This window comes from Prosopis cineraria, unplaced genomic scaffold (assembly GCF_029017545.1).
Source record: "Prosopis cineraria cultivar Desert tree isolate PC_DT_omini unplaced genomic scaffold, ASM2901754v1 PC6, whole genome shotgun sequence".
In the NCBI taxonomy this organism is placed as follows: Eukaryota; Viridiplantae; Streptophyta; class Magnoliopsida; order Fabales; family Fabaceae; genus Prosopis; species Prosopis cineraria.
This window is the reverse complement of record NW_026555337.1, coordinates 35,423,946-35,488,059: the sequence shown is the minus strand read 5'-3', so window position 1 is coordinate 35,488,059 and position 64,114 is coordinate 35,423,946. Positions and strand designations below refer to the sequence as shown.

Sequence of the window (64,114 nt, the reverse complement as noted above, 5' to 3'; positions counted from 1 at the left end):
GCACAAATGTCACAAGACAACTTTTTCGTAGGATGGCTCATACTTTGCTTATTTGCAATTATCATGCAGTAAATCAATTCCCATTATTTCCAATCTACATCTTCTTCTGGCCAATTTTAGCAGCTAGTGCCTTTTCTTTTGCCACTTAGATATCAACGTATATCAAATTGTGCAGCAATTCATCAATCATCTCTACTTCATATTATGTTGTATAACTGTAAATATGAATCCAAGCCGTTAGTGTGTGTTAGGATGGTTATAAGAAGTTAGTTGAGAATGATAGGGATAGGACTAACTAATGGTAGTTGGATCCATCCAATAAAAACATAATATTTAAATAGCATTAAATAAAAATTGATTTTGATTTTAATGATATAGAGAGAGAAAAGGTAAGAAATCAAATGTGTATTTTATTATAAAAATAAAATCAATTAAAAAAATATCACATGGTATTTTTTTTAGATTACTTAGAGCATTTTAATCAGACAAATCACAAATGATATAATGCATTTGGTCTATCTTAATATTTCTTAAAGAACATAGTTCCTTACAACATGACAAAACAATAATTTGAATTCTTGTTGAAAAAGGTACCTAAATTTAATGTTGACAATGTTTTGAATAAATTGGCTCCAATAGATATTGTTAGCAAAAAAATAAAAAATAGGGCTGCCTGTATAAGAGGCTACCTATGTAATCATCATTATGTGCATACCTTAATTAGAATCGTTAGCGCATTTCCTCAATTGGAGTTCTTATATCTCTCTGTTCTTTGCTCCTTTCTTTTCTTGTTTATCTCTCTTCTCTTTTGTTCTTCTCTTCTTTCTCTCTCTTTCACTTCTTTCTGAGTTATAAACTTCTATCATATTACAATATAAACGTCATTTTTTTTCCAAGCTACACTATCTAACAATGTACATCAGTTTTGTGAATATTGTAATTTCAAGCATTTGAACAGAACAAAACCAAAACACCTATACAAGACAAACTACCATGTACACTTTCACCTGAAAATACACCTGAAAATTAGAAAGAGAAGGTGGAGATTTTAAACAAAAAATTATGTGATTACTACATAATTATGAGAATGCCAAACATAAAAAAAAAAAAAAACAAAAGTGATTGACAAAACAATGTCAATATATCATTTAATTCACACTGGAAGTTTGTAAGTTGCAAAGCAAATCCTTACCATTGATTGAATTACCGAGTTTGGCATATATATTGAACAAAATCTAATAATCACAACAGAAGCTACCTTACCAATGTCTCATTTTAGTAATATTCCTCAAAGTCAATGATTGGTCTATCATGTCTGTACTACAAGCCTTATCCCATGTAATAATAATTTCCAACAATGTCAGGTAATTTCCAAAAATCAACTTCCAGTAACAAGAAGTCTTATCCCACTAAGTGGAGTTTGGCTAAATAGGTTATATGATGCCATTGTACTCTATTAATTATCATGATGGAGAATATTAACCATGCATGTTGTTAAAGAATGTACTTTAGCTGAAAATGTTTGGAGGAAAATCCTACCTATTGGTATGTGTGTTGAATTTTATGTAAGGACATAAGTTCTTGGCTGATGCACTGTCTAAAATCAGCTAAGCTAGATAATTCTTGGAAGATTGGGATCAATATCACATGCTAGAAATTATGGAATATTAGGAATGGTCGGCTCTTTAATGACGGATCATTCACTGAAGATATCATTCTCTCTCATGTTAGAGTAGTCAATAATCATACCCTTAGATCCTTTTTCTACCTTGAAAGTTTGATGTAAAGCTCTGGTGTATAGCTCCTTGTTCCTTTTCGTTTTTCCCTGTCTTCTCTTTGCTCTGATGTATAGCTTGGTTGTACAGCTTACTTTTTAGCAATGAATTTGCCTTTCACCCATAAAAAAATGTATACAGACTTGTATAACATTTAGTTTGACTGCTTGAGAAGTTTATGGCAAGAATTTTACCTAAAATCCGTCCAGCCTCTAGGTAGTCCTAAGCTACACAAGGATGGATCAAAGAACTTCAGTCTAACTTGATGTCTGGTTCACTTTATAACATATCACTTTGTTTTTTTTTTTTTTTTTTTCCTTATGAGAAGTGGCAATTTATTTCAACAAGCTCAATTAAAATAATAAAATTATTTATAGCCATATAAAATTTATCACAACAATAACAAGTATAAATCCATAATGTACATGGAATTACCTCCCAACCAATAATTTATCATCTACATAATATTTCAATCACCATTTTGAGACCCATGTAGTGGTATATAGTTAATTAAAATGCCTTCTCAACTCTCGCAACAGATCACAAAGGTTGATATATAGGAGGTTCATTTATAGCACACAAGTTCAAAAGATTCTTTCACAGCAAATACAAAATCTCAAAAATGGCAATTCTCACAAAGCAATGCGTAGTATCATCAAAATGTGTAGATATTATATAGCTATGGTCGATAATTAATTATTATCAGTACACTTATAAAGTAATAAGATATATCAAGGAAGACTTAATTACTATTGCTATTACTCCTGCTACTACTCTTACTACTCCTACCACTCTTATCACTATCACTGCTATCACTACCATAACTACCACTATTATTACTATTGCTGCTGCCACCATCACTACCACCACCATTACGACGACGACCACCACCACCACCATTACGATCACTACTATTGCTATGACTACTACTATGACAATGACAACGACGAACGACGACGACGACCACCACCACCACTATGACTATCGTATATTAAATAAATTTATAAGACTAGATTAAATTAAGTAGTTCAAATACTCAATCTCTTGTCTAGTCCAATCCAAAGATAGAGTTTAGTCTTTTTGGTCATGAAGGATCAATTTTTATTTGGATTGGACTAGGTTGGATTGGACCAAAAGACTTTTGCATAAGGTGGTCCTCAAGTATAAAATACGTCCTCTATTTTAAATTATAAGACATTCTTAGTGAAGATTAGGTATTCCGAAATATAAGACACTACAAAAATAAGGTTTAATTAATAATGATTTTTCAATATTACCCTCGTCATTATATTCCATCTTTTAATATTCTTTAATAAATAGAGTATTAAATGAAGAACAGTATTGAAAATTTATATTTTTGTTTTGAAAAAAATAAAGTTATAAAGTATAATTAATTAGCTTTTTTGGAATGTGTGTTTTTATTTAAAAGTATCTTATAATTTGGGATGTAGAAAGTAATATGATAAAGAGTGATAAATAATTTTTTTTATTCCGTTTGCATATCATGATCTTTCGTCCACTATTCGCCTATGCAGCAATATTTTTTCTTTTTGGGCCAGAATGCAGCAATATATATTTTTTTTGCCGGCAATATATTAGAATACCCAAATAAGCTCAATTGTCAATCAACTGGCTATGATATAGGATCAATTAGAATTGGTCTCTGTGCGATGCACAGGAAAGATTTCATATAAAATATAGTAATTTTGAAAATATTAGTCTATTGCATATTAATACAATGGTTTTTTAATTTTGTTAAGCAGAATATTCAACTTATACTATTTTCTTATTTATTTAGTATTAGTTGCTTATATATTATTTTATTATTTTATGATGATTATATCATTTATCTAAAGTATGCAAATGCAATTATATAGCAACTTTGTAGATTCGGATGTATAAGAGAATATATGAAAGAAATATGTCTCCCTTTTAATAAATGAAAAAAGCCATAGCTAAAAAAAATTTAAAGGTGAGAAAATAAAATGGAACAATTTAAATTTTAACGGCCTGTTTTGTTTATAAAAAAGATGTTAGGAGTTCAAGAAAATAAAATTTATATATTATTGATGTGAATCCCATTCGTGTGGCACCATCTCCTCAAGTTGATTACTTCTTATCTCACATGCTTCAAACCATTATTGTATAAAAGTTTATAGAATGGAAAAAATGTGAAAAACAGAACAAAGAAAGGGAGAGGGAAGAGTTACCCAAATGACGACAATTATATAATAAAAAGTGTAAAACTCTATATAATGAATGGAGGACATTAATTTTTTACTTAGTTTGAGAAAATTAGAGGGAGGAAGGAGATTTTAGTTTGATTTAAAAATCTAGGAAAATAAAATTATAACATTTTAATAGAGAAAAAATAAGAAAAATCAATCAAAAACTTTCAACAATATTTGTCTTTTTTTTTTTTAACACTAGGTTCATCAAAGTATAAACAATATATGAAAATGATGCCAAAAAATTTAGATTACACTTGTCATTCTTTTTAATTTGTTAACTACATGCATATTAAAAAAACAGTAGTAGATATGTGCGATTCAAAATTTATTATCCCTTGCAAATTAAAAATATAAGAAACAACTTGTTTTATTCTATAATTTATTTTCATTATGAGGCATGTTAAAATTATAATTAATACCCTATTTTATTCTAGAATCTTTCACCCCATTCAATTTAAAACTTAGTCTAAATAATAATGCAAAGAAATATTAAGTAATTTACTAGAGAATTAAAATTTTAACAACATATTATAACTCATAGTTTATTACCCCATATATAATGCATAGTTATAAGTCATTTAAAAAATTTAAAAATAAAAATGTAAAATAAAAAGATAAATTAAAAATCTAAGAATTACATAAAATTTGAAAAAAAGCTAAAATAAAATATTAATTTTTTTTATATTGTTAATTTTTTAATAAATATATTTGAATAATTTCTGATTAAGAATATATTTAAAAATAGATACTTCTAAAAACAAGAAAAATATTAAGTGTAATAGCTTTTTACTGTAGATGTACGAAAATTTTAACAACATACTATAACTTAGAACTTATTACCCCATATATAATGTGTAGTTATAAGTCCTTTAAAAAAATTAAAAATAAAAATGTAAAATAAAAAGATAAATTAAGAAAATCTTAGAATTTTGTGACAGTCAAAAAAGAAAAAACTAAAATAAAAATATTAAAAATTTTTTTTGTGTCGTTGATTTTTTAATGAATATATATTTTAATAATTTATGATTAAAAATATTTTTACAAAATATTTGTTTTTTAAAAAAATAAAAATATTGAGTGTAATATTTTTTTTTTTGGGGTAGATTTACAGTAAAATGAATTTTATTGTACATGTACAGTAAAAAGCTATTATATTTTAGTATTTTACTATAATATAATAGATAGGTAGATAAATGTATCAAGTTTTCAATCGAGTTTCATAAATTAAAAAAAAAATTGCAAGAGATCCACAAAAATTAACTATTCCACCTTTCGAATTGCATGCATCCCTACTCGTGCTTGGAATTTTGATTGCAGAACCAGTTAGTTGCTAGTCTTGTTGATTTTTATCTTACTGAGCTTGAATTTGTCAACACTAAATTTTATTAAATGGCAATCAAGTTCCATAGTCGAGCTTGTCTCCAGCATTCGGATTTGCTAAACACACTGCAAGATGCCAATCGCACCCATCCGCTGTCCCAATCGCCTCGTACAACCCACGGCAGATTTCAAATTCCCGAATGAAGAAAATGAAGCAACATGACCTAAACCCCTTATTAAGTGCACGGACAAGACTACTTCATATTCAACGGCTTCTTAATCAATCAGGATTGTAACATGTTTCTCAAAACTACTACAAACCTAGAGCATTCTGAAATGGAAATTAAGTATCAAGATAGCTAGACTACTATCAAAAAGTAGAGGGGCTGAGAAGGAGGAGGACTTCTGAAGAAGCAAGAGGGACTGAGAGGTATGAGCCAAGTAAAAGCTTCGTGTTCATCAACGGTGCCAGTGGGATTGAGGTTGGTTGACAACGGGTTGGTGATTTAGATTCTACGATAAGCAAGATCAAGCGGCTTCGATTGAATACCGAGATCCAATGGCTAGAATTCGACTCCCTAAAATTAGATCTTCTAAGGAAGACTAATAATTCTACAGCAAAAGGAAGCACAAAGGAGAAGACGACGCTAGCCATGACTAATCCTGCACCCTCAACTGCCGGACCATCGCAGGCCACGAGGAGTGTCCCAAGAGTTACCTCTTCAATTGAACCCCACCACCACCTAGTTAGTCCTGCAAATGGGAAGATTGGGAGCTTCCTTGCTACATTGCAAGTTTCATAACCATCGTGATCCTCGATGTTGGCCTTCACGCCAACACTGATTTGACGACCATCGAAAGCTGGGCGCACGAAAAGCCCCTTGACCGTCTCAAGGTAGAGAACCTTGGCCTCTCTAATTCTTGCCCCAGTGAATCAGACTGAAACTCAATCTGCACTGCACAACACTATATTGGATCCACTCCTTTTGTTGAGTTGACACTATTATAGAATTAAATATATATGACGGGTGTTATTGTACAGTTATAATCTTAACCGTCCAATATATCTATATATATATATAACTGTTATTTACAAAACCATCCAATATATGCTTCAATGTTATAAATATTTAAAAAAATTTAATTCAAAAAAAATATATTGGACAATTATTTAGAATAACTGTCTAATAAGTGAGGCGTATATTGGATGATTAAAATAATAACCGTCCGATATATGTTTTTAAAACACTTACCCACCAAATCAGATTTTCATTTTCGGCACCTCTCTTCTCTTCCTCTCCCTTGTTTCCTATTTCTTCACCACCGAGAACCTTCAACATTGGTCTGTTGTGGTTTACAATACCATGGGCTCTTGTCTTCAGTAATTAATGCAGTGGGTCTACTCTTCTCCTCCATTGGATGTAAGTTCGTCATCTCTGTAAGTGTTCTTGCATCTTCTCTTCTTCTCATTTCTTCTGAATCTCTTGATTATTACCTGAAACCATTTAACTTGGTTTTTGTGCTTGATTGTTGTCTAAATTTTATTGGGCATGTTTGATTTTTGATTAAGTTTTGGTTTATTAGATTACATTATATTGATTTTGTGTTATTATTGTCACACATAAGGTGTTTGATGAAATGTCTCATAGGAAAAAAATAACCTTTGGCCAAAACTCACATGAAGTTTAAGTTATAGAGAACTTAAAAATGCATGTTAGACCAATAATATATAATTAGATGGGAGTTATATTTAATTTTTATTTTTATCCGAATTTATTGTCTATTTTTTGTGTATTTTTTGTTTGAATAACATTTAACTAACTAGTTTGATTGAAATTTTTTATTGTTTGATTCTTTGATTTATAGATGAGTAATATATGAAGTTTCATAGCAATTGAAATTATGTATGGGTACTTTAAGTTTACTCAAAATTGTTACACATGTGTGACTTTTAGCTTTAAATAATATATGATATTGTTGCTATTGTTTTTTTTTTGGGACAATTGTTGTTGTTGTTGTTGATGATGATGATAATGATAATGTTGTGATTGAAATGAGGGCAAAATATCTTGAAAAGTTGTATTTTTATGCCATTATGTTGTCAAATTTTCACTTGAAATTAATAGTTTGGCATGTTAAGGGCCTATTATGTTTAAGCTTTTTTTTTTTAAAAAAGTAAAAGGCACTTTCTCATACAGGAAAAGATTTTTATTTGTTTTGAATAAGGATGGAAAATTTTAATAAAAGCAACTTTTATACATGATGATATATAATTTTTATAATAGTTGGGCCAATATATTAATATTAATATTGAAAATATATTTTTACTTATTATAATAAGTAAAAAATAATTTTTTATGATTGTAACCCACGTAAAATAATTCCTAATTTTTTTTAAAATCTCTCCAAAATAAATAACTTTTTATAAAATCTCCAAAGCATTTAAAAATTATTTACTCCCTCCATTAAAAAATGTAAAGCATTTTTAACCAAATCTCAACCCGATAAAGTAGGTACTTATTTTCAAACTAACCTTATATTTTCATCTTTACCCCTATTTAATAGGGTGTTTTACCTTTAAATAAATATAAAGTAATTTATTCAATAGAAACACTTTTGAAAAAATGCTAATAATTACATCTTAAAAGATTAAAAATGCTTTACGTTTTTTAATGGAGAGAGTATTTTTTAATCTTAAACACATGGGTTTTAATGTTGTTTGGATTATATATATACATATTCAAATATAATATCTAAAGAAATCATGAAAATAAATGTTATAAACTATTTATAACCTATAAATAAAAGAATTTACTTGTTGGCAAGTTTTTGCTTAAGATAAAATACTTACAATTAGTTTAACATAATTGTAAGTATTATCTTAAATTTAATTAGCATAGAGAGGGATGATATATATGTGAAAGCATGTGGCTCATGATTGTTTGAGTTAGTACTTAATTTATTCATTAAACTAACTTTGTTAATATGATTGAGTCACTAATATCATTTACCTCAACAATTCTTGTTAGATTGAGAGAGATCATGGACAAGAAATGAATGTCTATGAATAAAGTTACGAACAAATATGTAGATTGGGTAAATGAGTTCATTAGATTTGTACTAGAGCATGGGATAGATTATAATAGCATTATGTGGCCTCGTGTAAAGTGTGGCCTCTTGAAAAGGGTTAGTGTGAGTGATTTGGAAGGCCATTTAGTGTGCTTTGAAATTGATCACACTTATACATGTTGGCATGAGTATGGTGAATTGAGGGATACGACTAATAGAAGCTATGGGTATAATAGTGTGTATGCGTCACATGATTTTGAAACAAGTATAAAAAAGGACAATCATGTTGAAGAGATGGCAAATGCTATCAAGGAGAAACTCCGAGATTGTCCTGAAATGCTTGAGAAATTGAAAAATGATGCAAGAACACCTTTATACACTAATTACATAGAATTTTCAAAATTGATCGCTATGCTAAGATTGTTCAACTTGAAAGTGAGAGGTGGATTGATTGATATGATCTTCGTAAAATTCTTTCACTTATTTATGAAATGCTACTAAAGGGTAATAAGCTTTCAATCTGAACATACAATGTAAAATAGGTGTTGTGACATGTAAGTATGAGTTATGAGAAGATACATACTTACTTTAATGATCGCACTTTGTTTAGGAATGAATACGCATTTGTAATATCCCAAAAATTTAAGACCCAAATTTAATTTAAAATAAAATATCTATAATTAAATTAAAATTAAGAATAATTTGATAGAAATCTAGAGTTTGAATTTTACTAAGCGAAAGTTTGGTTTTACTTTTTTTTAACTGCAGGAAAAATTACCAAAGTTAACTTAGGCTTTTATGCTATAACAAAAAATATTGGGCCCTTCTTTATAATTTTTTCCAAAGCATTATGATCAATTTTTTAAGAGTACATACATGCATAAATGAAAATGAAACAAAGAACCAAGAAGCGTAACAAAGAGTGCGAGAGAGAGAGAGAGAGAGAGAGAGAGAGAGGAAGAAGAGAGGAGGTAGAGCGGGAGCTAGAGAGGGAATTCGAGAGGTTTTGTGGTCATTGCTATCTCAGTTACATGATAGGTAAACTTCCTACTTTAATCCTTTTCTTTCTCTCTTAATTTTGTGAATTTTTGGAAGAGGTAAATTTTGAATTTTGATCCCAAAGACTTTGTTCTTATAAACTTTAGTTTCCTTGAGTCCTAAAGAGGTTGTTTTAAGTTTCTATATGGTACTCTAACGTTTTGAGTGGGAAATTGGATGATGAAAAAGGAAATTTTAGGGCAAGAATCAAACCCCAAAGGATTAGGTTTTTCTCTTCAATTATTTAAACCTATTGATTGGGTCATAATCATGCTAATTTGAAGCCAATAAGAGTTAAATTAAGCTTTGATTTTCATTGTAAGGGCTAATTGTAAAAGTTGGTAACACTAAGTTAGGTTTTTGTTTGATTAAAAATTGTATGGTTTGGAAATTAGACTAGTGGTGGCTAATAAATAATTTTGGTGGTTGAGTGATACTACGTGAATGGTTGGTTTAATATATGGACTATTAGGATGGATTATAGCTCATTGACCCAAATTGTGTAGTATGAGTTATAGTTTTCTCTTATGCTATTTGCCATGAGAAGTAATTTAGATCACTTATATGTCATAGGAATTATTAGTGAAATTTGTTTAGAAGTTAAGAGATAAGCTAAGTCTTATTTTTGTACAAGGGGAAACCCTATTGATACAAAAAGGTTAAGGTAACAGGAAAATTTATATTTCTTATTACTTTATTTAGTTGTTTTTGAGTAAATAATATTATCTAGCAGGCATTACATGTTTTAAATAATTGAATTCAAATAAAATGTGTTTTAGAGGGGTTTATGAGGTATTACTTTAATAATAATGCATTTATGTTTACTATCTATTTAATAATTATGTTACTTATGGAAATAAAATTATTAGCATGCATTGTGGTCAGAACAATGAGAAGTTGCACTTAGGAAGTACAACTAGGTTTTGTACCTTAAATAGATTAAGAAGCTTAAGGAATGAATTATGAGCATTATAGTACCTTAGAGTATTAAAGTGGTCAATACTTGGGAAAGGTAGAACAAGGTAGGAGGCATGATCTCGGTGGGAGTTCACCAATAGGGAAATATGGTCATGTGATGTTCTATGACTCACTATCAATACTCAATGTTGCCTTTCGCATTGTGAGCTTAGTACAATAAAGTGGTTAGAGAATTCAGTGTTCGACACCTCTTAGTGGGGGAGGAAATTCAGCATATGAAGCGTGAGGTTGCATGCTTGAGCCAAGGTAGCCCTCACATGAAGAGTAAGTCGGGTTGGCTTTAGAAGGGAGTTAGCTTCGATTACTCAAGATTCATGTTGAAGGGACATAAGCAGTTCGGTGGATCAAATTATGCCTTAGTTTATATTTTGTACCTATAGAGGTACAAGTGGGTATAAGGTTTACTTGCGAGTTAAAGAATGCTAGGGGGCATTCTGTTGGTCAGGAAAGGCCATATCGGCCTATCTCATACATTCAAGCATTTTAATTAGTTAATTATATGTCATTTTGAATCTATTATTTATTTACTTGACTATGGCTTTCCTTGTAATAAAGATTATCGATTTCTCTATTACTGAAACTGTGGTTGTCTCACCATTTCTTTATAATATTTATAGGTCCACGTGAAGAATACAGTAGTAGATAGGAAAACGAGTAAAGCTAGGGGTTTGCTTGTGATTTGTAAAGAATTGCAGCCCCTTTCTTTTGAGCAAGTATAGTGTAATGTATTTAGGTTAGGGTACTAATAGGATGTGACTATACATATATGTGAATATGTGTGGATTGTATGCTTGTGTATGAATTTTTATCTGCTTGTAGACTTGTAGCTAGGAAACTTGGTTATGGTGTGTGGTTTTGATAAATTCATTTGGTAGACCTAGTTTCTACTACAAGCAAATGTGTATTTTGGTATATGTGTGAACATATGTGATTCTACAAACAAATGCAAAGTGGTTGCATTATGAATAGTGTGCTATGGGCAGACATAAGCTTTGGATAGAGAAAGTAGGTGCATGGGCGCCACAGGGATCTCTAAGCTAAGTGAAAATGTTTAAACACATGTATTTATGTAAGTATATGGTATTTGAATTGTTTTTTTGCCACTCTTGTGTGATTTGTGAATTTTAAGGGCTTAGGGTTCATTTTAGAAAATGACACTTGTGTGGTTAAATTTTGGTATAATGGGGTTTTTTCTATCATTTGAATATTATATTAGGTACTCCTAGTCCTATTTGATGTGTCCAAAATGTTACCACAAGTTTGTGATCCTTAAGATGAGATTTAGACAATTTTAAAAATGGTTTCTATCAAAAAGCTGCACTTTTACATTTTAATGTCTAAATCTCAATCTGACTGTTATATTTATTTAAAATTTGGATCACAAGTAAAAACTTTTATAATCTTCTTGTAGGCTTTGGAATCACCTTGATCGAACATCAAACAAAAAAATGACGCACTTTGGAAGTTGGTCCAGAAGTGCTGTCATAATAGCAACAGTCTTTGAGGTTGGGACACGTATGAATTTTAATTCGTCCATTGGATCTTTTCAAAATTTGGTATACTAGTAGTACTCTTTAAATGTGACATGTGGGCTATGGAATCGCTCCGATTGGAGGTCAGATGATGGAATGGTGTACTTCGAAAGTTGATTCGGAAGTGCTATCATGACAACAACTTTGTCCAATCTTGTAATGTGTCTAAATTTTAATCTGATTATTCAATTTTTGTGAAATTTGAAACACTACTATTACTTAATAAAAGTGACATATGATATTTGAAATTACTTCAATCGGAGACCAAACAGTGAATTAGAACCTCTCGAAAGTTTGCCTGGGAGGGCTGACATGATAGCAGATTAATGCTGTCATGATAGTAATTAATTGCCCCTGTTTGCCTAATCTACTTTCGCGTGCTATATAGTAATCATTTGAAATTTTCTAAGATGTTTTTAATATTTGTCATGCTATTGTATAGATTTTTTGGTAATTTAAACGGTTTATTTCTTAAATTAGTTTTAGGATTAACTCCTTAACCATACTTAGTTTATTTGATTGTTGTTTGCTTTTGTTAACACTCGGGACAAGTGTTACAGCATCATTAACTAAGTGTCCTAAGTGTAATGCATCATGTTATAAGGACAATGAAAAGAGTCCGGAGAAAGTAGTATGGTAATTTTTCATAGTGCCTAGATTTAAACATTTATAAAGTAGTATAGTAAATTCAAAAATTTGATATGGCATACAAGTGAGAGGATTAAAGATGGTATTCTAAGGCATCTTGCTAACCTTAATTAAAGGGAAAAGGTTGATTGAGAGTACCCAAACTTCACAAAATATTTTAGGAACCTACGCCTCTCATTGGTTACCTATAGTACATGGCCAGTGATGTTAATCATTTATAACCTACCTCTATGGTTATGCATGCAACGTAAGTATTTGATGACATTTATGTTAATTTTTGAACCAAAACAACCAGGAAATGACATAGACATATACTTCGCTTCTCTAATTGAAGATTTGAAGCTACTGTAGGAGACAAGTATTGAGGTGTATGATGGGTACATGAGGGAAACATTTAATTTGAGAGCCATACTGTTTGGTACAATCAATGACTTTTTGGTGTATGGTAATTTGTTTGGGTACAATATCGAAGGGAAACTTAGATGCCCTATTTGTGAAGATAGCTCATAGTCTATGAGATTATAACATGGTATGAATATTGTCTACATGAGGCATCATAGATTGTTGCTTTAACAACATTATTATAGGAGGTTAAGAAAATATTTTGATGGTAATTCGAAAGAAGGTAGGCACCTCTATTTTTATTCAATGATGAGCTGTTTGAAAAGGTTAAAGATTTGGGTATTAAACTTGGAAAACCTTTTGTGAAGCACATTAGTACAAGTGGGTGGAATAAAAGATATATTTTCTTTGATTTGCCATATTGGCAGACCTTGAATGTGAGACATTTTCTTGATATAATGCATATTTGATTTGTTATTTTCTTGTTGGTACGTTACTACATTTTCCAGGGAAGAGCAAAGATGGCATCAAAGTGAGATAAGACATGGTTTATATGGGAATAAAGGAAGACTTGGCATAGGAGGAAAATGGAAGTCACACATTTCTTCATCCGACAGCTTACACACTGTCTACAAAAGAAAAAAAAAGTTATTATGTAAGTTTCTTGATGCAATTAAAGTCCCAGAGAGTTACTCTTCTAATATTAAAAATATTGTGCTAATGAAAGGCTTGAAGTTAAAAGATTTAAAATCTCATGACTGCTATGTCTTGATAGAAAATTTTCTTCGAATGGCTATAAGTTTGATTTTACCAATGAGGTGCGTAATGCAATAACTAAACTATTTTTCTTCTTCAAGTCTATTTGTAGCAAAGTAATCAACCCTCACAAATTGTCAAGGTTGCAAGGCTGAATTATAAGGATATTATGTGAACTTAAAATATATTTCCCACTTGCATTTTTTGACAAAATGGTTCACCTTGCAATTCACTTGGTTAAAGAGGTAGAAATATGTGGCCTAGCTTATTTGAGATGGGTGTACCTGATTGAATATAACATAAAGTTACTAAAAAGGTATGTGAAAAATTGAAGTCAACCTGAGGGTTGCATTGTTGAGAGGTACTTTAGTGAAGAGGCCATCAAATTCTTTCAAGAGTACTTGAGAGATGGCAAATATGTTAGGATTCTAATGGATAGGCATATATGAAGAGAAGACAGGGAAATAATGAAGGGGGTCAAATTAGTCATTATCTTGAAAACAATTATTAGGAGCAAGTACACCTTTATGTGTTGCACAACTCTAAAGATGTTGACGAGTATATAGACAAGCACAAATCTGATATTAAGAAGGATAATCCTGGAAGAACATAAACTCGGTATGAGAAAGCATAATAAGCATTTCATAGGTTGGCTAAAAAAGCATGTTTCCGACAATTATAATTCCAATCATAATTTCATTTATGAAAATGTAAACTTGTTGGCTATAGGTCCAAACATACAAGTTGTCTCATATACTAGCTATGTAATTAATGGATACACATTCTACATTAAAGAGTTGGATGATCAGAGTGCAATGCAAGATAGTGGTGTAACTCTTATTGCTGAAGCAATACAGATTTTTAGTACAAAGGACAAAAATCCTATACATGCATCAATGTCATATTTTAGAGTGATTGAACACATTTGGGAGGTGCACTATGTTAAGTTTAAAGTTCTAATTTTTTATTGTAAATGGGTTGATTATAAAAGTAGTCTTTAGATTGATGCATCATCAGGGTTCACACAGGCAAATCTTATACAGTATGAAAGTAAAGATGAGTCTTTTATTTTGGCATCATAGGCTAAACAAGTATTCTATGTTCCTAATCTTGCAAATAAAAATTGGTCCATCATTTTATTTTCAAACAAAGCAATTGAAAAGGTTGTTGATATTATTGATGATGTTCTATTTGGAGGGACTATGCTAAAAGCAATCTATTGAAGATGATGCAAACTGTATAAGACATGATTATAATGAAGGTATTTAGATTTCAAAAAGGGGCAAAATAATTAAACAGAAGATTAAGAAATTAAATTGGGCTATTAAGATGGAAAAAGTTCAAAAGAAGTCAAGGAAAAGAAAAATGTTGACTTAATTTTATGGTGATTAATTTTCTTAATTACTATTTATATTTTTATTTGTGCCTTGTGTTTTAATTTTCTTAATTACTATTTATGTTTTATCTTCTAACTATTTCTTACTTGTATAACAAGTAAATGGCTCCCGAAATGCCACCTAGGAGACCTAGTGAGCCCACTCTGACCAATAACCTATTAGATAATCCTTCCAATACCACCAGTTCACCCCTTGACATGTTGACTGGTGATCATCCTTTTACAACCAACAGTTAGCCAATGGCTAAAAATGCTCAAGAAACTGTGGCTACATCAATTAGAAAAGGCTTGGTGTGTGAGTGAGGTTAACAGGAGATGGTTGATTGGGCAAAAATATTCTCTTCAATGAAATTCAAAGGGTCAACCAATTAGGACCAACAAACATAAATTCTCCAACTATATATAGGCTATGACCAAAGGGCCTTTAGGATTATCAATTAGTAATTGGTATAATGTAGATTCAACCTTGATGGATTTCATATAGGAAAAGTTTAGTTAATATATGTATTTATAATATTAATTGATATATTAATTAGTTTATTATATTATCATGTCCATTTTCTAACTTATGACTTGAATGTGTTGATTGAGCAGTCAACATATGAGATTGATGCTAGTCAGAGGCATTTTGTTATAGAAGTAGCATGTAAGGCATATCAAGACTAACATTATTTTGTAAGATCAAAATACATAACTTATATTGGTGGGCGTGTAAGTCCAACAGTCCCTAAGTTGATAAGACCCATTGTGAAACAAGAGTACTGGGATGCTTTTATTGCCTAGTGTCTTAACAAATCATTTTTAGTAAGGATCATTATATTTTATGTAATAATTAAACAAAAATTGATCATGAGACTCGTGTTATTTTTTTTGTAGGAATTGAGCTAAGAGAATAAAGAGTTAAGGGTGAAAAATATTTTTCCCTTCTTAAAAAGGCGCTTAGGGTATTCAGGGATTGATCAACAAGTAGTATGTTTTAAATTTATTAATTGATATGCAATATGTTATGCCACTAATGTGTTTTAATGCATGGATCAATGAAGAGAGAACACCAGAGAGCTTTATATCACAGGCTAGACTCTTTATATTAGGCCGAACGATAAAGATGGCAACCATGCTTGTGAACATGTTTGAGAATTTGCTAAAAAAGTTGTAAGTACTATAATTCTCAAATTTAGATAACACGTTAATAATTACTATTTTAATAACTTATGTTTTCCAAATTATAATTAGCAGAGTACTATCTTAAAAGAAGTTTCTGAAGGTGAGCTTCCCTAGGATGAAGATGTTTAATATCTCTAAGGAAAATACCATATATAATATGCCAATGCCTGCAGGCTATTTACGAGAGTTAATTCTTAAGCCTATTGACACCAATTACCTGTTGCCCATTCCCACCTCAGAAGAGTTTATTGTTGGAGAAGCAGGTGGGAACTTTATTGTATGGCCCAAGGTTTGCTTTTGTATGGAAGATGAAGCATAAAATCGAGCATAGGTATGCTAATTACATATTTATATATACGTTACCTATATTGATCCCTAACTATATAATTGGTAAGCAGTCTAAGGAAAAGGGCATCACTAGATAATCAGGCCAAGTATCTAAGGTTTAGATAGCTGTGCCGGATCAATTGCTAAAAACCTACTAAAGTGTGCTTAAGGCATATGCAAAATTGTTTATTGATTCTACGGTGCTTATCAGCTTTGACAAAAGCATGTATAGAAAAGAATAACACGCACAATATGATTGAGGTTGAAATAGTCAACAAAGTCTTCAAGCACGTTTTGACTGGCCAAAATGTGGTCCACTTTTATATAAGGTATGTATTGTTTATATGACCTTCTACTATATTTAAACTTAATATAATAATTTGTTCATTTGAAAATTTTATCATCCTTAGTGATCTAGCATTGAAGTTTGTCTTTATCTATCTTCATGATGTCTCTACTCATCATGACATCACTACCGAGGCACGGCACGACCAAGATCAAACATTGGCAAATTACTGAGGCAAAGAACCCTACTGTGGGATGTTATTTTGATGCCTTTTGTGCATGGATGAGCTTAATAATATCCTAATTAATTTAATTTATCTTTTCTTTTTCAAATTTCATGACATGTGCTTTTAAGTTGTTTTAGGAGCCACTGGATGTTAATCGGCATTATGCCTACTGTTATTAAAATTGTAAAGTTTTACTACTTGGATTTTACTAGTAAGCAGCTAGATAATAGACCTAACATGATGGAATTATTTTAATATGTAATTTTATATTTTAATTAAATTTTATCTATTTTTTATTATTTTAAATTTCTAATAACTTCAATATATTTTCTTTCTTATTAGGATAGTAGTGCTTTATCGCACCTAAAAGAACTTTCTTATACCATTAAGGTATAAGTCATATGATTTAACCTACACTAATTGAAAGATGATAAAAGTATTTGTCACTACTAATTTAAAACAATCAATACTATTTTTTTTAATTAATTTATTAATAAGTTTATTGGCTTTTCTATATAGTGCCCACTACAAATTGCATATAGTGAGGATTGTGGATATTGTGTGATGAGGTTTTTCAAATACATCATCACTCATAAGATGACTCTAATCCTCACCATAGTATGTATGTTATTCAAATTCAATTATATATGATTATGAATTTAATTTAATGAAGTAATTAACTTTGTTATTATATTATATTATTGCAGTATTATCCTGATTCATGATGTGAAGAATTCGAAGACCATCACACAATAAAGTCATTGATGAATGGTATGAGTACATTTTATAGAGGTGGGCAAAAAATAAGTGAGTTAGACACTTGTTAATGTAGTTTTTCTTATTTAGATATTTTATAATTTAGAATAATTTGGTTTAGTATAGCAAACAATTATGTTTTACTTACTATTATATTGAGCAATGAGCAATTGTATAGAAAATAAATTTGTTTTTTTAATAAAATTGTTAGTTTTGTATAATTTTTTTAGTTTAGCATAATTTTGAATTAGACTAGATTGGTTATTGTATCTGGTTTATATATTGCAGGGAGACTACTAGAAATGAAGCCTCTTTATTATTAAAAAATCCAGTATATTAGACAATTATTGACCATAGATGTCCAATATAACCTCCTTATTATTAAAAAAAAATCTAATATAATGGATGGTTATTGACTATAACCATCCAATATAAGGCTTATATTGGACAACTATATTATATATTGGATGGTTATGGTCATAACCATCTAATATACTCTTCCTCTGTGACCCTTTATTGGACAATATATTGAATGCATTTTGAACCATCCAATATTATGATATTGGATGGTTGTAATAACCATCCAATATTTATTTTCCTATTATATGACAAGGTCATATTGGATAGTTCATAACCTTCCAATACGAGCAAAAATGACTGTCCAATGACACTTGTTTTGTAGTAGTATGAGTTTCTTGTGTTTGGTTAATGACAGGAGACCTTCTCGGTCTTCACTGTCATTCTCCATCATTTTCAACCATTGCCGGCGTGGGTATCCGTGATACTTCTGGGTATTAGTGCAAGAGGTTCAGAGTACAATTTCTCCTCTCCCTTTCTTCACGTCATAGATCACTCTCTCTCTTGTGGTTCAACCCATTTGTCTGTTGTTGGTATTATGAGTGGTTGGAAACATTCTCCTTGTTGCTCCTCTGTCCATGCATCCCTGTAGGTGCTGCGATTGCTGTGTAAGTTCCTCCTTCATCTACTTCCATTGGCAACTTCTTTCTCTTCTCCTTCCTTGTCGTTGTTGGTTTAAGTTTGAGGCTTTGAGCCCTTGTTCTTGTTAAGTCTGTGTGTGTATATTTTAATGGTTGAAGTTGTGAAGTTTGCCTCTCTTTATTGAATTTGTGCATGTGGGTGAGAATTAATTGTTATGAAATTGATCCTTCCTTTCGATTTCTATGTGCTGTGCAAATGTGTGGATGGCAGAGGTCTAAGCAAGTTAGATTTATTCAAGTATTAGCATCGTAGAATTATTTAGGAGAAATTATTGGGATGAAATTTGAAGAGAACAGCTTAGTATTAAAATTTGAAAATTCGTGTTTGCAAGGTATTTGATAAAATGCCTATTCGGAACGTTTGCTTGATTATGCATCGGCAACTCTGTTAATCTCACAAGAAATATGAACTGGCTTGGGCATTATTTATTTTTAAATCTAAACTAAGTTTGGTGAAGGAATTTATTTAAAAATTTATTGAGATCTTAATTGAATTTTGAATTTTTGAAAGTTATATGATTGATAATTTATAATATATAATATTACTTTAGAAGTTATATTTGAATGCTAGGAAATTGTGGGTAAGAGGATTGAAGGTTACAAATTTTTTATTGCGTGATTTGAAGATGTCACTCATTAAGTTTTTGATAAGAAGCTAAAGAAGAGATTATATTTAATTGAGTAACTAGCTATAGTTGAATATTATAGAGAGACCTTTATGTGTGAATTATGGTCCTAACAATTTAAAGTTATTATAGTTATTTATGATTAAGCGGATTTTTGGAAAGGAATTTGTATGATTCAAAAGTGAAGTCCATGAAATTCCTATTACATAATATAGGGTGATTGGAAGAAAGGAAGCTCAACTGAAGTTGTGAAAAGTGAATTTTGAGCCTTAAGGGTATCACAGGTAAGTGGATAGCGTCCCAATTAATTTAGAAGCTAATTTTATTTTATCAAATATTGTTAAATTTTTATACGTATATTAATAAAATTACAATTTCTAATATTCACTATTTTGAAAGAAATTACTTTCATTTTATTAAGATTTTAAAGAAAAATATAGAATTGTTTTACGATTGAATATTTTTAATTATTTAACATAATGATAAAGTTTGATTTATGGGTTGAGAAATGATTTATCAATATGATTCATGCATGGAAGGTTATTGATGAATTGTTTTATGATGATTAAGTTTTAAAGAGATATTGATTTTTGACCCTGCATGATTGGTTTAAATTAAGGGACTGATTTCAAAACGCCAGTTGTTAACAGCAGTTTCATTAGCTCTTAGCTCAACATGGTAACATCCTAATTAACTTGGTAATCATAAGCATTATACTCATGCTTGTTATTCATGAGCTAATGCTTATGTTTGTTTCATGGCCTTCTGTCGCGCTTGTTTTGTGGCTTCTAATCGCACTTGTTAGTTACTTACTCTTGTAAATTATGGGTCCACACTTATTAATTATTTATCCTTGTGAATTATATGTTCACACTTGTTGATTATTTACCTATTGGATTTTATGTCTACACTTGTTAATCATCTAACTAAGTTTGTTAATTTTTTTAAATTAAAAATTTATTTTAAACTTACCGTTTATTCAAGATGATATTTATTAAATAAGTATATTTTTGTCACATATGAATTTTGAAAAGAGTTACATGTTTCTTAATTGTTTAAAACATATATTGTGGTTGTGAAAGTGAAATTAATGCTATATCATCATTGTTTGGATTATATATATATATATATATATTATTCATATATTTGCATAGAATCGTATGCCTAGAAGGCATGAGTTTCTAATCTGTTTTCAAATAGATATTTCTATTAAATTACTAATTATGTCATTAGTACATATTCTCTTCATTTCCTTTTATTTTAAATTAAGATGTTATTCACTGAAAAATATTTCGGCTTTAAATAATAATTGGGCCTATATCTCCTATTCATAATTGAGGACTTTATTGCTGAACTAAAGTAAAAGAATTTCATTAGACCGCTAGTGTAAAAATCCTTATCTAAACTAGTTAAAATCAGTCATTTAAACTGATTTTACAACTAATTTAAATAAGACCTATTTAGATAACTGATGGATATCTAAACTGGTTATACAATCGGTTAGAAATGAACATTCTAAACTAGTTGTATAACCAGTTTAGACAAAAGTTAAATAAAAAAATTTTAAATTTTTTCACATTTTAAAAATACACTTCTAAACCGATTATGATGTAGAACCAGTTAGATATATCCATATCTAAACTAGTTATAACCACAATGGGTTAGATATCACCATATCTAAACCGGTTGTGGTTATTACCAGTTTAGATATAGATGATTTCTAAACAGTTGTGGTCACAGTCAGTTTAGATATATGGTCACAGTCGTTTAGATATGGATATATCTAAACCGATTGTGGCCACAACCAGTTTAGAAATGTATTTTATTAAATTGATTTTTTCACTTAACCCACCTATGATAGGATGCAAACTTTCAAATTAAAAGCAATATATACATCTAGCCAGTCAGAATACAATTCAATCAAATTAATTTAAAAATATTACAATTCCATTGAATATTCAATATCCAAATAAATTCAATAATTTTTCCTAATTCAACTACACCTATCTTAAACTCACTCATTCAATTGATTATTGTTATGAAGCTAAACATAAATAGCCCCTAATGTCTTCTAATTTCTTGAATCTCTGATTGTGGAAATGGAGACAAATCATTGAACATCTAAAAAAAATCAAGGAGAAGGAATTTAAGTTAGCAATTCCAAGTAGACAAAAGTTATATTAGACCTCTATAATTAAATTTACCTCTTAGTAAACTCTATCAAGCCGGCCGTGATGATGTTGTACACGTGTCTCAACACATAAAAGCCGTATAAGTTAGTAAGGGGTTTATGTGGCTTGTAGAATAACACAATATTGTAGGATCCTCTAGTGTTAACGTGTTTGAATTTACACTTAAAATTCAAAGAAAGCTCTACAAAAAATGTCATGATGACAGATATTAATTACCTTTGGTGTTATCTATGTAGGATCCTTAATATCACGTGGAGCCTTGCCCAACCGAACTTGCTGGCCAATCCTCATAGCCCTATCATCAACAACACATAGTTAGTAACTTAATCACATAGAATAATGAATTATGAAAACACATTTACTGTTCACAAGACTTCTTCATTCCTGATTGAGTTTACGATGTAGAGAACATAAAAAGAGGATAGAATTGCTATTTATCGAAAATACAATCAATTGCCAATGTGTACTACAAAAAATAAAATGACTTAAGCAAATATTCAATACCATTACAAATAAATTCAAACACGTTTACTTACAGATAGAGAAACAAGAAAAAGTAACACTCCTTGCTTCCTTCACTGAGCCTTTGATTCATGTATTCCTCCTTAGTCTCTTTGGTGGTCTCCTTATCATTAGTATAACGTGGGCAAAGAAATCTATATTGTTTGTCTTTTCTTGAGGAAACTAACATTTAATGCAAAGACCTATGATAATGCAAACAAGTTGGTACCAATAGCTAAATTAGTTAATTTCATTTAAATTTACACTTAAAATCAGATACTTACATCATTTTCAATTTGAATGTTCGTTGTAGTTTGGTCACCATCAATAAGAATCCGGCCTAGATCCTCATTCTCAACAAAAACTTAGTAGTTGTTAATGCCAACAAGATCAGGAACTGGTTGAAAAACTATGGGAGGAAACGATCCATCATATGCCAATAGGACAAATTGGTCCTATGGACTCAGTTCGTGCAACTGTGTCTTTTGACCCACTTTATCAAATGATGGGACCTCCTGTTAAATTAAAAAAATTTGGTAAAAGATGCTTAAATTTAAGAAATATATGACAATTAATTAATTTTGTTATCGAATCTTGAGGCATCCTAACAAGTCTCTTTAGCCATAAGGTAAAAGTGCCCTTGGCATCTTTTACTGTCTTGACCTCACCAGTAGGGAACGGGATATGAGCATTGTCAATTTGGACCTAAGAATGAATCTAAGAAAATTTTAATAAAATACAAAAGGAGTGGGGGCATCACCAGTAAACATTGAAGAATAAAAGAAAGATGAGTCTTCAACTCAAGAGGCTCGTGCTAGCTACAAGAAAAATCATGTTCTAAAAATTAATCCTTCCAAATAAAAAAAAAACATAATTCTCTATTCGAAGAACTTTTTTGTAAATAGTAAATAGAGAAAATTGATGGAAATTACTAAATATTATTGATTTTTGATTTTTCTCAGCGTTAAGCGAAAGTGGGTTAGACATTTTTCCCAACAACATGAGTTGGATATTTATCAAATTGAATACCTATGGGATAAATTGCAAAAATATAAAGAGGAGGGATGTGGCACTATACCAGGAGGAAAAAGGAGGAGACGATGGACGCACTCCTTCACAGCAACAAGAACAGAGGAGTGAGGAGGTGGCAACGCAGGGAGGGAGAAGAATCCCAAAACCTATGCTCAAAATGCCAAGTTCTCAGCTAGCCCAAGGAGGATAAATTTGGCGATTGAAAGAAAAAAGGGAGCTGACGGCGTGAAGCAAGGATGAAGTGGATGAAGGAATGAGCGAGTTTAAAGTTTAAGTTATCTAAATCGATTACAAAGCAAAATGATTTAGATATTATTTTACTGTACATTATACGCATGTCATATTACTTTTGGTGTTATTATTTTACTGATGAGAGTTGTATTGCGTACATTGGGAGTTTATAATGAGAGGTCGGGTCATGCACTATCATGTATGTGGGGTATTGTTTTAATTTTTCAAACCAATGGGTATTGCTTTTCACCTGCATGAGTGGGTCATTCACTTGTGTTTCAAGTTTGACCAATGCCATTATATTATACAAATTAAGGAAAGCCTCATTTATTTGAAAATTATTTCTCTATAATTTTATAACTTTATAAAATTAATTAGTCTTAATATGTATGATAAACATTTTAAATATAATTATCATGCATTTTTGTCCTTACATACTCTGTTACATTCACTTTATTAAAGTCATTTAATCATAATATAAATTGAATATATTATAATATTTCAATATTTATTATGTAAAAATTGGAATATCATAACAAACATATCTAAACCGGTTTATACTTATAACCAGTTTAGATATCTCTTAAAAAAAGATTTAAAATATAAATACATATCGAAACCAGTTATAACATGTAACCGGTTTAGATATCAATTTTTAAACTGGTTCTTTTATTAACCGGTTTAGAAATCATGCTATCTTCCTTTTTATTTATGAGAATGCCACCGCCTCTCATTTTTAAACCGTTGGTGCATTAAACGGTTTAGATATATGGGTTTAAAAATCATATTTTCCTATAGTGGACAAATCTCAACTTGATCTCAATGTGAGCTTATGTATTATTTTTATAATCTGCTTCTTTTGCTCTTCATTAGCTATAGATAGAATATTGACATGTTATATTCATTAATTATTTGTTATTTGTTGTTGAGAAACGGAGCTTTGTGTTGTTGAATTAATATAAATTTGTTATTGTAAAAATTTTGGGGTGTTTTGTCAAATTTTTTTTAAGAGAGTATATGATTCTTTTTTATTATGGGGAAAAACAAGGTGAGAATTTATAATCTTATTATTAAAGAGATCAAAATATTAAGTTAGAAGTTTCTTAAATTTAGGCATAAGGAATATAGGTTTTATAAGCATTTCTCATGCCGGTTACACCTTACATTTCTAGGGTGTGACACTTTTTTTTTTTTTTTTTACCATGCGCACTTGGTATGTTGAGTTTGCATCACGTCAAGTTGAGAAGACTTTATTAAGATTGAAACCAATTTGGATCAAGTTGGAACAATGGAACAAGATCCTTTTGAGTGGAGTCTCGCTTTCGAGATTTTTGATTAAATTGGTAGCGTTACCAAGCATTCCGTGGTTTAACTCGTTGTCTATACGTAATGTACTCCAAATCCCAAATATATGTTAAAATAATTTTATAAATTATTTGTTAAATGGATTAGCATTATTTATTTCCCTATGTGGTAGGCAACTCATAAATTTAAATAAAGTAGTTTTGAAATAAATATTAAGTTCTAAAATGAACTAAGCATTTTTTTTCAGTGAAAAAAAATAGGTGAGTTGAGTTTTGAGGATTTCACTAGGCTCAAGGTTAAGGCATGTTTCCAGGCTAAATTGAGTAATTATATATTGTTCACCCACAAAGTCCTCATATAATAATAGAATTTGATTACACAACCTTATGAATTATGAGTGAAATCTTTTACTCATGTATTTAAAATTAGTTTACCCTTGTAGGCTCAAATCCACAACATTTTTATTGATTAGGAGGTTTTTTATTTTTTTATCACCAGCCACTAGGCCCCCTCCCAAAAAAAAAAGAAAAAAGAAAAAAGAAAAACAACAAAACACTAGTCCTTCTCTGTATCAAACTGAAATGCTTTCATTCAAATGAGGGGAGGGGGGAGGGGAGAACAAAAGCAAAAAGAAACTTAGATCCAATTAATTACATCTAGTTTGAACATATGGAAAAATGACAACATTTTGTGATGCATCTAATTAATTAGTTCTCCCGTCTCTATAGAAAAATGGTTGGAGAAGTTTTTTTTTCCCCCTTGTATACAATGCATTTTTAATTTTGTTCGAGATACAAGTTGATATTAAATGTGGATATATATCTTTCAATAAAAATTCAAAACTATGTTCATCATATTATAAAAAACTAAAATTAGATTTATATGGAAAACACAAAAAATAGTTTCAAGGAAAACGACCTTTCAAGACTTTATGAGAGATGAAAACATTTCAGGGAAAACGAAAGGTCCCTAGCAAGAAAATTGGGAGGGAAAAATATAAAAGAAAAAAAAAGACAATCATCGTTTGGATAAATTCGCCCGTTGGTTGAAAAAAAAATTATATCTGCAAAAGCTTTTTTAAAAAAAAAAAATATTGCATAAGACTAAAATTAAATTAATTTCCGAAAACCCGACCCAACCTCTTTGATTGAAGCTCCCCTTCTTCCTTTGTGTCCTAGTTGATGAAGATCATGTAACAAGATAGAGTATTATGCAAGAGGGAATAAAAAAATTGAAACAGCATATACAGTTCATGATTTACAAACTAATCGTAAATAAAAAAAATTATATAATTTTGGAGATATAAAGTCAGCTAATCTTGCATTTTCTTTTCTTTTTTTTTTTTGTATAAGGCCACAGTAAAACCATGCAAAAAACTAAAATCAGGTAATGTCGGAAACTATAAGGCTTCTATAATCACTTGGCAGATTGTCAAATAAACAAATATCAAAAGTATCGGTTGAAACCTTGTGGGCCATAAGGTCGACAATTTGTTAGCTTCTCTATAGGCATTGTCAAAGGTTATCTCCAAGTTATGCATGGTAAAATTTTTGATGTTACTAATAATGGCAGAGAGAGGATGATTATGAGGAGAACTCTAGTCAATGAGAGATAAGGAATTTATAAAATTAGAATACATGTTTACTTTAGGAATCTTAATATTCTAATAAAGGTTGAGACCTTCCAAGATTCCTATTAATTTTGCATTAGTGTTAGGTTCGTAACCGAGATTTTTAGAAAATCCTTTGATCCAGTTGCCCATATCATCCATCATACGACCATCGCAAGTCACAATTCCATTAAGGTTGACAGGACCAAAGACGTCTAATCTAACCCAACCCAAATTTGGCAGAATCCAATTAGCTGTATTACGGTTGTCATAATTGCTTAGAAGATCCATTTGTCATAATCTAACCCAACCAAAATTTGTCATAATTGCTCAAAGATTCATTTTAGATTGAAGCTTTATGTCATTGATGATTTATTGTGTGCATGTGAAAGCAATGTCACTGTCCAAAGTGTTATCCTCATAGTAGACTTTCTTGCATCTGACTTTTCATATGTTCCAACAAGCTTGTGCAAAGAGTTTCGGCCAAGACAATATTTTTGTAGACATGCTGCTAGCCTCATTAATCTTGCATTTTCGTTTCTCTTGTCTCTCTAGTTTGAAGAAAATGGCAAAGGTAGAACAATTAATCAAACAACATATAAAAAACAGGCCGAGGAAATCAAACAATAATAAGAAAAACTATGATCCAAAATGATGGGAAAGGGTAAGCCAAACATAAAAATACTTCTTTCATCTTATTTATAAGGTTGAAATAGAAGATTTGTTTTGATCCTATTTACAAGGAATCTCAATGATTATTATGTCTATTTTTACTCTTTTGCCTCCATTCAATGTTAAAGAGATCATTAACTGTTAAAGTGTTTTATTTTTAGAGTAGATATTTAATAAGGGTAGAGTAGAAAATTTGTTAAATTTTAAGACAGTTAATAAGGTTTAAAGTTTTCTTTGATTCCAATGAAAATGTTAGAAGTGACTTATAAATAGGATCATAGGAAGTATGATAGTAAGTATATGCATCAAAATCAATTTCTATCCTCCCAAAGAAAAAGTGCAATCCAGAAAAAAAAAACTTCAAAAATTATAGAAAAAGATAAAAAATTACAGAAAAATATTCAAAAAATTATTGGTGATTTTCTATTATTTTTGAGGTTATTTTTTAGTAAGCTAATGATTAAAGTTAACTTTGTTAATGATAAGGGTCAAGTTGTATCAATATCAAAAGTTGAAAGAGAGCGTCATATCAAAAATAAGTTTAGAGTCTCAAATGCTCATGAGTCTATAATTTAAAAAAAAATTTCTCTTTTACCCTTTTTGATATTAGGATATTATAATTAATATATATATATATATAGACGTGCACATGCAAAAGGCTATATATAATTCAGGGGCAATTTCCTCTTTTACCTTTTCTGTAATTTTTAATTTTTTTTATTTTTAAATAACTAATTATTAAAATTAAATTTTATTAATAGTAAAAGTCATATTGCACAATTTTTAAAAGTTGAAATGAAATATTATGCTGAAAATAAGTTTGGATCTTCTAGATGCTCTGGACTTATAAATCAAGGATCAATTATTCTTCTATATTATTAAATATCTAATATTACATAAAGTTCTTACCTTTTTTATTTCACATATATACACATCAATTATAAATATAAAATGACTAAAACTCAATGCTTGATTATTACATGATAAAATTAATAAAAGGGAGAATGATAACTAACAGTCTTGAAAAAAAATTAATGTCAAATTAGGATCTCATCATAATTTAAATCCCTAAATTCAATAGTCGTTTTCACATTTTACAAACTTTTAGTACTATTTTTTTTTGATAAATAAGAAACAAACAAAACAAACAGCAAATGAAAACTAAAACTCCTCCATGAATGAAGGAATAGAGTCACCAGCCACTACATGAAGACCCATGGGGAGAGATAAGGCATGTTTCGCTAAGGAATCAGCTTCTGAGTTGAACTCCCTTCCAATGCATCTCATATCAACCTGCCAGTCTCTTTGAAGTATTTGTTGAATTTCAGCAATAAGCTCTCGGTCTTCATGAAGGTCGTAATTATTGGCTCTTAATAGAGACAGTGCTTCATGACAATCATTATGGATTCTTACATGCTTGGTTTTGATATCCCAAGCACGCTTTAGACCCATATAACAAGCCCATAATTCTACCGTCAAATTATCCCCCTTCTCTAAACGAAGCATGAAAGCTTCAATGATATTCCCTTTGGTATCCTTAACTAGACCTCCACAACCCTTAGAATTAGTAGCAGCCGCAAAAGCCCCATCAACATAAACAAAGAGCTCATCAGTAGCTAAGATAGTCATATCCACCTGATTATTAGGAAGAATGCCAGCAATAGATGTATTTTGTAAACGACAGTTAGCCACGTTCATGCAGTTAAGGATAACAGTAGCTTGTGCGATGACACTCACTGTAGTCGATCTTCGTCCTTCAAAAACTCTCTCATTCCTACGTTTCCATATTGCCCAACACAGAACAGCAAACAAATCACACCACTTAAAATTATTAACTGTTACCTGAATCTTGAGATTCATCTTGCACCATTCACGTAAGTCTGTGGTAAAGAAAGCCCGTCTTTGAGAAAGGGCGTAATAATTTCATCCACACTTCCTTAGCTTCAAGGCACTGTCTCATCACATGTAGAGTGACTTCAAACTCCTCAGGACAACAACTACACCACGGTTGAATATCCAAATGATGGTCAAAGCGAGATTTATTAGTAAGGATACGATCATGACTCATGAGCCAAAGGAAGGATCTACACCGCTGAGGCACTCGAAGCTTCTAAATCTTGGCCCACATTTGATCAGGGCAATCATAACTATCTATCAATGAATCATAAGCAGAACGAACTGTAAAAATACCATGCTTCTCAGGTTTCCATCTAACAACTTTCTCATTCGCTTGGTTGGTTATAAGTTCTAACTTTGCTTCAACTTTCTCCCAATTGTTTCTCAAACCTCTCCAGAACTGAGATCCAGGGAGAGTCCTATTCACTTGTGGAATTAGCTCCCTTCCACATTTATATTTACTTCTAATAACTCTAGCCCATAAAGCCTCCTTGTTATGTATAAGGCCCCATCCTGCTTTCATCATAAAGGCTTTATTCTGAAGATGTGCATGTCGTAAACCTAGTCCACCATTTATTTTTGGTTTACACACTTCATCCCACGCTACAAGATGAATCTTTCTCCTTTCCCTTGTTGAGCCCCAGAGAAAACCTCGAGAACATTTATCAATCTCCTCACAAGTACTCACAGGTAGATGAGCAGTTTGCATACAATAAAGAGGAATAGTATTCAACACAGACTTTGTTAAGGTTGTTCGTCCTGCAAAGGAAATAGAAGTTGCCTTCCAACTAGATAGTCGCTGTTTCATTTTATCCACCACAAATTGATAAGTATTATTGGTCACACGATTATGATGGAGAGGGACTCCAAGATATTTACCCAAATCCGCCGTACGGTTAAATTCAAGAAGGTCACTAAGCTGCTGTGCTCTATTATGATTCACATTCCTAGAGAAAAACACCCTAGTTTTAGAGTGACTTACCTTTTGTCCGGACATTGCACAGAATCGATCCAGACATTGTCTAATCACCTGTACTTGGTCTAAAGTTGCTTCCGCAAAAATAACCAGATCATCAATAAAGAAAAGATGGGAGAGAAGAGGACCATTTTTTTTTAAGTGAATGGGTCTCCAATTACCTTTAACAATCTCTTCTTGTATCAAATGAGCAAGCTTTTCAATACATAAAACAAAAGATAAGGAGAAAGAGGATCTCCTTGACGAAGACCTCTAGTCGGTTTAAATTCTTCTGTTTTACTTCCCTCCCATAAGAGTTGCATCTTAGAAGATCTTACACATTGCTGAATAACCTCAACCAGCTTAGTTAGCAAATTAATCTCCTCCAGGCATGAAATAAGAAATCCCAATTAACTCTATCATAGGCTTTTTCAAGATCAATCTTAATCGCCATAAAGCCTTTCTTTCCTTTCATATTACGCATAGAATGAATAACTTCCTGAGATATTATGATATTATCCGAGCTAGTTCTTCCCGGAATAAAACCACATTGAGTAGGAGCAATAATAGTAGGGAGGAGAGATTTAACTCTATTAGCAATAACCTTAGTCACAACTTTGTAAATAACATTACAAAGGCTGATAGGCCGAAAATCACGAATGGACTCAGGATGTTCCTTCTTAGGAATGAGAATAAGTAACGTCCCATTAATCTTATGGACAAGAGATGGGTTGTTGAAAATACGCTGAACCATATTTATAACAGAATTACCAATAAACTTCCATTGGCTTTGAAAGAAAAGCGCATTTAAACCATCTGGTCCCGGTGATTTCAAAGGCCCTATACTAAAAAGAGCATTCTTAATTTCCTCATCACAAAAATTACTACCCAACTCATGTAAAGAGCCATTATCAATGCAAGGGAAAGAAATAGAGCAAGGGATGAAATTACCTGTAGTAAGAGCAGAATCTTCATGAAAAAGATTCTTGAAGAAAGACAAAGCTATATTCTTGATTTCCTCATAATCATACGTCCACTCACCATTGTCATTTTGAATGGCCTCAATTATATTCCTCTTCCTTCTAGCATTAGCTCTAGCATGAAAGTATTTAGAGTTTCTATGTCCCAAAATAAACCACTCACATTTAGATTTTTGAGCTGAAAGTAGATTTTCCTGGAGAATAACTTCTTCAAGTTCCTGCCAAAGATTCTTCTGAAGACGCTCAAGAGAAGCCGCATTATAGCATGAATTCACTGAGATATTAAGCCCTTCAATTCTATTAAGAAGATGACGTTTTTTTCTACCAATATGTCCAAAAACATCATGACTCCACTGGTTGACTGCATTAGTAAAGTTAGAAACATTAAGACACCAATCTTCATTTGGCAACCAAATCTTATTAACCAAACTCTCAAAATCATCATGAAGGACCCAAGCTGCATTAAATCTAAAAGGATGGTCTTTAATCTTTCTAGCACAACCTTGACTAGTCAAACGAAGTAATAAGGGACGATGATCTGATTTGAAGAAAGGGAGATGAGTAACAACTGCCTCAGGAAAATAATTGTTAAAACTTTCATTACTCAGCACTCTGTCAATCCTACTCTCACTTCTTGCTCGCTTCCACGTAAAGTAAGGACCCTTACATCCCAAATCTGACAGCTCGAGCTCCTCAACCCAAGAACAGAACTCTTTATTAATACTAGCTCCGGTCTGGTGAGAAGATTTTCTATCATGTAAAAAAGAGTACTATTAAAGTCGCCTCCGATACACCAAGCCCCAGTTATAGAAAAATTAATTCTTCTCAGTTCTATCCAAAGAGCTCTACGAAGAATGGGGTTAGGACTAGCATATACAGCTGTAATAAACAATTCATTGCTGCCATAACTAAGTTTCGAATGAATAAATTGGTTGTGTTTCTGCAAAATTTCAAACTTCCAAGAAGCATCATTCCATAAAACCCATAAACCACCACTGAATCCTCTAGCATCTACAACTTCAAAATTATGGAAACCCATCGCCTTCGCTAGTCTCTGCGCCCTACTACCACCAGTACATGTCTCTAGCATGGCAAAAAAATCCACAGAATGTTTTTTTGAAATTTCCTTAACCAGCCTAGGAAATGATTTTGAACCTGTTCCTCTACTATTCCAGAAGACAATTCATCAAGACATATTTGAAAAGGAACGAGCTTCAATGCTCAATAAATTATTCCCCTCTTTAGAGCCCTCATCATGGTTTTTATCTTCATGCATGACAACTTCTGAAATCGCGTCTATCTCATTGGGCATAACAACTTTGCTTCCTTTACTTTTGAAAATAGTCTCATCTTTCGTCTTATTCACATAAATCACCTCTTTGTGAGCTTTAGAAAAAATTTCTTTATTTGGGCCCACATGCATCACCATTTGATTGAAATTATTTTCTCCCATTTCTTGAAGCCCATTATCTAATACTTAAAAATATTTGAAGTTTTTAAGTCCAAACCGCAATTACTTTAAAAGTACTATTTTTTTTTAATTTCTACTTTAATATGAGTTTTAAAATTCCTAAATTGTCATTTTATGATAAGTAAACATCAGAAGTGGATCTCGTAGGTGATTTTCAACAACTAAAATCATTAAAAATGATGGGATATTATGACTAATTGACTTTTGACAATAGTGATGTACGGGTAGTGGGCTTTCATGATGCATCAAGAGATGACAAGGGGACAAGAACCGTTGATTTTTGACTTTTGAAATTATCATAAAACAATTTTGGAAATATGTGATGTTCAATAAACAAATAAATAACACGCTTACACATTTAAAAAAGATGCAAAATTGATTGGATTAAAAATGAAGTTTTTGGTAAAACATTCTTTGTTTTAAAATATTAAAAAAAGTAAAATATAATTTTAGTTCTCGGACTACATATAAAATTTTAATTTGATCTCTTAATTTTATTAAAAATATATTTTTAATCATTTAATTTTAACACCATTAGTTTCAAATGAGTATTTTTTTATTAATTATTGTTATTATTTGAAAGTTTAATGTAAAAATTTTTTGTGATGAAATTAATGATGTTAGGGTTTAAAGGACTAAAAACATGTTAAAAACATAAAATTAAAAATCAAAATAAAACTTTGTGTAGAATTAAATGACTAAAAATATACTTTAACTATAAGAAATTATAGAAATGAATGAATTATTATCAAATAATATAATTTTTTTAGGGAAAATCATTCTAAGGTCCCGTGGAAGCATTCAAAATACACTAAAGTCCCATGAATTCATCATATAGCTACTAGATCCCAAGGGACTTAAGGGTGAATAAGTCTGAAAATAAAATTACTAATTTGTTCTCTACCATTAAAAAGGAAATTTTGCTTGAACGCAGATCCTACGAAACCCATGATCAGCGAGACTGAAGATTGATGCATATCCATGATTGTTGATCATGATAGGGTAATTTTCGCTTCCCCATATCTATGATTACTACTGTTGTCTTCATCTAATCGACGTGGGAGTGTTCATCCGCGACTGTAGTATTTCATCGCGCGACAAAAAACAATACAGTGATTGTTGAGTGAGTAAACGATTTTCTCATGCGTTAATGATTTCATTATTGTTTAAGGGTAGGATAATGCTTTCTGGGTTATACCTACGATCATTTGATTTGCATAGCTAATGGGTATGGATTCATCTGGTGCGACATTGATACGTTGAAAAATATCTGATACGAACAACTCTGCATGTTGTCAATAGTGTATTCTTATGTGGTCAACATGCTATCGATAGTTGTCGATGCACTGTATTGTGCAGGATGACCTGTAAGAATGCTTATACCACCAAAAAAACATGTATTATGTTATGTTTTTTTTTCATATAGGAGACATTTTATATATTATTCTCAAGCATGTGATGTAAGCTTCTTTTGTTAAAAAATCTCTATTATGAAAACAACATTGCTTCTTGTCAATAGTGGATAAATGCGTTGATATTATGCTGTGTATAGTTGTCAATACACTATGTGTGGTGTTGGTTGACCTGTAAGATGGCAAGTTCTTCTGAAAAACATATATTATATTTTTTTCCATATAGGGAACATTTTCAAAATTATGACCAATGAAGTATGCAATATGTTGGGGGGAGTGTTAGAACAAGAACAATAAAGAAACGGACAACGTATGAAGAGTTGACAAGAATGATATCATCAAATGAGTAGCACATACATGCTCTTTTTTAGCATGGCGATGAGTGGAATACCTTGTGTGCATGAATGTGCAGCAATCAAGCTAGTTTATGGCAATGTGTATAATTTTGTGGATGAATGTTACAAGTTAACCGCTCAACAGAAGATATATGCCAATAATATGAGGCCGGTAGCCACATATGACTATCCATGTCCATAAGCATTGATGGTGACAAATTTATTAACCCAAACCTGCTTGAAGCTACCAATGACTATAAGGCCTTTGGGTAGGCCAAAGCATAAAAGAAGGGAATCTCAAATCCAAAACAAAAGGGTTTATCATTGTGCAAGATGCCATGAGATTGGTCATACCTCCAAGAATTGCAAAAATCCTAATCCATGCTAGAAAATATCAGAGACAAGTGTACTTTTTTGTTATGTATTTGGAATTTATTTTTTTTGTTTATTGCACCTAATGTATCAGCACTTGTCAACGAAGAATGTATAGCTTTTCAATGAAGTGATAACTTGTAATCAGTGGCCAATGGCAAGTAGTCAGTCAGTTCTTATAACTGGTTAATTTTTAAAGGGAATTATTGCACTTAATGTATCAACACTTGTCAATAAAAAATGCAGAGCTTGTCAATATAATGATAACTTGTAGTCAATGGCCAACGACAAGTAGTCAACAGGTTCTTGTAACTGGTTGATTTTTAAAGGGAATAACAACACTTAATGTATTAACACTTGTCAATGGTGAATGCATAGCTTGTCAATATAGTGATAACTTGCAGTCAATGGCCAATAGCAAGTGGTCACCATGTTCTTATAACTAGTTGATTTTTAAAGGGAATAATAGTACTTAATGTTTTAACACTTGTCAATGGTGAATGCATAGTTTGTCAATATAGTGATAACCACTTCTCAATTGCCAACAGCAAATAATCAACTTGTAACTTGTTGATTTTTAAAGGGAATAACAGCACCCTATGTATCAGCACTTGTCAATAGTAAATGCATAGCTTGTCAATATAGTGATAACCACTAGTCAATTGCCAACGGCAAGTAATCAACAGGTTCTTGTAATTTGTTGATTTTTAAAGGGAATAACAGTACCTAATGTATCGGCACTAGTCAATAGCGAATGCATAGCTTATTAATAAACTGAAAATCATTTGTCAATTACAGTTGGCTACTTGTCAACATTTAGTTAATAAAACAAACTATTTGTCACATTTACAAACTTGTAATCACCATTCATAATAACATTGTTTAAGTTAACTAGACGAAATAGGCTAATTATATAAAAGGACATGATTATCAATAAAGTTATATCCTAAAGTTTTATCAATAATCTTCTATTTCTTCTTCTTCCTTTCCTAGGATCTTTCTAACAAGGGCATGGCTTTATGCTCCTTCAAGTTGTTACAATGATTCAATAGCCACCATAAGAATTCTATCTTCTTCTATAGAGGTCATCCTGCACAAACAAGTCATTCTTATGAGGGACAATAGAGATTTTGCAACAAAAAAGCTTGCATCACATGCTTGAGAATAATATAAAATGTCCCCTATATGAAAAAAAAACATAACATAATACATGTTTTTTGGTGGTATAAGCATTCTTACAAGTCATCCTGTACAATACAGTGCATCGATAATTATCGATAACATATTGACAACACAAGAATACACTATTGACAACATGTAAAGTTGTTCGTATCAAATATTTTTCAACATATCAATGTCGCACCAAATGAATCCATACCCATTAGTTATGCAAATCAAATGATTGTAGGCATACCCAGAAAGCATTATCCTACCCTTAAACAATAATAAAATCATTAACGCATGTGAAATCGTTTACTCGCTCAACAATCACTGTATTGTTTTCTGTTGCGTGATGAAATACTGCGGTTACGGATGAACACTCCCACATCGCTTAGATAAAGACAACGGCAATAATCATAGATATGGGAAAGCGAAAATTACCCTATCGTGATCAACAATTATGGATATGCATCAATCTTCAGTCTCACTGATCATGGGTTTCGTGGGATTTGCGTTCAAGCAAAATTTCCTTTTAATGGTAGAGGACAAATTAGTAATTTCATTTAAAAACTTATTCACCCTTAAGTCCCTTGAGATCTGGTAGCTATTTGATGAATTCATGAGACTTCAGCGTATTTTGAATGCTTCCACGGGACCTTAGAATGATTTTCCCTTTTTTTTTTTATGCTGCAAGGAGTAAATTCCTTTAAAGACAGTAAAAAATGGATTATAATCGTTCAAATATGGGATCTTGAATTTTTTTTTATTACTCAGATATTTTATATTGAAGGCAATCTTGTTCAAGATAAGGTCAACTATTACATGCATATATATCTTTCAACAAAGATTTGAACCTTAATTCATTATGTGATGAGGTACTAACCCTTATGTTAGACCTAACCTCATTAGTAATGAGATATTGAATTTAAGTCTATGTAATTGCAGAAAATGCTTTTGAAAGAGCTATCTCCAGTTAAGTTCAACAATGTTAGAACCTGGTCCCCTCCCATTAGATAGATAGATATATATATATATATATATATATATATAAAACCTTTTAACAGTGTTGGCCAATGGTTTGCATGTTGCGTCTCATTTTAAAGTAACTAGAGATAGTGTCAGGCATACTAATGTTTTTATTTTTTTATAATGTTTATGATATTATTTTAGTAAATATTTATTAATTTATAATTTTAAAGTAAATTTTATGAATTATTTTTCAAAATCAAATTAAACACCATGGTTGAAACCGAAGGTTGCATGGATGGAGGAAAAGAGAGGCATATAAAGATAAGACAATTGTCTTTAACAATAATTCTTATTTCTATAGTAATAGTAATTATTATTAACACAGTATTTGATAGAATTAGTATATATTTATTCAATAAAAATAATTATTATATATTCCCTAAGTTTTATTTTTTACCGAATTTCACCCCAATAAAGTAGTTACCTACTTTAAACTAACCCTATCTTTTCATATTTATTTCTATTAAATATCTATAATAAATATAAAGTTATTATTAATAGGGACACTTTAAAAAAAAGCAATGATTACATTTCAAAAAATTAAAAATATCTTACATTTTTTAACATTCAATTTCTTAAAAAATGTCTTATATTTTTGAACGGAGTAAGTATTTTTTAAATTCTGAATTATATTTATATAATTGATTTTTATATTGAACTAATCATATTATTTTGTAATATATTTCCCAGTTGGACATGGAACAAAGTCAGCACATGGATATGACTTTATTGGAGGAAATATAAATAATTGAAATAAAACCCATTATTATTTTAAATAATTATCCGACGATCCTAATCCCTAATGGCTTTTGACATCTTTATTTTAAATCATTATCAGATGAATCCTTTTTCTTTTAAAAAAATTATAGTTGATTCCGTAAATTTTAAATTTGTTTTACATGATAAAAACTGTGAATATCGGCAATGATTTTTTTTTAATATATTCTATAATCTGCAAGTCTTTTGTTTTTGAATTTTTTTTATACTTTAAGCGAAATTAATCTATACGCATCGAAATTGATTCTATTATAATTATAATATCACGATACATGAGGGAGGGATATGATCTCAGAAAAAGAGATTATTCTGACAAATGATTCGGTCAGATAATTCGGAAAATGAAATCCCAGCAATTATTCAATTGGCCACATGCTCATGTTCTCAATTCATTCTTTTTTAAAAATAAAAACAAAAAAGAAAACAAATGAAGAGTTTGAAAATATATTCTCATTCCAGAACAGTGCTGACTTTGATCTGATCCATTCAGATAGCATATGTTGAGGAATTATTTTATTTATTTAGAAAAAAAGTACATACATAAAAGCCAATACTAATTTAAAATTTTTAAGTAAAACGAATGTATCTCAAAAAAAGCGTCATAATTAATATTGTTCGTTGCTTGCTTGTTTAACTTCGCATAATTTTTGTTCTGAAGTGTTAGACTGATTTTCAAGAATTGAATGGAAGGAAACACTGTGGCCAAAAAAAAAAAAAAGGAAGGAAACACTAATTAAGGTATTATATTATTAAAACAATTTGATGATGCAAAACAAAAGGAAAAACAAAAAAAGAATTGAATGGAAGTTATAAAATATAATAATATAAATTACTTACACGATCTTAAAACTTCTAGTATGACAACTATTATTAACTTAATGTTTGGTGTATCATTGTAATTATTATTTAATATTGTTATATTTTTATGATACTATTCATAAAATAATAGTATGGTGATATTTTTATCTTAAAAATATCTTCTATTTTATTTTTTTTAATCTTGTTTATCACCTTTGAAAAAACAGTTGGTTATGCTTGACTTTTTTTTCCCCGACTATTTGAAGCACAGATTTTATAAGGAATATTAGTCAAATATAGATTTTAGTTGGTGAAGAAATGGCTCATCAAATTTGTTAATGGACCCCCTATATGAGTACGTACAGCGAAGTACGTCCGTTTCTTTTTTTTTTTTTTGGGGGGGGGGGGTGTGAAGAAATATTACATTTAAGGACATAAACTTGATGAAAATTATGTTAAAAGTTCTAAAATATAATTACTCCACTGGATGAGTATCAATTCAACAATATTAGTATCAAATTTCATGAACCTAGGATACGATTTTTTTTTTCTTTCTTCGTTTTTTAAAAAGATTGTTAGAAAAATTACTTAAAATTGCCAAGAAATTTACAAAAAATTCAGTGAAGTTTGATGTTAATTCCTTCTCAGGTTAATTATAAATTTCAAGATCTTCTAGCAGGATTTTTTTTTGTCAAGTTTGGGACATTAAATGTAATTTTCCTAATCAAACAACAATTAGAGTTGTAATTTTCAAAAGTAGGTGCACGTGCATGAATGGAATGCTGACACTATTGAGCAGTGACCTTCAAGACTCTTGAAAAGGCACAGCAAACCCAATAGTGAGTAGTGACTTTTAATCATAAATTAACCTAAAGAGTCAAACGAAATGATTCTATGGAAAAAAATTAGCAAGTAAAACAGCACCTTCTTTGCTGCTTCTTGAATTTAGAAATCAACCTAGAAGATCCTGGAGATTCTGAATGAAATCTGTCGGATCTCGCTTTCCAAACTGTCAGATTTCCTTGGATGATTTTGTATCTTCTTGGTCATGATGGGCTGCCCTTTTAAAATGTCCCGTTCTCATTTCTCACCATCATCATCATCATCTTCATCCCTCTCAGTTGCACTATTTCATCTTCATCAAGCTTTTTGCCATACACCGTAATCTTCAAGTTATTATGGGTATGGCTGCAGAGACCCAGTTTCATGTTTTAGCTGTTGATGATAGTCTCATTGACAGAATGCTGATTGAGAGGCTCCTCAGGACCTCATCCTTCCAAGGTACTCTCTCTCTCTCTCTCTATATATATATATATGTAATTATATAAATGTATGTACGTGTTTTTGGGTTAATTTGATATCTTCTGATTCATGTGGATGTATTTTTGTGATCACAGTTACTTCAGTGGATTCTGGAAGCAAGGCTTTGAAATTTCTTGGTTTAAATGCAGATGAACAGAGAAAGGGAGATACAGTCTCTGTTGATGCTGATAGCCATCAGGTTCAAATTGTTTTCCATCTTCAAAGGTTTAGCATTCTCAGGGGATGAATCTGGGTTAGATCTATTGAGTCTGATCTAATTATACTGTTACTTGTTCTGGCAGGATTTAGAAGTGAACCTGATCATAACAGATTACTGTATGCCAGGAATGACAGGCTACGATCTACTGAGAAAAATCAAGGTAATCTTTTGGGATATTTTCCACAAATGGAGAAAAGACTTGTGATGTATTTTGTATACAGAAAATAATCTAATTTCAATTCTACAAGATTTTGATAGGGTTTTCTTCTCCATGCCATGAAAGTTTGCCTGAATCCAAATTTTACATTAGGAACATCATAACTTACAATTAATTGTATTATTTTTATCAGAGGTTAGGTAAATAACAATAGAAGATCATTAATTTTGCAGGAATCTGAGTCTCTCAAGAACATACCAGTGGTGATTATGTCCTCAGAGAATGTCCCATCAAGGATCGACAGGTGAGGGAAACTGCGAAGAGTAACCCCAAATCTCATAAGACAATAACTAAGAATTTCAAAATTAAAAATTTAGAGGTTATAACTGACTGAATCTTGGATCTGACATGGCCTTTTTTTTTTTTTTTTTCCAATCAGATGCTTAGAAGAAGGAGCTCAAGAATTTTTTCTGAAACCTGTTCAACAGTCAGATGTAAACAAGCTCAAGCCACATTTGATGAAATCAAGAGTTAAGGAAGAGGAAGACCAATTCATCAATAACCAAAGCAAGAGCATGCAAGAAGAAACCCATTAGCAGTTATAGGTGTTTTCCAATTAAAATTGAAGACATACAAATAGATCCTAGGACATTTTCCTCTACTCTGTCTCAACAGCTTAGCAATGAGAAGTAGTAGATGGTGCTGAATAGGTCCCCGAGACAATGTAAATTGACAGAAGACTGAATTTCATTCAATTCAATTTTGGTGGATAAATAGCCAGCCCTTTTTATTTTTCTAAAAAGAAAAACGAATTTTCTTAAGTCTTGGGGGTGAGGGTCAAATTTGCATCAAAATGCTTCTAGTTTTGGCTACACATTCTACTTATGGTCAATTACATGAAATCTCTTCCATTTAAGGTCCAAGCAATCAGGATAGTTAATGCCAACAGAATCAACAGATATTAACTTTCGTCAGTTCAGCATTACAACAGAGAATGGTAATGCAAATGTCTCTTCCAGCAATATGATTAATTTAAAGGTGATGGGAAAAAGAAATACAAGAATTTTCAGTAGTTCAACACTATACTCAGGCAAGCGAAAATATGATTTTTTTTTTTTATGCAAATTAATGAAAGAGCAGGCAGCAGTATTCAGCGGCCAAAACACAAAGAAGCATCAAACTATGACTTATATTCTTCATCTATCTAGAGTCTAAGAATTTTAATAAACCTGCTAGCTATGAATCCCAAGTTACAGAGAAAAGTAGTTATGCCTAGTGATTTAATGTCAAAAAGATACAGTAAATTTAATCCATTAGCGAATAAATATGTTAACCTCAGATTTAGTTAATAAATGATCAGACACTCTGTTCACAGCCAATTGCTTCCACCCTCTAGTAAATTATGAAGAGAAAAATACAGAAAGGCTATAAATGCAATCATGGCCAGTAATTCATTTTCCACTCTAAAAGCTTCAAAACATAACTCTGAAAATTCTAGTGAACAATGATTAATCATCATAATTCCATCTTCTTTACTTTATTCATGGTATTTCTTGACATAAGGCCCCTATCCACCACATAATTCCAGAATGAACATGAAGTTTTGTTTTCACTATCAAGAGGATTACCAAAACATTTATAGATTTTGCCCGTTATCATCAACCTCCTCCTAGTCATCTCTTCGAATATATTTGATGCAACCTTTGCATTCCCTGATTTCCAATATGCATAAGCAAGACTTGTATAAATAACGCAGTCACCTGATATACCTCTCCCTTCCATAAGATTAAATAACTTCTGAGCACATGGTATCCTTTCTAACTTACATAACCTTCTTATTAATGCCCTGAATATTGAAACATCAATGCAAAGACCTCTTCTAAGAAACTCATCTGGGAGCGTAACAACTGCCTCTTCATTGTCTTTATTGCAGTAACCATCTACTATCCATGAATAAGCGCAGTAATTGGGGGAAAACCCAGCATCAAGCATGGAAAACAACATCTCCTTGGCACTTTCCAGCTCTTTCATCTTGCAGAACCCATGAATTAATGCTTTGAATGTAAATGGGTCAGGTTTCAATCCAGCCTCTAACATCTTGTTCTTAAATTTCAATGCAGATTTCATATCTCCTATCTTGCAGTAAGCATTTATCAACGTGTTACATGTGACACTATCAGGTTGAACTTTTCTTTCACTCATCTCAGTCAAAAGTTTATTTGCATCTCTTATTCTACCATCCTGACATAGCTTACGCAAAATTGAGTTATAAGTAACAACTCCAGGGTACAATCCCTTAGCCTCCATCATCTCACGCAATTTCAGAGCTTGCTCAAGGTCATTTATTTTACAATACCCATCGATCAATGTAGTGTATGTAACATTATTGGGAATTGCACCTTTGATGTTGCTGAATATCCTCATGGCTTCTCTCATCCTACCCTCTCTACAAAATCCATAAATAAGAGAATTGTAACTAACAATGTCAAGATTTATTCCCTCTCTTTCCATTCTGTCCTGGATAGATAAAGCCTCGTAGTGCATACTTCTCTTGCAGTATAATGATATCAAAGTATTGTAAGTGAAAATATCAGGAAACACACCCTTCACTTCCATCTCATTCAGTAAATGTTCTGCCCTCTCCACATCTCCTGATTTGGAACAAGCATGGATTAACACATTATAGATATGTATATTAGGAATAATACCAACTTGAACCATTTGTTTGTAAACCTTCCATACCATGCTAGTAACCCCATCCTTGACCAAAGAATTCAAAAGCACAGTACAGGCATGAAAATGAGGTTTCAATTTATATAGCCTCATCTGCTCAAAAACCTGAAGGGCATCATCGGTCATCTTTGATTTTGTAAGATGTATTACAAGCCAACTCAATATATGCGAATTCACTTCTGGGTCATGTTGAATTTCAATCAAAGCTCTCAAAACTGATGGCGATGAAAGAAAATCCCTGCGGGCAATTTTTTCAAGCATCTCTTGTGCGGTTCTAAAATGTTTATGCTTTACAAGGATATGAAGCATGGACCATGAACAATGCAAAGAGTGCTTATAATTTGGAACTGATTCAGCCCATTTGAAGAATGACAAGGAATGAGATGGAGCAAAGCCATGGAGAGAGAGTTGCACAAGTACCTGGTGAATGGTGGAAGAAGTAAGAGCAGAAGCCTTCTCAAGCTTCAACAGATTACTCCAATGACCCTTCACAATGATAGCACACATGCTCAGTATTAATTGGTTGGAATTTTGAACCAAAATCATGCCAAAAATCTTGAAGAAGCAATGATTTTGGAAAGGGGAATTTCATTGGTTTAGAGGCAAAAAGTGGTCAAGCTCAGCTTCTTAACCGCCTCAACTGTTGCAATTGTTGAAGCAGGATCGACGCCTTCATTGTCGAACAGTCAGAATGGATCTTGATTCTCAAAGCTTGTCGTTGTCACTGTCAAACATGAAGTTTCTGCAATTAGGAAAGGGTATGGGATAGTGTTTTTGAGGATGAGGTAGATAGATGTCAACTGAAATGATAATATATTATTTTAAATAGAGGAAAAATTAATTATTTAATCCTTTTGTAGTTTCACTGAGTTTGTAACCTAGTCCTTATGTTTTAACTCATCACAACTTGGTCCCTATCAACTCATCCTATGCAGCACTAACAGTAATTAATGGTGCTAGAAATTGCCTAGCTGGCAGCTTTGTCAGCGCCACATTAATTTTTTAAAAATACGTATATTAAATAAAACTTGCCGCCCAGAAAAAATAATCAAATTTAGCCCTCCCTCCAAACGCACAGTAGGGTTCATCTGAAGATAAAGGAGAGAGAAGATGAAGACATAGGCGAGTTTGAGAAGGTGAGACAGACGAACATGAAGAAAGTGAAGTAGGAGAGAAGATGGATGCAAGTCCGGACAGAAGAAGAAGAGGCGATGTGAAGATAGAGGAGAAGGAATAAGATAAAGACAAAGGCGAGCTTGAGAAGGTCAAAATAAAGCCCATTGCTCAACTGGATATTTCTTAGCCACTAATGCTCAGTGAACCTTGCTATTTTTTAATGCTTTTATTGTGAATTTAAATTTGAGTCACTAAAAGATATGAAGATGTGCCCAATGACTCATGCAGCAAGAAGTATTACGGAATCTTTATCGTCTAGAATTTGCTCTGTTGTGGGCTCATTTGATGAAAAATCAAAAGTTGGAATCTGTCTCTTTTTGCAGCAACTAAATGAAGGAGAATTGTCCAAGTTCTTGTCTTTATCAGTATATGAGTAAGCAATGAAGGAAAAAGAATCAACTCAATGAAGGAAAAATATCCAAGTTCTTGTCTTTATCAGTATATTACTTTGCAGCACTGTTATGAAAATTGTAGATTGCCCTGCTTGCCTGAAGTGATAAGACAAGTGAACTTTTTCTCTTTCTGAAATGAAAATTGTAGATTGAAAATTCCATGATTGAGTCTTACATTATAGTAACCAAGTTTTGGAAGAGGGTACCATCCCATACCTGAAGCAATTACTACGATCCTGTCTCTGCTCCTTTTCAGAAGTGGAATTGCAAGCAGAGTCCCTGAAATTTACCTCCTGTGAAATTAAAGTAGAGCACTCAACTTATAGACAAAACACAAGCAGGACACTCATAGGCAGACCTATAACTGAAATCTTTGAAATATGCATAGTTGATATAATGTCCTTTTAATTTTTGTTGCAGATGCTTTGACACAACTCGAGCCAAGTCATTTACATGATCATACATCACAAGAAACTTGAGAATTTTCAAATTTGATGATAATATAAAAAGATTAATAAACATAATGCCAAAACACAACAAATCCTACATTGCACAAAAAAAAAAAAAATCCAAATCATACAAGTCGCTAGTAATCAAAATGAAGAGGGGAAGAAGTATAATAGCCAATTACACACCATTCAAGCAAAAACTAATAAATAAATAAAAAAAAAACTCAACATGTAAACATTCCCAAATCCAAAGGTGTCAATATTCAACAATTACACAACCAGATTCAAAGCCAAATTAAAATGAAAAGTTTAAAACAAAGCAAGAACAGCGGGAACAGATGACGCGGGGAAATATTCAAATCTAGATTCAGAACACCAGATTGAAGAAATCAATCTCACCGTGGGAGTAGAAAAGGCCCTAGGATTTGAACCTTTTCACTGCTTGCCCAGAAACAACTACGCAGGGCTGACAACAGTGGAACGCGTCCGACGGAGTATGGGATGCTTGTTCGTCGAAGAAAGAGAACTGAACCCGCTATTGCGCGAGAAAGGGTTTTATCGGGGCTTATAATTAATTTTAGGAAGAATTTGGTGTCCGACATTTGTAATTATTTTTAACAAATAATTTGAAATAAAAAATTATATCAAAATTAAAATTATTAAAATAATTTAAAGTCAAATTATTTGATAAAAAATATATTTTCATATTATTATAGCATACTGTTAATTTTTTTCAGTTTTTTAATTCTCATTTTTTAATTTTCTCATACGCTTTTTTTTTCAATTTTTTTCAAATAATTAAAAAGAATCTTAACCTTGTACTATGTTAAATAGAATTAGTGGACATAAATAAAATTGATTAAAAAAAATAAATTGATAAAAACCGTATATTAACACATATTTTTACCTTATATCAACACAAATGAAGATAATAATTAAAAATATATAACAATTATGAAATGATAAAATAAGGGAGTTCACTATTGAGCCCACGGAAGAATTCTAATTATTTAGAGGTCCAACGAAATGGAAAAATAGCTTTGAAGTCCCATGGGACTTTGATGCGATTATGTGAATAATTTTCATTGCTCAATTACTGAATTACCCATGATCTTAAAAAAAAAAAAATAAAAAAAGGAAATGAAGTTCTCCGACAAACCAAGTCTTCTTCTTCCAATATTTGGAGCTCTCTATGTCTCTCCCCTTGCCACAATCTGAAACTTACTACCAGTTACTTCATTTGTGTATTTGAAGCCATGTGATTTCTCATTTTCTTCATCTTCTTCTCCCATTTTCAAATTTGATTATTGTCTGTGTTATCACCACCTGGTCTTTATTATTAAAGGCTTTGTAACTTTTGGGCCAACTTTTTTGTGCAAAGCATCCCACACTTCAAGGCATCTATGAGAATTTTGGATGGTGGAACCGAAAATTGCATTTCTGAATTTGAAGGTACAATTATTTTAATTCAACATTTAAATCTCTTTTTATTTCCTCAGAGATTCTCTTTCTTTAGCAATGGTAACGGTGATGCAGAAGATCAAAGACAACAAATATGAGATTTTTATACTTGACCTTAATTCTTGCTTCATCCAATCCCACTCTGAGGATTATAGGCATGCCTGTGTCATATAATTGGTTTGATTGAAAATTTTGTGTTATGACAGTCTATGTTGATTTAAACACTTAGAACTTTTGACTATTTCACAAGACGATAAGAGTTGTTGCTCTATCGTGGTATTTCTATTTCCTATCTTTCAGCTCTATTTAGGTTATTTAAGAAAAAAAAAAAAACGTTAGTCTCTCCCTATATAAATCTCATAGCATATTCCTGCTTTGTTGCTAGGTAGATTGGTAATAGTTGATGTTCATATGTTTTGTTGCACTTTAGGATGATATGAATTGCGCATGTGTGACTGTTAATAACTTAATTTGGAGTTTTATTGTTTGTGATTGGAATAATGAGATGTAGCTTGTCTATTTATCTCTTTTTGTATATCTAGGTTGTGGTTGCTCGTTCACTGATTTTGCCTGGCTAATAGGTATAGAAGAATCTAGTATGCAAGATTTATGTGTTGAAAAATTCTTATTATGAAATGACAATATATGTTGTTAATCAATTATACGCAAGTTGTTAATGTACTATGTATAGAATTGTTAATATGATGCATGTAGTGCACGTTGGCATGAAAAATGGTGAGTACTTGTGAAAAACATATATTATATTTCTTTCATATGGGGAAACAATTTATAGATAATGCCCAAGGCAGTATAATAGCATGTGGGGAGTGTAAGAACAAAAACAATATAAAAAGTAACAATATATAAAGAGTGTACAAGAATGATGTCATCAACCATACAAGTACAAAAGATTAAAAAAAGAAAATATCAGTTTTCAAATACAAAGGTTTATCATTGAAAAAGATATTATGAGACTGATTATAATTTCAAGACTTGCAAGAATCATAATTCATGTTGACTAATGTTAGAGACATGTCTAATTTTTTGTTATACAGTTGTAGCCTATATATATATATATATATATCTATATATGCATATAGAATTTTTGTATATGTTGGTAGACTTACCAAGAGTTAATAAATATCAATGCAATCCATGTAGTTTTTTAAGACAAGTTGTGAAAATTGTATAATTATATAAAAGATGCATATAAAGTTGTATACATTTTGCATCTTAACCTGTATATTTTAATGTAAGCCTGGCTGTCAATATCTATGAGAAATTGTCATTTTTCATTGTCATATTGTCATTACATGTTGCCTTGTTAATTTAAATGACAGATAACTTCATAAACTTTTACTTGTTATGCATAAGATGTCATTCCCCATTACCATGTTATCATTACCCATTGTCTTGTTAATTTAAATGACAAATAAGTTGTTAAATTTTTGCTTGTCAATATCTAGTATACAAGTTGTCATTCCTCTTCACCATGTCACTGTATCTGTCACCTTGTTAATTTAAATGATGGATAACGTCATTAATTTTTACTTGTCAATGCACAATGTGTAAGTTGTTATTCATTTTTTCCATGTTGTTATTGCTCATTGTCCTCTTAATTTAAACAGCTAATAACTTCATATTTTTTTTACTTGTCATTACAATATGTATAAGCTGTCATTTTCCTTTGCCATATTGTCATTACTCATTGCATTGTTAATTTAAAAGGCAAATATTTCAAAAATTTTTACCTGTCAATACCCTATGTATAAGTTGTTATTCACCTTTGCCAAGTTATCATTACCTATTACTTTGTTAATTTAAACGACATATAACTTTATTTTTACTTGTCAATACCTTATGCGTAAGTTAGTATTATATTTTCCTTTCCCTTGTTGTCATTACATTTTATCAAGTGTTCAATATCATATTTATTTTTTTTAGTTTAAAATGAAATTATTCCACATGAAAATTTTTTACTTATCAACAAGGTATGAGGAAATTGTCAATATATGCGGGGCCATTGTCAATTTATGACGAACATAGTTATACTCATCCACATTCCACAACAATCGACAAATCCTAAGTAACCGACCATAAGGCATGGCCCATATTAATCCTCTCAGAGTGAGATTGGATGAAGCAATTAGAATTAAGGCCAAGTGTAGGATCCTCATCTTCGATGTCTTTGATTTTCTGCATCACCATTGCCTTCGCTAAAGAAAGAGAACCTCTGAGAAATTAAAGAGAGAGAGAGATTTAAATATTGAATTAACACTGGCGTAAAAATATTATCTATATCAGTTAAAATTAGTCATTTAAATTAGTTTTACAGCTAGTTTAGATAAGACCTATTTAAATATGTGATGGATATCTAAATCAGTCATACAACCGGTTTAGAAAAGAAACATTGTAAACTGGTTATACATAAAAGTTAAATAAAAATATTTTTTTTTTACATTTTAAAAATATACTTCTAAAGATTTTCAGTTTCTAAACCGGTTTTTTTGCTAACCACTCTAGAAATCATTCTAACTTCTTTTTTATTACAAGAATACCACCGTCTCCCATTTCTAAACTGTTGGCGCATTAATCAGTCTAGATATGTGGTTTAAAAATCATATTTTGTTATAGTGTAGAATTAATATACCTTTAGAAACAACATATATATATATATACCTCCAAATTCGAAAATGCAATTTCAGGTTTCACCATCCAAAATTTTGCCGAAGCCTTTAATTGTGGGAATTTTTTGCACAAAAAGTTGGCCCTAAAGTTACAAGCCTTTAATAATAAGGACCAGGTGGTGATAATGCACACAATAATCAAATTTGAAAATGGGAGATGATAAAGATGAAAAATCACATGGCTTCAAATAGACAGATATGAAGTAATAACTGGTAGTAAGTTTTAGATTATGGCAAGGGGGAGAGAGAGTTTCAAATATTGGAAGAAGATGTAGAGAAGGAGAACTTGGTTTATTGGAGAGATTTTCTGCCTTCATTTTTTTCAGATCATGGCCAATAATAGACCAAAAAAAATTATTTACACACCCTTAGGACTTTAAAGCTATTTCCCCATTTCATGAGACCTTTGAGTGATCACAGCCATTCTATGGACTCAACAGTGATTGTCCCAAATAACTATTATTTCTCAAAATTTTATATCATATACAAATATATTAAATATTTACTATTAATAAGATAAAAATTTTGGGAAAAAACAATTCATCTTTTATAAATATACAACACATATATAGAAAAAAAGGATTAATATACAATTTGAATCTTAAATTATAGATCTAGGAATGATTTAAACTCTAAACTTTTAAAAGTTACGTTATGAATTCTAAATAATTAAAATTGGAGTAATTCACCTTCATAGTTAATAAATTTAAACAAATGTTTGTTAGTTTTTTTAAAAATTAAGGCCTAATGTGTGATTTTCACCAAAATTTACTCTCAACCTTTGTCGCACCCGAAAATGCGATGCGAACAGTACATGAGAGAGGAGATTCCAGCCTTCAGAAAGAAGACTAAAGAAATGGGAGTTGCCACCAAAATTTTGAAAAAAATCGTGAGAAATTGTTTAAAGGAGGTAAGGGTGGTCTGCGAAATCAGAAAATAGATTTATGAGTCGATTGAATGTGGAAAAGGTGTTAGACACCCCACAACACCTGTTCGTGAGAACAGTTACTTAAAGTTTGTTGTGTTAAATTAATATAATTTTAAAGTTATTTTAGTTATCCCTTTCTTATTCATGTATTTGATATAAAAATAATAATAATTAAGTAAAAAATATTTATTTATTTACAAGGGAGGACTTGACTCAAAGTCAAACTCTAAGGCTTACGTACCCTACGATGGAGATCAAAGTCCTCGTAGTTCAGGATTATAAGTTTCTTAGTGAAAATATTTTTTTGAAGAGAAATTAATTAGAAATAATTCACCATTTTGCAAATAAAATAATTTTATGAAAATTTGATATGTGTGTTTTAAATTACAAAAAGTTATTTAATTTCAATTATTTTCTCTATTTTTAAATTTTTGGAATAAGAAAAAGGTAAAGGGTTTAAATTATTATTATTATTATTATTTTTATGTTTTATGATTGAAAATTTAACTACTATACCTGCAGAGCCTTATTAGCTCATACGGTAATACAATTATTTTATATATCTACAGAGAATCCAAACTCTCACACGATAAAAGAGTTTAATAACTTAGTTTATTTACTTAAATTTTTAAATATTAATAATATCATTATTTTTTTAGTACGTTTATACATATATACTTTTTTTAAAAGACTCTTAATCATCATACTTACAAAGCTTTATTGACTTTTACGGTAATACGATTATCCTAAATATCTGAAAAAATTCAAAATCCTCACACAATAAAGAATTAAATAATATATCTATATATATATATATATATATTTTAAATACATTTTAATGTGTAATTATACAATTTATATTTTAAACATAAAAATTTTAATCACTATATCCGCGAAGTCTTATTAACTTTTATGGTAAGAGGATTATTTTAGAGGTCTATAGATATTCAAAAATTTCACATGACTAAAAGATTTAATACATTAATTTAATTAATTAATTTTATTATTAAAAAACATTATAATTGTATTTACGAAATTTATTTATTTATTATATAAGTTAATAACTACAACATTTGCGAGGACTCATTATCTTTCATAATGAGGCGACTAAACTAAATATCTATGGAGATTCTTTAAATCTCTCACGATACCATTCAAATATTTTAATTTATTATAATTCTATTGGAAAATAATGAAAAAAAAATTGTATATTTAACCGCACATTTAAAACTCCCATATGAAAATGATATCATTAAAATCAGAGTTATCTTCAACAATTATTCAATTAATCTCAAATTAAAATTAAACACAAAATAGTGTATGACTTTAAGAAATAAAGAAATAGAAATCAGACTTAAGTTGATCAATACTCCTTCATGTTTAAGGACAACTTAAATCTACTCATCACTTAGCCCAATAATCTCAACAATTTTCCAAATGTTAGAACCAAAAACTTTATGGGAAAATATCATAACTAAATCAAACTCATTTGTGTAAGCAAATAAACACATATTGAAACATATTTAAGATGTTTGAATAAACAGTCCCAAACAAAAATCTTGAAATAAGGTCAAACCTATGATAGCTTTGAGTCTCCATTATTCAAACAATCATATGTAATTCTCACCATCATCAAGATTAACCTAACTCGTGATCTAAAACAAAAAGCTCTATCAAACTAAACAAAAGAAGCTATTCAAATCTTTTTTTTTTTTGTTTGAAAATAATAAAACTCTAATATTTAATGTCAAACTACATGCTGCAACAAGGACTTAAACACATAGCATCTAAGCTAGACATGATTTCCTCCAATCCGCACATTCAGACAGGCAATAACGCAAGATTAGGCAATTTTAGGAGACACTTTTAATCGAAATTTTGGAAGCTCTTCAACACCTTACTAACTGTTAGACTATGAAACAATCCCCTTAATCATAACCCAAAAAAAAAAAACAAAATTCAAAATTAGATTTCATCCACCATATAGCAAGGCAATCGGATCATATCAACAGAGCATATGATCTATCCAGATTCATACAACAGTAAGCTAGAAACAATACCACAATAAAACTTTGATGAATAACTATATCGAAATGGGTATCTCCTTCCCCTTCAAACTCTTGATTCGATCAGCTTGCCTCCTCTGCTTCAGCCCAGATTACTCTCAAATCTCATAAGCAAACGATTCTCTTCAGATTTTTGGTCCTTTCTCATAATCCATAGATGTTCTGGTTTCTTCTTGCCCGGTCTTTTTCTAGAAATTTTTCGAGGTCTATCTCCCTCAAACCCCCGATCTCTTCTCTTTCTCTGTGAATTTATTTCTCGCTCTCAAACCCTTTATCTCTCTTCCCTACTTAATCTAAAATCTTCCTAGAGCCCCTTCGTTCGTGTGTTCTCTTCTCGTCCAGTTTTCTCTGCCAAAAATTTTGCTAGCTTCCTCCTCCCTTTCAGTTCCAGACTTAAATTCTTTATAGATGAAGAATGCAATTCATAAATCTCTGAAATCTTACCAGGTTTGGCTTCAAAAGGCTTGCGTGGGAGATGGAAAACTGATTGCTTGCGTCTGTGTTTTTGCTCTGTTTTTTCGCTCGCGCCAGGTAAAGTAGATGGCAAAAGGAAATCAGGGTCAACGCTCGTGTGTCCTGCTCTCTCCGCCTTTCTCTGCTCTTCCGTCTCTAGTCGAAGGTGGTGTTTTGCGTTTGCCCTCTGTTTCTTTGCGTTTCAGCATCTGCGTGCTCTGTGTATGTGGGTTCTGCTCTATGTCGCGTCTGTGTGCTCTGCCTCACGTGTATATCCTTCTGTGTTTAGCCTAAAAGCAACTGAAGGGCTGGGTGAAATTGCTAATCCTTTCAGCGTTTTATCCGCCTACTTATATATATATATATATATATATATATATATATTTTAATGCCTTTTCCTTCTTCTTCTTCTTGAATGCCTCTCTCATTTTTTAATTACTTCTTTTTTTTATATTATATTAATCATAATTTTAGAAATCAGATTATGAGAAAAATTTAATTTTGAATTAAGCAAGAATACCTTTTTTTTGTTAGATTATTTTTTATTTTTTTAAATATAATCCTAAAAAGGATTAAATTTTATTTTGTATTTTTATATTTTTTTGGTTATTTGAATGAACTAAAAGAAATAAAATCTTAATCAACAAAAGATTATATAAGTTAAAATAAAATCAAACCGTATTAATTTTTTTTTTAAAATATAATCCTAAAAAGGATTAAATTTTATTTTTGTATTTTTACATTTTTTTGGTTGAATTCATTATTATTTTTATTAAATTTAAAAAATGTTTGAATAAAATACAGTGTTCATAACCTTTATTTAGTAAAAATTACATATTGAACCCCATTTTGATGAAGTTTTTATCATGGGGATGAAATTGTCTGAACATTAATTATTTAAAGTTTAAAATATATCTTTTAAAAGTTTAAAATTCAAATCACTTTTAAACCTAAAATTCAAGGTTTAAATTACATATTAATCCAAATTAAAAAATATCAGAAATTTTATATTTCACATTGTTATCTATTAAATTGTATTAAATTAATTTTAGATTAAATTTGAAATATTACTTGTTACACATTAAGAATATCACTTGTAACATTTAAAAAATTATATGTTTTACATAAATAATATTAAATTTCAACCCTTATTTTCAACCCTTGAACTCCACCCCCACTTTAATATAACAGGGGATTGTTCATATTTACATATTTACATATTATTAATTTTTTTTAAAAGAATGTCAGTAAGAAAATTGCCACCACTAATTTAATATTCTGAATCCGATCCCAAGGACACTAAAACAGGCTTAAAGAGGATGAATTTTGATATTCAATCCCTTCATATTTGCTACAACTAATACAATCAGAAGCACGTACATTCCCCTATCTCCTCTTTTCGTATGAGAAAATCTAGTCCCAACCAATACAAATGGGAAAGCATAAAAGCATAAAATGTCCAGCCCCATTCAATACAATAATGCACTGAGATGCTCAGTTTATCTCTATTATAAAACCTTTGCTTTCTCGCTTTCTTTTTTATGGCCTCGCTTCATTTGTCTCTCACCATTCTCGACTTCGTCTTTACCTTGCACGATTACAAATCATCTTTATCTAACGTTGGTTTCTCACTTAGCGCATTCGAAATGGACTTCATCTTCATCCTCGACTTTGTCTAGCTTCAAAAAACCTACAGTGCATTTGAGGAATGTGTTATAATTAAATAATTTCTTTTTTTTTCGCAGCAGATTTTAATTAAATTACTAAATGGAGTATGATAATCACCCCAGTACTTGGTAGAATTAAAGACCATTTTTTCTTCTAAACTTTTCTTAGGAGCGTTGGGCATCCTACATTAAAAGATGGGGCAATATTCATCTTAAAATTTCTCTATGGAACAAAAAGCCCTTTTGTCAAAAAATCGTTATCTATTGAAGTTGTTGTGAGTCCCATGCCCAGTGCCAACAAGTAGTCCCTTGTCTTAATTTGCATGGTTTAATTTCAGTTCAAGCTCCCCGAGTTCATTTTGTATTTTAATTACAAGTTCAACATTTTTTACGAGTTAATAAAATTATTTAAATTAAAACATTTAAATATATTTCTAAGTTCTGAATTTTAAAAAGAAAAGTAAAAGTATTACGAGTGAGTTAATTTAATTTAATTTTAAAGTTAAAGTGATTTTCTTACAATTAAATTACTAAAAACTTTCTTAAACTCTGAACCTTGTATATAATAGTCATCTTAATTTTTAAAACTTGACAATAGACCTTACTTAACTTTCAATCCTATGTACTAAAGGTGTTTAAAGCCAAACAAAACTATTCATACCAAACCAAACAAAATCAATTCAACAAAAATTGATTATTAGTAAGGTTTGATTTTCATTTTAGAACTCCCAAATCTATTGGTTCAGATTTTAGTATTTTGCTTCCAAAACCTGAATCACATATTTTATATTTTTAAACTTATTTTGAATGGCTAGATTAGAATACTAATTAATTAATCTATTAGTTTTTACTTTTTAACTACAATTTTAATTAAAGCGCATAGCCTAAAATACTTTAGAAATTTAAAAACCAAAACTCCTACTCACACATTTTAATAGTTTAATTGCTTGTGGCATCACATTATTTTCTTCATCCCATATTCTTGAAAGTGAAAACGTTCTCAGAAAGTCAATAAAATTCCTAACAATTATTTAAGAGTTCATATTTCAACATGTTGTCTCTTCTTTTTCATATATTAAAATTAACAATGATGTTAGATTGGTGCTACAAAAATTATCTTGCTCTTTTGTATAATTTTAGATATAAGAATTTCTATTTTTGATTATGAGAGAGCTACATTTTATTATAGTCATCAACACAATTTGTAATAAAATTTAGCTTATCATACTACCTACAAATGCATACAATATAGTGTTTATTAATAATGAAAATTGAATCCTTTTTATTTTGGTTATAAGAATGTTCTTTGTCATGTTCCAAAAAAAAAAATTAAAAGAATGTTCTTTGTCATTCATAAATATTACTTACAATGCTAAACATGAATGATTGCTTTCGCTACAAATTACAGCTAACTTATTGTACTAAAGAATATGAGAAAAATTAAAATAAATTAAAATAAATTAAAATAGATGACTTTATTATTATATATCAATAATGATACAATATGGAGAGTGTAACATTTCTATAACCACATGACCATACATGCTTAAAAACAAAGCCAACATATATAAAACGAAATTGCCCAAATATTAATGAAAATAAACTTCATGGCAAATTGTAGAGAGATCATGTATGTACTCTCTTATTTTTATTCATCTAAGTATACTTAAAAGCATAGGATACACTTATTTAATGTTTGATAAAGGAGGCTAGTGAGTATAACGTGGGAGTTGATAACTAGGTGGTTTCTCCACAACTAGCTTAATTATTTCCTATTGGTGATTTCTCTTTGCTTGGTTTCCCTTTACCTGCTTTCCCTTTGCCTGGTCTCTTTATGACTAGTTTGTTTTTGTTCTTTGGAATGTCTTGCTTTGGCTTTCCAGGCAAGGATTTGTTGCCCTTCTTTTGGGAAGACCCTCTAATTGGCTTCTATTTAACTGGCCAAAACCATTTACGACCTTAAGGCTTATTTATCTGAGGTTCATTGGTTAGGGAATCCTTAAATTGTGGGATTTTCTCAAGAGGTGAATTTTCAACTGGAGGAGGAGGTATATTATAATACTTTGCAAAGCTAGAAGTGATGAAAAACATCACTCCAAAGAGGAACATTAGAAAGTGGACATTGTTGAAACTTGAAACTTTAACTTGTGTTGATGGTGAAATCAAATATTATACAGGCTCTAATTTATAGTACAACTAGGGATGGCCATTGGCTTGGATATATTGTGCATCCAATATATTATAATATCAAAATATGTTAGATAGATAAAATAATGATAAAAGAAATAAAGCCTATGTCGATGAGTAGGTATGGGCTTCATCATTATATCTGCACACACATTCATGAACATATGTGAAAAATTGCAAATTCCTCTTCTCTTTTCTTTTTTTTTTTCCAATTACTTTATGTAACGCTAATTTTAATTTTAGGGATAAAGAAACTTTTAGTCTATCAAAATTGTCTCAGTTATCATATTTGGTCCATTAAGTTTAATTATTATTAATTTAGTCTCTTATGTTTTCTTAAATTATCATGTGAGTCCTTTAAATTTTAAAACATAAATTGAGTAGAAAAAAAAATAATATAATGTATAAAGCATATTAATGACTTGTCATGTATATGTAACTAAATGAGAATACTTTATCCCTCAAATTAGTTTAATTTTTATTGATATAATTCCTTACACTGTGTTTTAAAATTTCAAAATCTATTTTTCATATTTAAATAATTATACTCTTCTGGTCCTATTTTATAGGACATATAGAGAAGAAAAAAATTTGGTCCTATTTATAAGGTACTTGTTAATTTCTAAGGCCCCTCTTTATGTTTTTGCCCTTATTAAATGCCTTAAATAAAAATACTACTAATAAAATTTAAAAACATTTATTAGGAGTAAAGGTAGAAACTTGTTAAAATTTAAGACAAATTTAATGAGGTTTGAGATTTTCTTTAGTTTCGGTGAAACATATTGAAAGTGATTTATAAATAAGATCAGAAGGAGTACATCTTTTCATGGCTACCATTAATATTCTGTTATCCTTGTTAATAAACTTTAACAAAGTAACCTCCTCTTCAAACAATAAAGATTAAATTGATAATCAAAATAAATTTATGGGACTAATTGATAAAAATTAAATATGAGAGGCCACATTGATAATTGAGACAAATTTTAAGGATTGAAAGTTACATTATCCCATAATTTTATTTTAATATTCTTATATCCTTTGTAAGAATTAATCATTGATGAAGATTTTTTTTTCTTGCCAACAATGGAGATATTTAATTTGTGTATTTTAAAACCGTATGTTACAAAATACAAATGTTTGTCGTTCGTGTGTTTGTGTGTGTGTTATTGGCTGATTCGTTGATGAACATGGACATATAGTGCTGGGATGCTTTAAGTGAACATGACTTTTTGGTCCCAAAATAAGTTTGAATAGCTAAATCTTTTTAAATGGCCATTAAAATGTACAATATATGAATGGCTAATCATTACCACTTGATTTCAACACAAATAATTGCCCTTCAAATAAATTAGAGATCAATATAATGTTCCAAATTATTCATTTAAGTGACTTAAATAATGATTCCTTAAAATGATTGCTGATAACTTTTTTTTTCCTTTTATTGTCATCGAGTCATTATGTCGTTCTAACTTCTCACGAATATTTTATTGTTCTTAATTACCATTTCAATGTAAAGGAATATTATAAAGTGTATCTTAACAATTAATATCATGTTCCCAATTGTTCAATTTCTTTTATTTTTTTATTTACCACGTGTCATTATCTCATTATTTAATTATTAGAGCTTCTTATGAATATTTTATTGTATTTTATCATTTCATTTTAAATTAAAGGAATATCATAAAGTGTCTTAACAATTAATATTTTGTTGCGAATTGTTTGGTTTTGACTAAAACATTGTTTACCAATTTTATTAAATACTTAGATGTCCTTTTGAAATCTAAAAGGGATATAATGTTTCTTCTCTGCCTCAATTATCAAAAGGTTTTGTTTAATTTCTTTGGATATCTCTTCAATATGACATGAATGTTATACTTTGGTAATGAAAAAGAGACAACACGATCATAATTAGAAAAAATAATGACTTTCAATGAATCCCCAAAAAAAAAAAAGGAAATTGCAATGCTTAACTAATTCAGTGTCAATTATCTACTGTTTTGTTATTTTTTCAGATTAATTTTTTTATTGTGTAACATGCCTAATCTTTTTTATATTTATCTAGTTACTATTTCCATGAAACGAGATTGAAGAGCATTACTTTTTACATTTCAACTATTTATATAGGATTGTCTAATATCTTAAATCTTTCTGGTGCAATATTTCCCTTCAATAAATAAAAACAGTGTTATGTTATTCTTATTGTTAATAATAGTTAATTTTGATCATTAGTTGACTCAAATAATTATAAAAAAATATAAAAAAATTACAAAAAGATGACTCAAAATATACGAAAAAGTATAAGAAAATTGATGATGATTAAATATCTTATATTACAATATATATCAAGAGATAAATGCTATTTCTTACCTTGTAAAAGACAAAAATATCATTTTGAGTTTTACAAAATACTACTTATTTCATGTAAATAAATCGGAGCAGCTCAAGTAATTAATTAAGGAAATAATATATTTTCTTTAGTGACATCTTATTAAAGGATTAACATTTAATATTTAATAAATTTTACTAGAATTATTGTCAAGAATGATAATATGATAATCACCGAAGTACTTGGTCAAAGTGGTTAGTAAAACTAATCTTATTTTTACATAGAATTAAATACCATTTTCTCTCCTAAAGTGTTTTTTTTATTTATTTTGAAGCGTTGGGCATCATATATTAAAGATGGGGCAACATCCCCCTTAAAAATTTCCTTATAGAGTAAGAAGCCCTTCCATCACAAAATCATTAGAGAAGTTGTAAGGCTCACACCCAGTGTCAACAAGCTGTACCTTGCCTTAATTTGCCTGGTTAATTTTTGGTTCAAGCTCCCCAAGTTCATTTTGTATCTTAATTACAAGTTCAAAATTTTTTACAACTTAATAAATTTATTTAAATTAAATCATTTAAATATATTTCTAAATTCTGAATTTAAATGGAGAAGTAAAAGTATTAAAAGTGAATTAATTTAATTTAATTTAATTTAATTTAATTTCAAAGTTAAAGTAATTAACTTAAAATGAAATTATAGAATATTTCTTAAACTTTGAACCATGTATATAATAGCCATCTTAATTTTTAAAACTTGACAATAGACCTTACTGAACTTTCAATCATATGTAGTAAGGGTGTTCAAAACCAAATAAAACTGACCACACTGAACCGAAACCCAACCAGTTCAACAAAAATTGATTATTAGTAAGATTTGGTTTGGTTTTAAAAATCCCAAATCTATTGGTCTAGGTTTCAGTATTTTGCTTCTAAGACCTGAACCACATATTTTATATTTTTAAATTTATTTTGCATGGTTAGATTAGAATACTTATTAATTAGTCTATTAGTTTTTACTTTTTAACCACAACTTTAACTAAAGCTTGGCCTAAAATACTTTAGAAATTTAAATACCAAAACACCTACTCACACATTTTAATAATTTAATTGCTGGTCGCATCACATTATTTTCTTCATCCCATATTCTTGAAAGTGAAAACTTTTCACAGAAAGTCAATAAAATTCCTAACAATTGTTTTAGCGTTCATATTTTAACATGTTGTCTCTTCCTTTTCATATGTTAAACTTAGCAACGATGTTAGATTGATGCTACAAAAATTATCTTCTCTTTTGTATAATTTTAGGTATAAGAATATCCATTTTTCATAATGAAAGAGTTACATTTTCTTATAGTCATCAACACAATTTGTAATAAAATTTAACTCATCATACTACCTACAAATGCATATAATATAGTGTTTATTAATAATGAAATTTCAATCATTTTTATTTTGGTTATAAGAATGTTCTTTGTTATTCATAAATATCACTTACAATGCTAAACATAGATGATTGCTTTTGCTACAAATTATAGCTAACTTATATACTAAAGAATAAGAGAAAAATTAAAGTAAGTCAAAATAAACAACTTTGTTATTATATATCATCAATGTTACAATATGGAGAGCGTAGCATTTTTATAACCACATAACCATATATACTTATAAACAAAGCCAACATATATAAAACAAAACTGCCCAAATATTAATGAAAATATTTTGTTGCTTCTTGCCCCTCTCAGGCTTAGCATTTGAAGGACTACCTTCCTTAACAAGGTAAACCTTTCTAGATGACTTTTAAGCCTCTAGACATTCATCCTCTACTCCAAGTGCTTAGCCATATCGTTAAAAGTAACGATGTTGTCGTTGTAGGTTAAGTTAACTTTCATGTGCTCCTAACTAGTTGGAAGTGAGATCTTGTTATAGTCTGCACCTACTACTCATTAGATAAATCATGCCTAGGTTTCTTAAGCTCACAAATCATGTTGGCCATCTCCTTAAGGTGCTATCGCATAGGATTATTCAGCTTTAGCTTATAAGTGTTAAACTTAATCGTTAGCCTTCTCAACTTGACGGTTGAGGTACCTTCAAACTTCTCTTTCAAGGTGGCTCACAAGGCTCGGGCTGATGAGTATGTACTTTCCCTATTTGCACATTAGATTATCAACCATAGTACTCAAAAGGGTAATTCGTGCTATATTGTTTTTTTTTACACACCATGTATTTCTCTTAATCTCTCCTATGTTGAGCCAAATTACCTACCTTGGGCTTAGTCATGACTATGGTTAGTGGGTTGACAGTATGCTACTCTTCCACAATGTATGACACCATGTGGTATGACATATCCCAACTATCCCCATTTCATAAGTTGCCTTTGTTAAGTTCAACAATAATGTTTTTGGTTGCCATTCTTAGTTCTAATATGAAACTATCCCACATTAAAGTATTCTATATTAAACTAAGAAAAAGGCACTTATGAGAAATATGTAATGTCTTATATTTGTATTATTCTAATATTCTTTACTAGAGTAACGATATCACTATTAGGTCAACAATTAGGAGGCTACATTTGTATCTCTCATCACATTGATTCTAATAATATTATTGTCATCTATAAAGAATTCTATAAATATTTTCACAATCACAATATTGGCTCTTAAATGACTCATTACTTAAGAGCTCCCACTCAAATGAAACATTTAAAGAAATAAAAACCAATCAACCCAAAAATTAACATACTTTATATTTACAAAAGTAGTCTTCAAACAACATAACATGTAAGACATAAAGTCTGAGAAAATAGAATATTAAAAAAAATTACGTTTTCAAGGCTGAAACCTAAAATGACAATCATTAATTATGTCTTTGTATTCTGTTTGCACTCTTATCCCCTTGATTGCCCTTTTTCCATAGAGGATTTCCTAAGTAGGACTTGCCTTATTTCATAAGCTCTTTCCTAAGTTGTTTGAAAATGTTTCCCACAATCAAGGCTTTTTCTTTTTTGTTTATGAAGCTTGAACATTTTCTTACAATAAAGGAAAAGTGATTTGGCTTCTTAATTCTTTTAGCATCTCTTTTAGCTAGGTTTTTTTTTAATTACAGAGGGTATAAAGGGTTGTTCCACCACCTTCATCTTCATCTTGAAGATCTTTAATACCTTCTGATTTGCATTTTAGTCCCAACATCATGTGCACTTCTTTGGGCTCTTATAGCACCTCTTTGAGATTGTTATTAGGATCCTCTTCAAGATCAAGATCCTCACTTTGAGATTCATACTCCTCCTCCTCTTTAAAGGGTTTCAGGTTGGAATTCTCATTAAGTGGCTTATAATTTTGCTAATCCAGATATTCAATGCTAAATAATGTTTTGGGCTTTTATTACTGCTTGAAGCCTCTTGCTTCATATTTTCCTAAAGGAATAATAAAAAAGTTAGGAATTTTTAAATTGTTAAAACTTAAAAAATGCACTAAAAAATTCATAAAATAATTTCTAGATTTGTGTCAATATAGGCAAATAGAATATCAAAATGAAGATATGAAATTTAGGGATGTTTTAAGACAAAATACATCTCTATCAGAGATCCCACACACCCCCGTGCACCTTAAAAAGGTCATAAGACAAGAAAATTTTGAAAAAATTAAAAATTTTAGAAAAGCTTGCCATCTGGGGTGGCGCATATAAGCCACACGCTACCTTGCAGGCCTCTATTGGTGACACAAACTGCTTCTATGTGCTCCATGTTCTGTTAGCTTTCACATGGGGTCCTTCACATGCCATTTGGGAATCCCTGTGGGCCCTATGTACCAAGTGTTACTTTTTATATTAAAAAAATTGTTTTTTAAAATTAAAAACTTGTTTAAATATTTATTGACTGTGTTAGGTTTAGTTACACCCAACTCAAGGACCTACTAAATCGGATCCATTAACTTAATCCAATCCCTTTTTTTTAAGCCAAAATAGCCTTTAGCTTAGATTTTTTTTATAATAATAATGGGTTATTAGATTTACCAGCCCAAAACTCATCTTTTTTAATGCTTTTGGGCTCTCTAGCCCATAAGCTATTAAGTTTTTTTATATGACTCAAAAACTCATCCCTAACCTCCAGCCAAGTCTTTTCGACTTGGTCAGAGCGATAGCTTGGGTCCATCGAATCGAATCTTTTGAGAGCATACCTCCTCCATCTGACCTTTATTTCATGCATTCTTGGAATCATTTTTTTTCATTTTTTCGAGCTCTATACATTTATATCATCCATTTTCCTAAAAACTTTTTTTTAGCACCCATTTTTTAGTTTGTTTATTGTTCAAAGTTTTGACATTATAACTCTCGCACACAGTTTATGGATTACATATATAGCCTTATACAACATTTATATATAACCAAAAAGTCAACATAGCACGTTTATATTATAGAAAACATGAATACAAAATGCATAGAGGCAAGACGACATATTCATTGTAAAATAAAAATAAGAGTATATGATTTTCATGTGTATATAGAGGGAATCAGTTTCAGTGCTAAAAGGTGGGATGAGTATATGGAGCTCATCTTTAACGCACTGTTTAAATAAAGAAACAAAGAATCTTGGCTATTCATTATATTTTAATCTTAACCATTTATTCATTAACTATTTTTTCACCTTATCAGTTAAAGGCTCTTGATGATCTTAACGTTCCCTTCTCTACTTCCTAAAACTTGTTCAGTCGGTGTTTATGAGTTTTCCAATATTTGGCTCATCTCTTCGGTGATTTCTTTGGCTCATCTCTTTTTCTTCTTTATTAGCTAAGAAGCTTATCTTATCAAATTTGGTTGAACAGGTCTGGAACTTAGAGGTATTAGATTTGGTTAGACGTCTAACCCTCATTGGCGATGCTGTGCTTAGACGTTGCATGGAAGCACCGGATCTTCAAGTATCATATGATTTTTCTAATTTCCTATTTAGATACTGGTTTTTTTTTCTATTGCAGCATATGGGAAATTAAATTTTTATTTCCTATTTAAGTTTTCATGGATATAAGGATATAGAGAATTGAGAGGAGTGAGAGTAGTGATTGGTGCAAGGGAGTTGAAGAATGCGAGAGAAGTGAGATAAAACATCTTAAAAGAAAGTCCAAACACTAAGGTTGTAGTGTTGGAAATTGATCTCAATTCTTTTGCTTTTGTATAAAGATTTTGTTCTGAATTTTTGGCTCTACAACTTCCCCTCAATATCCTCATGTGAGTAAATTTGTGATACACAGGTATGAAATAATTTGATTAATCTCACCTTCTCTCATTGTGTCTTTTTGAAAAAGAAATCATTCTAAAAGAGAGAATATGTTTGACAAAAACAATGCTGGAATATTCTCTCAGAACTTGGAGGTATTCAAAAAGAAAATTGAGATGACATTTTCCACCAATTACTTGGGCACTTTCAAGTTATTGCCTCTCCCTATAGATATATTTATTTATTTATAACTTTTTAGTTTTCTTTGATGACCACCAGGGTATCTTATATGCTTTAGTCTTTTCAATTATTCTCTAATTTGCCCCAACTAGTGGCAAAGCCTATTGATGCTAGTTTGATTTCTTTCTCTTTCATCTTCAAAGTAAATAGTTATTTATTCATAGCACTATTCTGATACTTATCTCTTAGCATTTGATATGTGCTTGACCTACCAGGTTTAACCTAATGATATGTTAGAGTTTTTGGATGCACGTGTTCTGTATGTAG

At 30.6% G+C, this 64,114-nt stretch overlaps 2 protein-coding genes across 2 annotated transcripts; one reads left to right on the top strand and one right to left on the bottom strand.

Moving 5' to 3' along the window:
* Positions 1–38,971: 38,971 nt before the first annotated feature.
* Positions 38,972–43,178, bottom strand: LOC129313537 (pentatricopeptide repeat-containing protein At5g38730-like; the record flags this gene model as incomplete). Its single annotated transcript, XM_054956743.1, has 2 exons — positions 38,972–40,006; positions 40,134–43,178. A coding segment is annotated over one exon (1,788 nt), but the record flags the coding sequence as incomplete, so codon positions are not given.
* Positions 39,331–40,471, top strand: LOC129313538 (two-component response regulator ARR9-like). The gene is made up of 5 exons (XM_054956744.1): positions 39,331–39,477; positions 39,594–39,697; positions 39,801–39,878; positions 40,109–40,179; positions 40,315–40,471. Exons 1-5 carry the CDS (start codon positions 39,375–39,377, stop codon positions 40,469–40,471), a joined length of 513 nt encoding a protein of 170 aa, XP_054812719.1. The 5' UTR covers positions 39,331–39,374.
* Positions 43,179–64,114: the final 20,936 nt, after the last annotated feature.

What these genes read in the sequence shown, in the direction of transcription:
- LOC129313538 (XM_054956744.1), top strand. Translation starts at nt 39,375, where the DNA reads ATGGGTATGGCTGCAGAGACCCAGTTTCATGTTTTAGCTGTTGATGAT. An exon ending in TTGATGCTGATAGCCATCAG is followed by an intron (nt 39,698 to 39,800) that starts GTTCAAATTGTT and finishes TTGTTCTGGCAG; the next exon opens with GATTTAGAAGTGAACCTGAT. An exon ending in ATCTACTGAGAAAAATCAAG is followed by an intron (nt 39,879 to 40,108) that starts GTAATCTTTTGG and finishes TTAATTTTGCAG; the next exon opens with GAATCTGAGTCTCTCAAGAA.